Below are 72,089 nucleotides of genomic sequence, written 5' to 3'. Positions count from 1 at the left end.
GTCACACACAGGAAGCTAAACACATGAACCTTCCCAGGTCCGCACCAACTGTCACCTACTTGAACATAATTTGTACACGCATAATTACCTGCTCGAACATAATTTGTACACGCATAATTGATACAAATGACAGCATTAAATACTTTAAAATGGTGGTCAGTTTTAATGACTGGATGCTGATGCTTTTAACAAACATAACACCTTACACTATTTCATCCAATCACGGCTGTCACATGTCTCTTCAGTGACGGCTCAGCGAGCAAGTGATTCTCCTATGCCTAATAGCGTTTTGTATTAATGCCTATAATGCCCAATTCACGCCTCTACGGACCCACGTGAATTTTAACAGCCACAACCGTTTACTGTTGACAGATATGGAAAATACTTGTTCCTTGTGTGACAGCGTATTATAAACTTTAACAAAATGCGCTGTGATATTTTGACCTTATAAATCGCCCCGCCCTCATTGTGTGATATTCATTCTACGACGCGTATGCTTAGTCTGTCTCATAGTCCCTGAACCACATTATTTTCCCTACTGCCACATACCCTCTCTGCAGTGTTAAGATTTAGATTTCCTCAGGTTCTGAATCTCTGGTGCTCCTTTTCAATTTAAACGGGCTTGTTTGTTACTATCAAAAATTATATATATATATAAGCATTAGTTTGTCGTGTGAACACTCGAGTCGGGCAAACTCATACCACTCATAAGATAATTGAATAATAATCACTTAGGTGAACCTGAAGGTGACACACACACCGGAAAGGGGACTCACGAAGGAGGGTGGGGTTCAACAATCGATTAGGTCACACAAAGGTCATACCTATGTTGCGTCATAAAAAGAAAATGGACGATCTAGGCCAGAACCCCCCCACTTACAACAATTCGCTTAGAGCTGCCGTGCAGTGTGTAGTTCGGCTCTCTATATACCTGACCTTACTATTATTATATATCATATACTGTACAACATTCACTCTTAAAAGTTTTACCGGGAAAATCACAGTATGACAGTGAACATAAGCAGTACCATTAATTTTATCTAACCTCACACATAAATGTCGCTTTCTGATTGGCTGAGCGCTCTTCTATTATTTTCAATGTACCCCGCTTACAAGCGAGGTACATTTCAATGTACCCCCTGTCAATGGCAACTCATTTGGTACTTCGTGGTAGTAATTCTTTATCTCGAATTACATTGAATCACGTATGATGTACGGAAATTACCGATGTTTTGCGAATGCAAATCGATGCAAGGGAGATAACTCTAAATCTGTTTTTCTTGTCAGCAAAATCTAGCGATGGCTACAAAAAGATTTGTACCCGTGCTTAAAACAATTCAAAATTAACATTAAGGTGTTCGGTAAGATAACTACGTTGTTCACTGGTCCCTCGGGGCCCATGGGCTCAGGGAACATAAACAAACATCGAGGGTACATCAACCCATGCCCCCCTCGTGACCAGCTCGTGACCTCGTGAACAACTTATAGTATTTCACTTAAGTATTCTTTGGACAAAGAACGACAAACGAACGTCGCTAGCCAATTAGGGTCCCGTATCACAAAGCGACCGTAGCGCTAGATGATCGTAACTCCCATTCTTTAACATAGACTTACAACTGACGTAGCGCTACGATCGCGTTCAGGAACGGGGCCCAACGTGTATTGTCAAAATGTCCCGTATGTTACTAATAAAAGAAATAAAAGACACGTTTTGTCATCAAAGGGACTGAAGTGAATACTGTTGAACTCAGAATGATCCAGCCATGAGTATCCAGCCAAACCGGTGACTGAAAGCATAAGCATCCAAAGCAATGGGTCACGGTGACACGCTATCCACGCTCTGACCACCAGGTTCCAGGGGTCGTGTCATTAACTCATGTCATTAACTATACTTAAGTCATTTAAAAAAAACTTAGTTATTGATTAAAGTTAAAATTAATGTTTTAAGCCGCTTGGCACGATGAAGACAAGGGTTCCAGTGTCCCTTGCAGTGATGGCACTAGAACCCTTGTCTTCATCGTGACAAGCGCACGCTTAAACCACAGGGCTATCCCACCACTCCGCGTCTTTTCAAAAGTCACATGTGGGCGAATATATCCCCATAATCATCACACTCATTTATCATCAGCAGTCCTATCTTCATCTTTGCTATCTGGAAATTAATAATAACGGAATAAAATTATCTGAGCGAATACTGATGGAATTTCTAGAAAAATGATTCAATTTAATATTAAAATATTACAACGTTTGGCAATACGCAGATAGCAGCTGAACCTGTGTACCATCGTTCTATTCCTCAAACCCAAGTGAGTAACTTCTTTCACCAAGGAAAGCTCATTTCCCATAATGCATCTGGGGGCTTTCGTCGGCGCTGGTATTTGTTTATTAGATTAATAAACTTGTTTATGACAGGTTCCACGTGCTAAAGGATGGAAGCTCTGTAACTATGACAACCTGACAACACGGATGCAATCATGTGTCTCGAGCTTCATGCTTATCGGATTACAATATGATTAGTAAAGGTCATACTGATCAAAATGTATTATCAAATAACTGTCCATCTTCTCGATTGCCTCATGTATCTGAATTTCGTGGAGGAACGTTCTGTGTGATGTAAACTGAATGTTAATTTGAATTGAATCAGTTGCGATTTTGTCAAATTAGCTTTAAGACAGAATACAATACGTAAATAGAGCTTGAGATATTTAGAGTTGTGTGGATATTCGCTAAAAATATTGCGTACATTTGGGTTGAACTTTGTTAAAACTTAGTTTACGAATCTGCCAACGTCTAAAACTGAAATGTAAAGATTTAATGAAAAGCAATTAGTTGCCAATCCGTCGGCCGGGAAATATAAGGTCAGCCCTCCCTTCCCTCAAATTGTCAATCAAACTACAGTATTTAGGAAACTATGGACCAGTTTGTTATGCATCATAAAAAATAATTGCTATCTATTTTACATTTTGAACAAATTTTAAAAACACCCAACGACATGTATTTCAGGGTTTAAAACCACCCTGAACGTGTTTTTAGAATAAATGTGACATTAACTTAAAGGAGGATACTAGACAATTGCAATAATTTGCTGGGTGAAAGATAAAGTAATCAGAAACATGTACCCCAAGTTTTAATTCAAACATATGGTTATTTATGTTTTAATCGCGAAAACAGTTTCTGCTATCTGAGGTTCGGCCATTTTGCATATTCCGCTGTAACTAACATGACCGTTCTGCTCGTGACGTCATATGTGACTAGAGTCCGCCATATTGTCAGGGACCAAGCGCTACAGTAATACAAATCGTGCTGTTTCTGTCGTTTTTGTAAATAGTACGATGGTGTATTGTGTTGCCTGGGGATGCACGGCGTATATATATTTTCAGCCACACTGACAGAAAAGCGCCAACACACTTTCCTTCTTCAGAGTGCTGGTCAACTGAAAACTACCACATCAATCAGTTTTAGCGTAATAGTTAGAGGTTAATATACATGTATATCATTTGTGTTTTGGGGTACAAATTCGACATCACGGGTGGTCGTATCTTTAAGGATACATCTCATGGTGTTACAGTTGAAATGATGTCTGAAATTTCGTTCGCACACCACTACCTCGACTTAATAGAAATGTCGAAATTCTAACAGTATTTTCATTTGTTATTTCTATAATATCTGTATATATCTTCCTGAATTTTCGAGCATTACGAACCTCCCCCGCCTCCAGCACTCCCCACCCAGCCTCACATCCCGTTGTCAGTTGGCAACACCTTTGTCCATCTGGCTCTCCATCTGGGATGAACCACCTGTTAGCCTCTGCAAGAGACCCACAGGATAGAGTTGGTGCCAACGTCATATGAGAGACAAGCCTTCCACAGCTCCCAGAACCATACAAAGCGCCCCCTTGTACAAACAACCCACGTCGTCTATACTCGTGTGGAGAATAGGTCGGGCAGGAGCAGATCCGTCCACGCCATCGACTTCAGACTCGCATCAACAAGACAGCTTGAAACGTGTACATTACACCGACTACCTCAGCGTTTACTGAATTCTCCTCTCATCGGTTTAATAGATAAGCGAGTGGATGTTCTGTACGCCTGAATCAAGCCTGGCTGTAGCAACTCGAATTATAATAAAGCGAGTCGTTGATGAATGATGTCCTGAGCAATGCCCCTCGGGTAGGGGCCACATATTAAGTACTGCCATATATTCAGAGGGTACATCATGTACTTTTTGATACAGTCAAGTCACAACGTGGTATGACAAACCGGACACATAATCGGAGGAACAAAGATTCGAACTCACGATAATGATTTCTGGTGAGCCAAGGGATGCAACTCTGCACAGTTAATTGCCGTGGCTTAAACAGCTGGATCACACTTATTGTAGTTTCGACGGATAGCAAGATACATGTGTTTAGATCTTGATAACCTGTTTATTCTACTCAGGCACCTGTTGTTACCCACTCAAACACAGTATACTGACTCCGACACGTCATAGTGTTTATCCTCCAGGCATGGAAACAAGAAGTTCCATTTTAAAGTATTGGTATGACGAATTATTGCCCACTTGTTGTGTGGGCAGGTGCTCTTTCCATTAGAACACGGAGGCGAGCGTCAGTAAATGAGGGTGGATGAGCATGTGGATTTGTAAAATACAGTATTCTTTAAATAGCTCGGTATAACAGAAAGTATGTTTCATCAGTGTTAAAGATCTGCAGTAGCCATGGACTCAAGAAATAGACTGCCCACAGATGAACTCAGAATGTAGGTCAGATTATAGGTCTAGACATAATTTGCTTCAGCAAATACTTTTCATCACACTGGGAGCAAAAAAACAAGTGTTTGACATTTTTAACTGGTGTAAAGCATCTCCACATATTTCAGTGTTGAAAATCTGTAGGAAATCTGGGACAGGTGAAAAGATGGTCCGATATTCACCAAAACATACTTAACAGTTGTAACAAAAGAAACCCTTCTCCCAGCTTACAACACAGACTCCCACTGATGGCGTCAGACACACAACTCTCATTATTCAGTTGCTCAACACACGTGGCTGGTCAACGTTGCCGCGATCGTTATCTATGACGGATCCCCAATCCTAAATTCCCCACGATTGTGAAACTCGATTTATCACCTTCATGCTATGCAAGTGCGTTTTACCTTAATCACAAACAAGGGTGCCAGCCCTTCCTTCCTGAACGTTGAACACCATCTTATTGTTTACACCGACTGTCACTGCTCTTCCTGGGATCCCGAATATCATTACACATATTTCTAAATCATTGAGAAAAGGCTGCGAAGTTCAATTACTGAAAAAAATATCGAAAAGTTAAAATATAATTTTAAAAAGTTTTGAAAGAAAACTTTACGGACACATAGTTTTAAATTGTTGAAGATTGTATTTGCGTTCCTCATAAACCGCTGAGCCTCAAATCCCGCCTACCAAAAATGGAATTGGCAATCTCATAAACGACATCGGACGACTTAAGGAATGCTCCAAAAAGCATGAAATCTAACTTCCTCACTTACTCTTAACACATGCGCCCACTTGTTTGGAGAAGAAATTGTTTTTACCCGATCTTATCAAACTTCCTGTGGAGCGGCAAGACATGGCAGATTCTTTACCCAACAAACACACGTCGAAAGCAGGGATCTCAAAATAATCATTTCCTAGACAGCCTACTACTGATCATAGGAGCAACTGCGTATTAAATGTCTGATCGATCTATCTGGCTCCAACCTTGCTCCATATAAACATAGAACAAGTTACTTAATCAAATTTAGTTGAATTTCATTAAGTTTACCTCTGCTGATTATATTACGACAATCATTGTGATCAGAACGCTTTCCGGCGCGTCAGAACGAGACGGGCCTATACACAAATTGCAAGCTTTGGCCCCGTGCTATTGAAATTGTGGGGACGAGAGTATGGATTTGGGGTGATAAATAACGCTCCAGGCAGATGATGATTAGATTAAGTTGTAGTTCAATCTGGACGGGTGAGATTGAGCAAATGCTGGTTTATGGAGTGTATTTGGTGATTGATTTCTTCGTTATCGAGAAGTGAGAATGGGCATGTAGAACCTGTCTAGCAAGAGGTACAGTATTGCTCTTGACGTTGAGTGAGTGAGGGAAAGAGATTAACGTCAAAATCAGAACCAGAGACGGAGAGAGTGACGTAAAGACGTGAATGGTTACAAATGAAAGTTGACCCGTGAAGGTCCGGGTTAGAAATGGCCTTCAGTAACCCTTGCTTGTCGTAAGAGGCGACTAACGGGATCGGGTGGTCAGGCTCGCTGACTTGGTTGATACATGTCATCGGCTCCCAATTTTGCAGATCGATGCTCATGCTGTTGATCACTGGATTGTCTGTCCAGACTCGATTATTTACAGACCGCCGCCATATAGCTGGAATATTGCTGAGTGTGGCGTAAAACTAAACTCACTCACTCACAAATGAAAGTTACCTCCCCTTACAGCTGGCAAGCGATGTGGTTAAGATTTGTCACGTAAGTTGAAGACTCAGGTTCGATTCCTTCAATGGTTACGATTAGTGGTGGGTATTGCAGGGAATTTTTCATATTGCGATATATTTTGATGCGAAAGCATGTATTGCGATATGTATTGCAATATATTGCAAAAAGGTTTTTTTAACAAAAAATTACTTACAATCGAGTTAATCCTCACAATGTTTGATTAAGCATTAATAAAAACTTTTAATCATGACCATATAAAAATGTAAATAATGTTTGGCACAATGAAACAAGGACAGGAACAATTTAAAAACCGGAAGTATCCGAAGATTTCCGAGTGTTACGAAGTTTTCCGAATGCACGTCAAAATATCGGTTTTCGATCAGCATATCGCAATACGTATCGTTTTAATGTCTGAACCGGTAAATACCGGTAAACCGGTTATATTGCGCAGCCCTAGTTACGATGTAAGTCATGTCAATTTCTGGCTTGTCTAGTAGTAACACGTTCCCCCGAAACGCCCAAGTCATGGATTCGAATCCCCCCGTGTACAATGTGTGTCACAGGAGGACACCAGAAATAGCCTTCACACATTGTACCCATGTGGGGAATCGAACCCGGGTCCGGCGTGAGGAGCGAACGCTTTAACCATTACGCTTCCCCACCGCCATGACCCCGTTGTTACGAAGAGATCTTCTCCATATATGACCTGAATGCGTTATGCTACTTTAGGTAGACACGATTTAAAGTGCGCCACGGTTACATTCAGTTCCTATCCTCCATTGTTCTACACAAATACTGTTTCTTTAATAACCCAAACACCATGAACAATCCGAGCCCTCCCGAAAACAAACCAAAACGGTTACGTTCCTTTCAGAAAACATGCTCTGGCATTCCAAATATTTGCAAAGGCGCATTCGTACTTCTCTCCGTTTCAATTAAAGAATGCATGGTATGTATCGCCGCACCTGATAAAACGCCAAAGCGAGATGATGCATTTTAAGTGCCACACTCGCTACAGCGCATTACATCAACCCACAATACACCTGTAAAAGGCGTGCTTATCTCCCTTGAACTCGGGAGGAAGTTCAAGAGACGAAAATCCCAAAACCCCTTAAGCCAAAGTTTACTTTACCTGAGATTATATCAGCATGCTTTATTTATCGACAGGTATCGCCTTGTGAGAGGCAAAATATACAACGAGGTATGCCCGTGGTTGTATCACGAAATCGGCGTGTTTATCGCGACTCGTTGTTGGAGAGTGTTTGTAGCAGTCCGTGCAGCCCGTGAAATGTATCTGCGGGATTTTGGCAACGTGACAAGTCTCAGCCGCCTTCCTGGTGTACATTGCGTGTTATGATGGACTGGTACGGATATCTGCCATTCAGGACATGCCTTCAGGTAGACTTGCGCCGGGCTCCCAGTCAACCTGCGCGATGTACCATACCTGCATGTGGCAAACCGCTCTTTAAAACACTTAGTGAAACTCGGTCTGGCAGACAATGGAATGTGGAAAAAACACTTTCTGTATAGATCTCGTGCTGTTAAAGTATTCAAGCGAGAGGTTTGGAAACGGTGAAATTACGTAACTGGTCATAAACTGGTTCCACTTATGGCTTGCCGCTGTGTTGAAGGTTGACGGAACCCTGGAGACGAAGCGAAGGTAGATAGGGGTCGAATCAATGAGTAGTGAGGAGACGGGCCCAGTCAACAACAGTTTTGTTGGTAGACAGTAGATTAGTCAGCAATAGTCCGAGGTAGACATGGCCCAGTCAACAGGTGTCTTTGGTAGACAAGAGCCCAGTCAAGGCGAGCCAGACGTATAAAACCCCAGTCAACGATAGTTGGAGATAGACAGGTCCCAGTCAGCAATAGTCATGGAACGGAAACAAAACAGAGTCTGTGTTAAGACCATGGGGACTTTTTTCAAATGTCAGTACATCTAATGACGTAGTCTCTAGTGGGTTACCAGCCATGCATAACACAAGCAATTTGCTCTTGTACCCTGGAGCTTCTCCAAAAGAATGGGCACGAAGCTTGTAACTGTCCTCGACCTTTATTCTTGTCACTTCAAGGTTAAAGTTAGTGAGTTATAAAGGTCATGTACCGTATTCCACAGCACGCCTATACGATTGACTGAACACTTCGTTCTGAAGCTAGTTAGAATATAATCGTAGTTGGAGCGTTTGCCTGTGGACTCGCATACTCGATAATCTCCAGGGTATACGTTCCGAAAAATCTCCATTATACCCTGGATGCATCTACGGCTCGGCCCGATGATTTCATTACCTCCCTTGGTTGGCTTTTTATCCAATCAGGTGTCTACGCTGGGAAGTTGAGCGTACCAATCACAACTCGCTTTTTAAATTATCTAACCGATTAAACTTGGCAACACAATACTATAGTGGCAGAGGTACTCTGCAAGAGGTAGGAGTTCTTGCATATATATTTTTAAGGTTTCAGACCTGTCAATTTGTCTGTATGTATCCCCCCCAAACCTGAGTCGCACTGCGAACAAACTTTCGCGGCTGCGACCGCTATCTTTGTTGACACCGGCAAGCTCGGTTGTAACGGCGGCTTATCTGATTGGCTACTGTGAGGATGCGGAGCCAGCAAAGGGAGGTATTAAAATCATCGGGCCGAGCCGTAGATGCATCCAGGGTATAGTGGAGATTTATCGGAACGTATACCCAGGAGATTATCGAGAATGGTTGACCCGGGGGAATTGATCGCCGGGCCCAGGAAATGAACATGGCCTGGGACATCGACCACGTGAAGGTTAATGCAGTAGTGTTGTGAGGTTTGACGCTACTGCGAATTGTATTCAATAAACTTAGATATGAGTTGGATAAGTTCGATAATCATATCCATAGATATAGATCCTTTACGTCATTAATCGATAATCATAATCCTGTAAACCTTATCATTCCAAAAGGAATTATTTTCAACTTTCGAAATAATACATATCCTGTAACATTCCTACTTTGTCATGGCCTCAGTGGATTGTATAAGTTAGAAACCTGTTTATAAGTAGACAACCATCACCAGGGTGTAATAGAAATTATCTTAAAATCTGCCATATTCTCTTCGTATGAATATGTTATTATGCAAAAACGTGTACGTGCTTCGAAAAATACAGAAATCATATTTTTAAAGTAGGATGAGGACTATTTTTATGGATATACAACTTCTTTATTCGGTATAGCGACGTTTCGACATAGATTCTAATGTCGTTGTCAAGCAAGTGCAAGTTGTATATCCATAAAAATAGTCCTCATCCTTCGTCTACCCAACTTCTAGAATGCAAATCAAAGAAGTTTTCCAAAGTAGTTTAAAATTAAGACATTACGTCGTGTCTGCAAAGAAATCCTGAAGTGTGTGAGTGTAGTTTTACGCTGCTTTTACAAATATTTCAGCAATATCACCGCGTGGGACATCAGGGCTTCAAGATTGTACACGTTAGGAATCAAACCCGGACTGTAGACCTAACGAGCGAACTCTTTAACGACTAGGCCACCCCAGCGTCCCTTCAGCTGAAGAAATACTCAAAGCATTCAGATCAGATGGCGTTGGACATAGAAATGGGTTACGCAGATTGTACCAATGTGGGGAATCAAACCCGGATCTTAGACCTAACGAGTGGACTCCTTTAACCACTGGGCTACCCCAAAGCCCCTTCTGTTGAAGAAATACCCAAAGCGATATGTATCCAATAAGTAGCACTGAGGAGCGAATTCATGTTGCAGTGAATCCGTATAAACTGATTATTTTTCGACGACACAAAGCTCGTTCGTGCGTGTTACACGGTATACCCCCTCTGGTCCAGCCATCCTAAGTGGCAATTTGAAAATCGGGATCTTGGGGTAAGGAGATTGATTTAATTGAAGCATACCGTCTGTAATTGGAAGGCAGGCTACGACTGTCTCGAGTATCAACATATGTGTACATGTGCTACACGTCTAGACAAGATTATCATTTCTTCTGCATATTACACCATGTCTCTGTAAAATATATCCTATAGGGTGTTCCCACGCGGTCGCGCCAAAGAAGGGAGTCAGCATGATGAACTTCTTAAGTATGCCATACGACGCTTGTTTTAAAGTTAGTTAAAAAGGAATACAACATTCAAAACTTTAGTAAAGCTTTCAAAAGGTCTCATGGTAAAGGGGCGGTGGGGTAGCCTAGTGGTTAAAGCGTTGGCTCGTCACGCCGAAGACCCGGGTTCGAATCCCCACATGGGCACAATGTGTGAAGCCCATTTCTGGTGTCCCCCGCCGTGATGTTGCTGGAATATTGCTAAAAGCGGCGTAAAAGCAAATTTAGTCAGTCAGTCTCATGGTAGACATGCCGAGGACGTTTCCTGATTTGAAGCATAGGTGGCCAAAACTATGTCCGCTGCATTTTCCTTTTCTGAGTTGCACCATATGTCCCCGAGTAGGTTTCGGTGAACATTTGGCTTGCTTTTGGTATGCTTACCTTTCCGTACACACGAAGTAGTGATTTGTAGTGAATAATACATGCTTATGATTTAATCGATTGTTTTTGTGGATATGTACGGGTTTCTATATTGTTACGACATATGATGGAACAGTTGAAATACACACACAGCCATCCCATCCCAAATACAGTAAATACGCTCCACTAGTTGTACTGGAGTGTGGAGTTGTTGTACTGATGTATTGAGTTGTACTGGTGCGTATAGCTGGTGTACGGAGTTATGGTACTGGGCCTAGATTTTCGAAGCTCTCTTAGCGCTAAGATAGTCGTAAGTTAATGTTAATAAATGGCACTCACGACAACTTAGCGCTAAGAGAGCTTGGAAAATCTAGTCCCAGTTGTGTTGAGTTCCTGCGCTGGTCAGTTTAGTTGTTTTACTGGTGTGTACAATTGTACTGATGTGGGTGGTTATTGTACTGGTGTTTGGACTTCCTGCACTGATTTGTGGAGTTGTTGTACTGTTGTGTGAAGTTGTAATGACATGTGAAATTGTGTACCTATGTGTGGAGTATCCACGTGTGGAATTGAACAAGTGCGTGAGATCGTTGCATTGGTACGTGGAGTTGATGTATTGACAAGTTGTATCATTTAAATGTGGATTCTTTTGAATTGATTCGTTAATGGTCGTTAATTTTCACTAACATGTGGGATTATTGCACTAGCTAGTATGTGGGAATATAAACTTGCTCGCTCTGACCTGACGCATCAACATGCTCATACGTTTCCAAATATGTGCTTATTTACTGGCTTGGATTGTGACATTTTATGTACGTTTCGAACCTGAAAAGGAACAAATTGTATGTTCAATAATGCAGGAATATGATATGTTGACTGGGGCTAATGACAACATTACCATATCCTTGATCAGACCATCACCATGCTATTGCCAATCAGTGAGTGAGTTTAGTTTTACGCCGCCATTAGCAACATCCCAGCAATATCACGGCGGGGTACACCATAAATGGGCTTCACACATTGTACCCATGCGGGGAATCGAACCCGGGTCGTCGGCGTGACGAGCGGGCGCTTTAACCACTAGGCTACCCCACCGCCCCTCTTGCCAACCACTTGGGAATGAATGAATGAATGTAGAGTAGACATTGAAAGTTCCATGGCATAATTTCAAGTTGTAAGATAATATCAAAGACAAACAACTACGTAATTATCGAGACCGGGAACAAGCTGTGGATGAATGAGGGTAATGTGGGTGTTGGAGATGGGTGGGAAGTTTGGCATTGAGTGAAGTGGGAATGTGTGTAGTCTTGGTCTGCTAGAGCAGGATCTCTTGGCAGAGGCAGCTCTTTGAGGGTGTGTGGACCAGGGTGAGTGGTGATTGCACAGATCGGGGTGTGTGAGAATGGAATGGCAGGGAGTGTGAGGTCTGGCGTGGCGGCGGTGTGAGGGATGGCCAAGCGTTGTCCTCCATCACTGATCACTATGTTCACCTGACACTAAAGAGAGCGCCGTTTTGAATGACGTATACTCCCACTCTACCGACCCAATTTGCATGAGTAGGCTTACTGCATCCTGAATATAACTTACCAGTACACTTTACAATAAAACTCAGTTGTAAAATCTATACTCCAGAATGCAAGTGCGGAAAATGACTCAGACGAGTCACGCCGAGGTGAGTGATTCATGGGCTCAGCTTTGCACTCACAACCAACGGAAACTGACGGCATAGACCCATATATTCTCAACTCTCTCAGTGACCTATACTCTAAGATGCACCGCGACAAAACGAGCACGAGGCAGATGCATCGCAGCTCTATCACGAGCAGCACGTGCAGAACAGTGAGCAGACGACACTAATGATAGCAGCAGACGATATACATATTACTCGACGGCACTCGGCCAGAAGCTCGGAAAGTGCTTCGAAAAGCTTTCACGGGAAATTTGATTTAATGCATCTTTTATAAGTTTGCAAAAAACTGGCATATGGTAATATGGGTTAACCTCATAATACCGTGGACCTCTAGGGTTTGTTTTATAATTATGTTGTCGAGGTGAGTGTACATCCATCGAACCAGGCGATAAAAATGCAGCGTTCCATATTTTCAAATATTTTAGGTTCTTGAGATATGGGTTAATCACCGGTTGTTGGTAGGGCTGCGCAATATAACCGGTTTAACGGTATTTACCGGTTCAGACATGAAAACGATACGTATTGCGATACTCTGATCGAAAACCGGTATTTTGACATGCATTCAGAAAACTTCGTAACACCCGGAAATCTACGGATATTTCCTTGTTTCATTTGTGCCAAATATTATTTACATTTTTATTTTGTCATGATTAAAAGTTTTTATTAAAGCTGAATCAAGCATAGTTATTTTGTTGTGTTCATGCTTAATAAATCAAGCATCAACTCGATTATAAGTAGTTTTTTTGTTTAAAACTACTTCTTGCAATATATTGCAATACATATCGCAATATATGCTTCCGCATCGCAATATGAGAATTTCTGCAATACCCACCCCTAGTTGTTGGTACCATTAACGTACCCATTGTAATGGGGATGGTATCTGCCAGGTTCCCTGTTTCAAATGTTAAGTCTCACCCAAATATAAAATCAATACACTTATGTAAAAGACGTCAAAGCATACACCTTTTCATATGTTTTGTGCTAGTATTTCATGCCATAACACATTAATTATAGCGATATGCATAATACTTTGTTTTCTGTTTTTAAATGTATTCTCTTTTCTATTTTTGTATTACGTGGATATGAACAGTATGCCAGATATTTCATTGGGTCCCCTACGGCCTCCGTGGTGTAGTGGTTAGAGCGTCCGCCCGGAGAGCGGAAGGTCGCGGGTTCGATCCCCGACCGCGTCATACCAAAAGACGTTAAAATATGTTACTTGTTGGTCCCTGCCTGGCGCTCGGCATTAATGGGTACAACAAGGACTGGTCGGCTCGGAGTCAGTATAATGTGTCTGAGTGGGGTATTCATGCTTCACTGCGGTATGGTATCTCAGTGGGCTAGCACTGTAAAACCAGCTTAAGTCTGGGCTAGTACAAACAGCCGCACATACACATACACACGCATGCACGTCGTCATATGAGCCAAATATTCTCAAGCACGACGTAAAACCCAATTTCACCTCACCTCACCTCATTGCGTCCCAACAATTTATGGTGTCTAGATGTTCCATTACTTTTTTAGTTACAACCCGCGAAGATCCGGGTTAGAATTGATTGCTTGTTTTGTTGTTTAACGCCGCACTCAGCAATATTCCATCCATAAGGCATGGGTCTGTAAACAATTGAATCTGGACCAGACAATCCAGTGATGAACAGCATGAGCATCGATCTTCGCAACTGGGATACGATGACATGTGTCAACCAAGTCAGCGAGCCTGACCACCCGATCCTGTTAGTCACCTCTTACGACAAGCATGGGTTACTGAAGATCAATTTAACGCGGATCTTCACGGGTTTCAGAGAGGTGACTGAATGGGTACCAGGCAGTCAAAAAGATGTGAAGTGTGTTTGCATCATTGAGCTGACTCATTTAAAGGCTAAACCTAATATACTTGCAAAGGATACGGGACGTCTAACCTTCGCAGTACAAACTCCATCCTTTAGCGTTATACGGTTGGAGTTGATGGTAGACATAGCCGGTTCACTGGATACGCAGGACCTCTGTTAAACCTTTTTAGAGTAAAACGTCTGTAGTAAAACTCGTTGCCCACGCATGAATCGTTGGTTGTTTTGTTCAGACTCATTTGATTTAATTTGTGTTTTGGTGCAAAGGCATAGCATTAAGATCTACATTCCTTTCAGTGACTTAACCTCTGACGTAAAACGCCCCAAACAGCACCGAATGTTTTCCGGTTCTTCCCTTCTTATTATAAGCGATTTCGCGACGACTTCAATTGAAAACGTTTCATTTCAAAAGCACTGGAACATCATCAAAACTTTCAGAAAGTAAAATAAGCCAACCCTCTCCTCTTAAAGAGGTGTGAGACAAACTTGTTGACGTACATGGGTTCTAATGACTTTTATAAGAAAGGGTTCCCGCCTGTATTTCCTAACACTACCACCAATTCAAGACGTGGAAAATGACTACCTGGCCGGTCGAGTGTGATTTCCGACCCTTGGAACATGATGCACGCTCATAAATCCACCTTTGCACGACCTCGGACCACGTCGGAGGGTCGACCCAAGCTGGTCGTGATCCGTTGTCCTTGTACGTATTTATTTAAGGGACGCTTCGATCACTATTGCCTTTGCATGTATTGATTTCAACATATCGACATCCGTGTAATAACCCTGATCTAAAAATGTAGTTTCTAAACTTGGTTTAAGAAACAGGTACGCAGATTTGCAATATATGGTGTTGACGACTGAATTATAAATCATGTCCTGTGTAGGTCAAGGTAAACCCAACCGGTGTTGGTCAAGATAAATCCCGCTGGTGTAGGCCAAGGTAAACCAAACCTGTGTTGGTCAAGATAAATCCCGCTGGTGTTGGTCAATATAAATCCAACCTTTCTTGGTCAAGATAAACCCAATTTGTGTTGGTGAAGATATATCCCGCCTGTGTTGGTGAAGATATATTCTCCCTGTAATATCCTCCCTGATATAAATCCTGCCGGTGTTGGTCAAGATCAATTCCGCCTTTGTTGGTCAAGATAAATTCCGCCCGTGATGGTGGCATCAAGCCTTCGTCACGGAGAAGCAAAAGTCGGCTGATCAAGATACCAAGCGGTAGAGTGAATGGCTGGTCAAGATACCAAGCGGTAGAGTGAATGGCTGGTCAAGATACCAAGCGGTAGAGTGAATGGCTGGTCAAGATACCAAGCTGTAGAGTGAATGGCTGGTCAAGATACCAAGCTGTAGAGTGAATGAGTAAGCTTTTACGCCGCCTTTAGCAATATCAGGACGAGGACACAAGGAATGGGTTTCACACTTTGCACCTATGTCAGTAATCGAACCCGGGTCTTCTGCGTTACGAGCAAAAAAACGTTACCCTCTATGCCACCCGCCGCCCAACCAAGCTTGACAACAACAATGATGGCGCCTCTCGTTGCAACTAAAGCCCGGTTCCCAAAAACACATTTGGGGGACATCAGTATCAATACATTCATCTGAAAAATACGTCAATCAGGTACTGTGAATTTCTTCTCGGTTATTTGGGGCGGTCGGGTAGCCTAGTGGTTAAAACGTTGGCTCGTCACGCCGAAGATCCGGGTTCGAATCCCCGCATGGTTACAATGTGTGAAGCCCATTTCTGGCGTCCCCCGCCTTGCTGTTGCTGGAATATTGCTAAAAGTGGCGTAAAACCAAACTCAGTCAGTCAGTTCTCGGATTATTTTTTTCATAAAACACATCCAACCCATCTGTCTTCTTGCTTGAGAGATGCGTAGAGCATGGTGAACTGAAAAGGTTGAGCCAAGAACAGATAAAGTTTTTGGTTTCACGCAGCCTTCACGCCAGTCCACCATCTGTATAATATGGGAAATGAATGGACTGGCTGACTCAGGCGTAGGAATTCAGTGTACAGAGTTGTTTCCCTTTATCACGCTAGAAACGTATGACCATTGGTGCGAATCCCGTTTCGTCCTATTTCTGCCTCTAGCTTTGTCAGCGCCATGCTAGTAGGTTTCAATAAGATGGTAAACGTCTGGGACATGCGTTACTTTGGGCTTTCGTCCCACATTAAGCTGACCCGTTGTGATAGAACTGGAGCGCTGTTTAAAGCTGCGTTAGGTCTTACTCACTCACCCCAGCAGCATAGCAGCATTTGCATTCGTCGTCACGCCGTAGACCCGGGTTCGATTCCCCTTATGGGTACAATGAGTGAAACCAATTTCTGGTGTCGCCTTTCGTGATATTGCTGCAATATTGCTAACAGTTGAGCAAAACCTTAATCACTAACTCACTCTTGCCAGCGCGATTCAGAGATTTGGTGAAGATAGATGTCACTGTTTTAATGTCAAAATAACATGCATAATGTCCGTTCACCATCTTAATTCCGATATGCATGAAGTGTATGACCTTCACCCCTTCAACATTTTGCACACGGTTTGTATATGCTTCACGGAAAGGGTGATGCGCACACTCTCCATCCTTATCTGAATCCGTGTACGTCTTGCCGTGATGTCAACGGATCCGTCAACTTAGGTTTCTCAAAACAATATCTGTTTTCAGCATTAGATGAGTCAATGCATTCCGAGAAATACTTCACGCGTTTCCGTGAAATTCTTCGCGTATTGTCACTCTAAAAAGTAACAAGATGCGCTGATAGCGACATGCCGAAAACATGCGGTTACCATGGTAACTTGAAGCATGTGCGCTTCATTTATCATTAATAACGTTTTGGGGGTTTTCTTGCGGGAACTAAAGCAATGACAAGACTGTGTTTTTCGCGATCACTGCCAGATAACTGTGCATGGCGGAAAGTCAGTAAGCACTTTAAAAGTGTCGTCAGAGAATTTACCGCACAATACACGAGCGTGGTAGTTGTATATCGATCTTTAACGTTTGAAGTTTTGGGCAGCGGGGATGGACGGTGGTGGTTATTACCTTCTCAGCAAAATTTCCATGACGTCGATCTAGTCAGAACACACTCTACTGTGATTGAGATCCTGAGTTATTTTGAAATAACAAAGTTTTTTTAAGATATAAATTAAAAAGTAACGATTTTGTCCTAATGTTGTATACACGTCGTACACATATTGTGTCAAGCTGCCTTGACAGCTGCCTTTCGTAGTTGTGCCTAGTATTTAATTTCAGCATTATGTTATTTGTAATTGAGGAATTTTTATTTGGAGTGTCACTGTAACTACAGACAATTATTTCAACACACTCGTTAAAAACACGTAGCGTCGATACTGACAGACATATAACAGTTATGTGTTATTAGCATAAAATAGATAAAAGAATTAATAATGTGATAATTAATCTAATATTTTCATGAAATTTTATCGATTTATTAATATATTGTTCCACAAAGTGCTTGAAAACAATTATTATTGTACAAATGTATTGTCTGCAAAACAATATGTTGTCTCAATATATTTTTGAAATGAATATGTTGGCTCGTGGTTTTAAGTTATATAACATGTCTGGTCTTGCATCAGTAGATGAAAACTCATTTAGTTTCCTTGAATTATCCCAGGTTTGGTCGATGCATTTCATGAGCTCCAGTTACGGAGATCGATGCTCACGATATAGATCATTGACATGTCCTGTCTGGTCCGGACTCGATTATACAGATTCCGCCATCATGTTGATGGTGACCTGCCAATCAAACACCTGTCTGACCCGACTCGATTATATAGAGTCCGCCATCATGTTGATGATGACCTGCCAATCAAACACCTGTCTGGTCCGGACTCGATCATATAGAGTCCGCCATCATGTTGATGGTGACCTGCCAATCAAACACCTGTCTGGTCCGGACTCGATCATATAGAGTCCGCCATCATGTTGATGGTGACCTGCCAATCAAACACCTGTCTGGTCCGGACTCGATTATATAGAGTCCGCCATCATGTTGATGGTGACCTGCCAATCAAACACCTGTCTGGTCGGACTCGATTATATAGAGTCCGCCATCATGTTGATGGTGACCTGCCAATCAAACACCCGTCTGGTCCGGACTCGATTATACCTGTAGAGTCCGCCAATCAAACATCGGTGATGTTGACGTGTCCGGCCTGCCAATCAAACACGACCCGCCAATCAACAAAACACCCGTCTGGTCGGACTCTCGATCAAACAACTCAATAGAGTCCGTCTTGCCAATCAACATCACCTTTCTGGTCCGGACTCGATTATAGGAGTCTGCCATCATGTTGATGATGACCTGTCAATCAAACCATCATGTTGATGGTGACATGCGTTGATGGTGACCGCCAATCAAACACACCTGTCTGACCGGACTCATAGAGTCCGCCATGATGTTGATGGTGGCCAATCAAACACCTGTCTGGTCCGACTCGATTATATAGAGTCCGCCATCATGTTGATGGTGACCTGCCAATCAAACACCTGTCTGCCGGACTCGATTATATAGAGTCCGCCATCATGTTGATGATGACCTGCCAATCAAACACCTGTCTGGTCCGGACTCGATTATATAGAGTCCGCCATCATCGATTATTGATGTTGACCTGCCAATCAAACACCTGTCTGGTCGGACTCGATCATATGAGTCCGCCATCATGTTGATGGTGACCTGCCAATCAAACACCTGTCTGGTCGGACTCGATTATATAGAGTCCGCCATCATGTTGATGGTGACCTGCCAATCAAACACCTGTCTGGTCCGGACTCGATTATATAGAGTCCGCCATCATGTTGATGGTGACCTGCCAATCAAACACCTGTCTGGTCCGGACTCGATTATATAGAGTCCGCCATCATGTTGATGGTGACCTGCCAATCAAACACCTGTCTGGTCCGGACTCGATTATATAGAGTCCGCCATCATGTTGATGTTGACCTGCCAATCAAACACCTGTCTGGTCCGGACTCGATTATATAGAGTCCGCCATCATGTTGATGGTGACCTGCCAATCAAACACCAGGACAAGAGACTAAAACATAACAGGCCACGTTTACATATGAGTAGAAACCATTTAATATTGCCCGTGAATACAATGCTTACGTGAATACAAAAATATAACGATGGTCTTTTTCAAAGAAAGAAAATTACATTGAGAACAAGTTCAGCTCACTCGAAACCTTTAACACGGAAGTACTAGTATATAACAAATGTTGATATTGCTTCAGAATATTACATTACGCTGGCAAGACGTTTGTTGTTGTAATACATACTGTAACTAAACCTGTTTAGAGTGTAAATCCTAACAGAAATACTGTAACATTTCATCTGTCTCACCAATCAGCAAATTAGATTATAAAGAGGACATTGGATAGGCGAGGGACTGAGATAGGTCTCAAGCCCCCCAGACAGTATTTCATTTGGAAGAACCTTGAGGACAGTTTCATAATGAGGTGGAAATTTTGCATAGCAAAAAAAGACATTGATCAGAGGGGTACAATGACCTCACGAAGCTCATTACGTTATCATTCATACACAGATTTGTTATTAGGAAATCATCTTTTTAATACAACTTTATTTATGTATAAACTGCTGGATTACCGAAATGCTTACGGTTGAAATGTGTCTTGGTAAATACGGATGCAGACAGGGTCATCGAGTTTACAGAAATATCAAATTGAAATGACATGTTTTAACTAGGTATTTTTGGTGCTGTCCGGTTGGAACACATTAGGGTTGTGTGCCCATCCGTGACCGACTTCACCCATGTAATATTATCCTTAAAACTGAATCTTGACCCGTGAACATGTTCAATTCAAAACATGTTCCAATTTTCAATATGTTCTGATTTTCAACATGAATATGTGTAACACATTTTGATAATGTAGAAACAGTACACTAACATAAGTGTATCAATTAAACAAACTTCATCATCTTTGAGATCATCTTACTTTGACATCATTCACATCCATTATGCTATGTCATGCACATGTGTGTGGCTCCCAATATTATATAAATAGTGGTATTATATACAGCGCTTCAAATGCTTCAGAGTTAAAAATATCGACCACAATATAGAGAGCTGACTCCAACCAGTTGGAATCATAACTTGATCATCATTATGGATGCCAAAATGGATTACAAGAGAATAGGAACAGGTTTCTAAATGCACGTTTCTTTCAGAGTCCCTTCTTAGGAGAGAGTTTAATTATTTTTACGCCGTTTTCAGTGTTATTTCGCCAGGGGACACAAGAAATTGGCTTCACATATTGTACCCATGTGGGGAATTGAACCCGGTTCTTGGGCGTGACGAGCGAACGCTCTAACCACTAGGCTACCCCACCACCCTTATGTATCAAGAAGGTAACATTATGTCATCCTCATCTGAGGACATCTCTCGCACCTCCTCTTCCTGGACGTCCTCCTCGAGCTCCCGCAGCAAGGCTTCCCCTCGTTCATCCTGCTTCACCCCACTGTCCCGGATAAACTCTCTGACATTGTCAGCAAGGTGTTTGATGCACGAGTGTTCCTTCTCAAACTGTCCCTCGTTTGCTTTGACTACTGCAGCGTTCACGTGGTCCAGCGCAAGGTCAAGGACGCCCCTATATTTGAACAACACGGACTTTGCCACGTGGTAGAACATCAGTCTTCTTTTGTCCAACAACGCCGGGAGTCTGTCAATCAAAGTAAGGCAAGATTCGGCATTCTGAATATCTTCCACGCTTGGTGTGTAATCCGTTATTGTCCCAGCATCCACGCGGATTCCAAGGTAACAGAAAACCATTTTGAGATACAACATCCTCGTATAGTCCTCTCGCACCTCCGGCACTTCCTCAGCGAAGTGGACATTGATGGCTTCATCGAGTCTTCTAATTATTTTCATTTTCAGGTCCGGAGTTGGAGTCTTTTCAAACAGCTGCATGAGAAGGTTGACCTCTATATATAACACCATCCCAGTGTCTTTACATGGTTGGATAAACTCGGAATGGGACTTTGCGACGTTTAACTCTTTTAACCCATCCTCTATAGGCTTCCTAGTGGCAATAGCCGACCCCTTTCTTGATAGGTAAAGCATGCTGGCTGCTAAAGGGTTAGTGGTATATGGAATTGTCTTTTCCATTTTAAGGAACACGTCTTCGTCGGGAACTATTCTGTTTGACACCTTTTTCCGACCGACTATCGCATCCAGAAGAGCAAATTTGATATCAGGGTTCTTTTTATGTCGTTTGGACATTGCTTTGATGAATCTATCAAACTTCCCAACTGCACCATCGTGGGACAACACTTTAAGATGATGCTGTATTCGAACTATCCTCTTCTTTTCATTGTCAACAATGTTGATACGATTTGGTTTTTTGCACATTGGACAGAGTAAACATTTATCTGATACACGTTCAAGGCCAGCTTGTTCGATGCCTCTTCCTTCAAGTTCACCTTCTGGGGCTTGTTCAAGGAAAACCGTTTTTACGGCCTCGGTGTTCTCAATATTATGATCTTGCGGCTCATCCCGTAATCTCTTTCTATTGGTCACTTTATCTAGCTGTCTTCTCTTACGTCCGCGCGCAACTCTTCCGTCAAGAAGCAAAGACTCGTCTTCGTTGGTGTCACCGGACTTTGTTCTGCTGTGTATGTCAAGGACCTTCGTTTTAATCAGTTCCGCTAAATGTGTATGATACTCTTTGTACATCAGACCTTCAATAAATGTTGAAAATGAACACTTCTTGGGAACTAGTTCAAGGAAGTATCGTCGGCATGTTCTTTTATCTCGAATACTTTCGAGCCTATCGACATTCGCCGAATTTAAACACTTCCTCTGAAACAAGAAGTCTATCATTATTTCCCAGGGATCGAGATCATCCATCAATTTCAAGTGGAGTTCTTGTAGAGCTTCCCTCTGTATACAGTCCATGTTGGCTGTCTCTTCTTCCAACTTCGAATGGTACAGTGGCAAATCAACAATCCGACACCTTCGGGCTCAGCACGCCATCTTCAGATTTCAGCATGATACGAGTCGGCCTTTAAAAATAAAAAAGTCGGGACATATTATTCGATATACATGATACAATGGTTATAGGTCACATGCAACCAAAAAATCAAACATAATTAAAACACAATTATCACTTATTCATGACATATAATATACATTGCTCATTGTGAAAAAACATATAAACAAAATTATAAGCGTACAATCGCAAATCAAAAGTGCAATATTTTGTACTTGGGTTTACTTCCGAAGAAACGAAGCACCCGGGATACCGAACCCAGTCAGAGCGGGAGGGTGTGCACTCAAGTGTAACGGATGGTTCATTTGCAGATGCCCTCACGGCTCATTGTGTGTGTGTATATAGAGATGTTGGGTTTTGTAAATACAAGCTCATTTTTTGTGTATAACATTTTGCAATCAACAGACATCATAACATGTCATGTGTTCAAGTATCACACCTGCCTGTCTGTGTAATTACATAATGTGACAGAGACCGAACTCGGGTCATAAATCTATGCGATTTTTTTATGGTGTATAAGCCTGATAGGTGTTATGTTCAAATTGCATGTGGTCAGTGATCGAAGTTGTGTATTGAATATTGTCATTAGCAGACAGGCGGGCAGACACATAGGTGTCAATAAAACAGACATTGAGTTTTGTCTGTGACAACGACATATCTATATCACAGTTTGAAATTCTGTCAACGCTAAATAATGACATTGCTTTTAAGTATCAGAATCTGCAAAGTTGTGTTTTACCAGGGAGACTATATATGTTGTAGAGTATCCCTGGTTTTACGTTGCATGTGACCTTTAAATATTACTGTAGGTGAGATACTCGCTTTAGATTTTGTACATTTGCTGTTACTCATGACATTCCCTTTCTCGTGTTATCAAAACAGTTCATGATGCATATCTTACCGTAAAATAGTTGCATTGTTTTGGGATATGTTTCGAAAAATCTAAACTATTTCCACGCAAAAATGTTGTTGTTTTTCAGTTTGTCTTCTGTCTTCAGAAAACAACACACAAATGACGTGAGAGGTAGTGTTTCTTAAGGATTTATGGCTCATTTACTTCACCTGCAAGAACTTCATTTCCAATTTCCATGAAAATGTCAAAAGACACAGCTACAAGGGAGTGTTTCTTATCGTTGCCATAGTAGTAGTAGTAGTAGTAGTAGTAGAAGTAGTAGTAGTAGTAGTAGTAAGTAGTAGTAGTAGTAGTAGTAGTAGTAGTAGTAGTAGTAGAAGTACTAGTAGTAGTAGTAGTAGTAGTAGTAGTAGTAGTAGTAGTAGTAGTAGTAGTAGTAGTAGTAGTAGTAGTAGTAGTAGTAGTAGTAGTAGTAGTAGTAAGTAGTAGTAGTAGTAGTAGTAGTAGTAGCAGAGATATTAGTAGCCCACTGTGTAATTATGATACGATGACAAGCACCAACCACGGCAGCAAGTCTGACCACCTGACCTCGTTAGTCGCCTAAATTTTACAAGGAAATGCCACTTGTACCAACACCGGAAGTAACAATAGTAGTAGTAGTAGTAGTAGTAGTAGTAGTAGTAGTAGTAGTAGTAGTAGTAGTAGAATCCCCTAGAACAACGCTTCAGTGTGTTGGAGTTGTGTCCCTTATTTTATCGATCTACGATTCGGAATACATTTTTGTACACTGAATCCTGGTTAGCTGTCGCAATGTCGCCCATTGACTGTACCCCGAGGAAGTATCCGACTGTACCCTCCTCCCAGTCCTCACTGGCTGATGTCACAAGACAGGACTTATCCTCATCACGCCATCATGTCCGCTTTGAAAGCTTTGCGAATTCAATTCTTACCTCCGCCATTTTGTCATCGATCACTCTTAGCCTTCCATGATCTTGGAACCATACCATCTCATCGGACTGTGTCTCAGTTGGACTACAATCACACCTCTTATCAACACAAGATGACACAAATACATGTGTTTTCACCTGTAATAATACTCTGAATTATAATCATCACATGACCCCCCCAGGCTTTCTTGCTACATCGGTTTCGGTGGAATTTCCATGTTTCTATTTTTAGCGTCCCTTCACCCGATGGTTGTCCCTTTGCAACATGTCGCCCATACGTTAACCCAATATGTCGTAAACCGCGTCTTCACCCTTGGGTGGTTGTGAATGAGAGTCTCGTCTCATGTTACAGAGAGTGGTTGGGAGCTTGTTTGACATGGATCTTACAAACGTGCACACCCAGTGGTGAAACGTACAGAGGGATTTACAAAACGCCAGATGTCACATGTCGAGTCAGCCATATATCAGTGATATGATGTAACGTGTTTGACCTTCAGGAAATCTGGTCTGTAGCGTTCAGTGCGGATGTGAGTGAGTGAGTGGGTTTAGTTTTACGCCGCACACAGCAATATTACAGCTATATGGCGGCGGTCTGTAAATAATCGAGTCTGGACCAGACAATCCAGTGATCAACAGCATGAGCATCGATCTGCGCAATTGGGAACCGATGACATTTGTCAACCAAGTCAGCGAGCCTGACCACCCGATCCCGTTAGTCGCCTCTTACGACAAGCATAGTCGCCTTTTGTGCAAGCATGGGTTGCTGAATCAGTGCGGATGTGTGTCTACTGACTGATATGTGCTCTTGCTTGAGAGATTAACTGTAGCAATGTGACATAATCGGTCATTCCACCTTTACGTCTTTTGAGTGATATAAGAGGTTGCCAACAAACTATATATGGTACTCGTGTTTTCGGTGAGTGAGTGAGTGAGTATGGTTTAACGCCGCTTTCAGCAATATTACAATGGGAGAGGGACATGAGAAATACGCTTTACCCACGTGGGGAATCGAACCCGAGTCTTTAGCGTGACGAGCGAACGCTTTAACCACTAGGCTACCCCACCGGCCCGAGTGATATAAGAGGTTGCCAACAAACTATATATGGAACTCGTGTTTTCGGTGAGTGAGTGAGTATGGTTTTACGCCGCTTTCAGCAACATTACACTGGGCGAGGGACATGAGAAATAAGCTTCACCCATGTGGGGAATCGAACCCGGGTCTTTTGCGTGACGAGCGGAGGCTTTCACCACTAGGCTACCCTACCACTAGTTTTTTTGTGACAGTGTTTGGCCGGACGCATAGAAAGTCGTATTTCGTACAGAAAGATCCAACATTAAAAAAGTAATGGTCTTTTAATATACCATATTTTTCCATATTACAGCTTAACTTATACTGCACCTTCTATAAATGTTTTTGACACGTGCTTTAACTAGTATTCAGGAACAAAAACAGCCAGATGGTATTCGGGAGTTTAATTAAGATTCCTAATAAAGAAACCTCATTTTCCAGGTTGATTCCGCCCCTGCTGTAAGCTTGCTAGACTAACAACTAGTCTCTGAAATGAACATATTTTACTGAAAAAGTTCATAGTAAAAATAAAAAAATAATGAAAAGGAGCCCTGAAGCTGAAATCTAGACTTGCCACATTTTCTAGACTTGCGTGGGCTTTTATGGATATATTTACTTCAGGATCTGTACGACAGACTATAGCTTGCTATAAGGCTTCGAGACTGCTCGAGCGCTGTCCCTCCACTCACTAGATCCTGAAATGATTGCAACAATTTCACATTAAAACATCAAACGATGAAGCTTCTTGTGTACTAATAATGATTTGTTGTACGTTGTACACATGTTGTCATAAAACGTCCACTTACGCCGTAAGAGGAAAGCCAGCTGTAACAGTTGTTACAGCTGCAGATCATGTATCGGATCCAGCAGTACCCCAGGGTTGTAAGTTATACAATACCACCAAATACACGGGAATACACGGGTTTGATCACCTGTCAAGTAGGAACAATTACAGGTAGCTGATCCTGTCTCGTACACTGTACTATATGTTTATGAAGGCGCACAATAATATCCTTTTAGTCTGGTGATCCGGACAACGGGGATGGGGGTGGGAGTTTGTCTGCTGGCGGTCATAGCCCTCCCCAACACACCTACCCTACCCGTACCCGTCCCTCAAAACTATATATGGAACTCGTGTTTTCGGTGAGTGAGTGAGTATGGTTTTACGCCGCTTTCAGCAACATTACACTGGGCGAGGGACATGAGAAATAAGCTTCACCCATGTGGGGAATCGAACCGGGTCTTTTGCGTGACGAGCGGAGGCTTTCACCACTAGGCTACCCTACCACTAGTTTTTTGTGACAGTGTTTGGCCGGACGCATAGAAAGTCGTATTTCGTACAGAAAGATCCAACATTAAAAAGTAATGGTCTTTTAATATACCATATTTTTCCATATTACAGCTTAACTTATACTGCACCTTCTATAAATGTTTTTGACACGTGCTTTAACTAGTATTCAGGAACAAAAACAGCCAGATGGTATTCGGGAGTTTAATTAAGATTCCTAATAAAGAAACCTCATTTTCCAGGTTGATTCCGCCCCTGCTGTAAGCTTGCTAGACTAACAACTAGTCTCTGAAATGAACATATTTTACTGAAAAAAAGTTCATAGTAAAAAAAAAAAAAAATAATGAAAAGGAGCCCTGAAGCTGAGGAAATCTAGACTTGCCACATTTTCTAGACTTGCGTGGGCTTTTATGGATATATTTACTTCAGGATCTGTACGACAGACTATAGCTTGCTATAAGGCTTCGAGACTGCTCGAGCGCTGTCCCTCCACTCACTAGATCCTGAAATGATTGCAACAATTTCACATTAAAACATCAAACGATGAAGCTTCTTGTGTACTAATAATGATTTGTTGTACGTTGTACATGTTGTCATAAAACGTCCACTTACGCCGTAAGAGGAAAGCCAGCTGTAACAGTTGTTACAGCTGCAGATCATGTATCGGATCCAGCAGTACCCCAGGGTTGTAAGTTATACAATACCACCAAATACACGGGAATACACGGGTTTGATCACCTGTCAAGTAGGAACAATTACAGGTAGCTGATCCTGTCTCGTACACTGTACTATATGTTTATGAAGGCGCACAATAATATCCTTTTAGTCTGGTGATCCGGACAACGGGGATGGGGGGTTGGAGTTTGTCTGCTGGCGGTCATAGCCCTCCCCCAACACACCCTACCCGTACCCGTCCCTCACGTTTTATGAAGCATAGTGAACACGTTGTCGTGTACAGCAAATATATATAACCCATAATAAGTATATTCACATGGTTCTTGAATTAAGTGCTAGCATTTTCTTAACCCAAACATAACCGACACCAAGTCTTCGTATTTCCCACCTCACCCCATCCAGTCCCAAACACCTCCTCTACAAAAATAGGCTTTTGTTTGTCAGTAAAGTGAGTGTGTGAGTTTAGTTTTACGCCGCACTCAGCAATATTCCAGCTATTTGGCGGCTTGTCAATAAAGTTACTTTGAAATTTATTTGGGGCATTTTGCTATTTTTCATGACGTGACAAAAATATATATGGAACATAGCACGTGCAATAAAGAGTTACCTCCCTTGTATGTGAAGGCCTCCTTGTAAAAGGTTCGAATCCCAGCTGCATAAACTTGTCGGAACCACACCGCCTTAAACGTCTACAAGCTGAATAACCCGAGGAACATGAAGCAGAAACGAGATCACGTCACAGACATATCTTCAAACTAGTGTTCATCTTAAACTAACGGTACTTACTTATGACACTGGTTACTCAGTACAACACAATCTCCTTAAGTGTGTGTGTGTGTGTGTGGGTGGGGGGGGGGGAGTTGTTAATTACACGCCACGTATATCGTAGCTGTCTGGTAGTTTCTGCTTCACCAGCGCTGTACAATAGCGAAATAAGGAGAACCCAACGTAACACACCCCGTACTCCGTAAACAACCCTCTATACAAATATTTGCGATGTGAGCTGTTCTACCTTCTTCAGTTGCACAAACTGATTTGTTTTGTGGTGTGTTAGTCAATGTTTGTCCTGCCATGCGTGTATTGTTTATGTGAGTTAACAAAAGCTGTAATCGCCATAGGGACGGTCGGGAAGCCAAATGGTTAAAGCGTTCGCTCGTCACACTGAAGACCCTGGTTCGATTTCCCACATTGGTACAGTGTGTGAAGCCCATTTCTGGTATATCCCGTCGTGATATTGCTGGAATATTGCTGTAAGTGACATAAAACCATACTCACTCACTCTAATCGTCATATTATACTACCCGTGAAGATCCGGGACAGATGCTTGTCGTGAGTGAGTGAGTGAGTGAGTATGGTTTTACGCCGCTTTTAGCAATATTCCAGCAATATCACGGCGGGGGACACCAGAAATGGGCTTCACACAATGTGCCCATGTGGGGATTCGAACCCGGGTCTTCGGCGTGACGAGCCAACGCTTTAACCACTAGGCTACCCCACCGCCCCAGATGCGTGTCGTGACCTGATCGACTGCATAGGTCAATGCTCGTGATGTTTATCTCAGTTATTTACAGACCACCGCCATAAATATAGCTAGCATATTGCTGAGTGCGGCGTAAACAACAAACGAACATACACATCATATTCCTCCAAAAATGAACAGCTTCACTTTCGCACGTAACACAATGGTAAACACAACAAAGGTCACATGAATGAAAAAAACCTTCTTCAAGTGTTGTAGGTTTGTTTCTCTATTACCCGTGAAGATCCGAGTAAGAATTGATCTTCAGTAACCCATGCTTGTCGTAAGAGGCGTCTAACGAGATCGGGTGGCGAGGTTCGCTGACTTTGTTGACACATGTCATCGTATCCCAATTGCGTAGATCGATGCTCATGCTGTTGATCACTGGGTTCTCTAGTCCAGACTCGATTATTTACAGACCGCAGCCATATTGCTGGATCATTGCTGAGTGTGGCGTTAAACAACAAACCACCCAATCATAATCTTAGATATAATCTTCAACGCCGCTGCTCTTGCTGCTCAGTGTCGAGTTTATACGTAATATGTCATTGTATCCCAACAGCGTAGATCGATGCTCATGTTGTTGACCACTTGATTGTCTTGTCCAAACTCGATAATTTACAGACCGCCGCCATTTGAATTAGCTGGCGTTAGACAGCAAACCAACCAGTCATTCACTTTATACAGTGTTAATCCAATGTTCTGAAAGCAATGTGGAATCCCGATAAAACAGACCCTGATGTTCTCAGTGTTTCTTTGTTAGTAACGAGCACCCCGCATTTGGGACGCGATGACATGTTTCAACCAAGCCTTTCCACCCGACCCCGTTAGTCACCTGTTATGACATGGTTGCTGAAGACCCGGATCTTCACGGTACAATCGTCCAGGCTAATATAATCCTGATTAAATATTGTGAGAGTAAATATTATCCGGTTAACAGATCGTGAGTATAGAGTGATGACAATTTGATCCAACATATACGAGTGGTAGGGTTTCCGGAATGACTGGGTGTCTCTCTATGTCACAAACACGTTTTTGTCGGATCGCGGGGACAAGCAACCGCAATACCTTATGCAGAGTAGTCTCCCCTTATAATCAGGATCCCTGGTTAGCTTGAATCCAAGGATTTGCCTTTAGTCCTGGTTTGAAGGAACCATACCCGACTACGTCGACCATTTTCATATTTGAGCCTTCTTCATAGAATAAACTACTTGCAAAGCGGCATAAAAAATAACTCAATCACAATTCAGGTCGTATCCACCCGTGAAGATCTGGGTTAGAATTGGTCTCCAGGGACTCATGCTTGACGTAATCGGCGACTTACTGGACTTGGTTGACACATGTCATCGTATCCCAACTGCGTAGATCGATGCTCATAATGTTGATCACTAGTATATATAGCTGGAATATTGCTGAGTGTGGGGTTCAACAACAAACATACATGCCAGGCCGCATATTTGTATACTCCCCAGGGTGTTGAGATTGATAATACGATGTGTCGTTGAGATTGACATCAAATGATCGATGGAAAAAATACCAGCGCCTTGAGCATGCACTAGTTGCCTGGATATGTGCGCTATATAAATATCTTATGATGATGATGATATTTGCAGACATACGTTACTTAAATATAATGTTTTATTTTGCTTCATGTGTATGTACGCCTGCATGTTAACATGACTCTTATCGCGATTCGCCCGCCCCGTTATTGTCAATGACATACCCGAGCTCTCGGGTTTAACCAAATTGGAACATGTTTGAGACCATTGCTCCGGGCTTTCCTCCCTCATTAAACAGACATACTGTGATATAAATAAAATACTGTTCAAAACGGCGTTGAACCAAATCCAATAAATCATTAAAAGAGGGTTAATACCTCGACTCACAAAGACCAAAGATCTCTTGTTCCATGCATACACATTACATACATTGTCCCCGAATGCATGTAACCATGCATAAACCCGCTCAAGAGTTGGCGTTAAGTACCGATAAAAGCACAAGACTTGTAAAAGAAATGCTGTTGAGAAACAATGAGTTGGTGATTCATACATACAAATAATTTCGTTTCAATTGTACATTTCAGATGACTGTATGGAATCATTAAATATTCAAAATGTTCATTGTAGGTTACAACAATATGTTATAATTAGTCTGATCACCAGCATTGTTTTCGCCAATGCCTTTCATTACAGCAACAGTCAGTATATAATTCAAACTTGTTCAGACACAAAACTGACCTAGTAGGATAGTCCGGCGCTGAGTAAGTATGTAAGGAGATTTGTATTGTTGTAAACAAAGGCTTCTAATATACGATCATCCTGACTACTTGATTAGAGATCGGCGATTTCACTAATCCGCTCTGGGGAAACAGTCTCCGGACAGCCAATAGGATGAGAGAGGGAGGTTTACAGTTACTAAGCGGGTCGTACCCACACAACATGGACACGCTGACCAGTAGTCGTGGTCAAACAGTCCACGACCACGACACTGTCCAGTCCTGGGGCACACTGACCACACATTGAAAACATTCACAATCGTGGAATTTTGGATATTTGTCAAGATCGCGTTTCTGCCTGTGAAGATACAGAAGAATTTGTTTTCCAAGTGTGGGATTTATTCAACAAATCTCCTCTGTAAAGTATGTGACACGTGAGAGACAGGTTAATAACATTTCCACACAACGTATAAGACTTTGTTGGACTGTATCTGGAGTTAAGCAGCACAACCAAGAATTCGACGACGCCAATTGAAAACTGCCGAGGCGAAGGAATACTTACCTGGTCCATATAGGTATAATTACGTCTTTGATCTGTTTCATGGGGACATACTGAAATTGTCCCTCTTCTAACGTCACAAGATAACTTTGTAATATCGGCGTGTAGACCGGCTATGGTAAACCAACACGGCTGTGTTTGTGTTCATGGGTTCGGCCTGTGTCGGAGTCCTCTGGGATCCTAATATGAACCACAGCAACAAGTTTCTTTGATGTCTTGGCCAGTAATGATTTTCTTATCTTAAACTGACCATATAAACCTTATTGTTTCAACAACAACTTCTTGGACAGTGATTACGGACAATAACGCTCTCTACCGCTGCTTGCTCTGTTTGTTTAAACGTGAATTGAAGTTCTTCACCGGGACTTGTTAGATATTTAATTTGGATAATTATGCAAGCGTTCTTCATAACCTGGGTTTATAGACTTTGGAAGATTCGACCCTGAATAATACGCCAATGGGTCGATTGTTGGTGTATTTTTGACAAGTAATACCCTTTGCAATAAATCTACCTGTGGCGGTGTTTCAATGGATAAGTGATCATGCGTGACGTTTCATTAACGATACCCAAAATCGCATTACTGACGAGCTTGTAGACTCCAGTGTACGAGCAGACGACAGGTGCGTGGCCAAGCGTGACTAAACAGATTCGTCGGGAAATGATAATGTATAGGTCAGTTATGGATGGAAAAGAAGGCACAACCCCGCGTTCCGATTTCTGGCAGCTGTCGGCACGTTCTGATGCCGTGCCGATGTCGTCAAGGTCAGGAAGAGGTTGTCAGGAACCAGACAGAGCATCTGTGGAGTGCAATGACATGATTCAGGATTTAAGTCAACCAGCTCCGATGATGGTCGACAGCTATCTGCAACGCTTGGACTCTGTAGCGAGGTCTGATGAAGAGACATGGGAGACAACTCAGGTACAGAGCTTCCGGGAACCGGATACGGCAAGGGAGGGTTCCGAGTCGGTCCGTACTCCGCAACAAAAATGGCCATCGTATCATGCCCCAGCAAATGGACTCCGGATTATCACGTGGGACGAGTTTGTAGAGACACCAGACATGTTAAATGGATATTTTGTTCTGGAAAAAAGCGGTTATGTTAGTCATGATCCATCCAAGGTGAATGTCTTCTTCCACGATGCCCGGATGATGCATTCAAATATTGGTTCTCTCTCCCCAAGCGGGAAGGCGTGGTAAGTAGCAAAAGTTGTGATATATCTACTGATATCTACTGATGAAGATGAGCATGATATCACATGATATCCATCTTACCGCATTGCTGAAATATTCCCCAAAGCGGCGTAAAACCATACTGACTCTTTCTTTTCGCATTAAGATGATGGTCAGATATTAGGGGTGGGTATTGCAGAGAATTTTCATATTGCGATATATTGCGATGCGAAAGCATATGTTACGATATGTATTGCAATATATTGCAAGAAGTAGTTTTAAACAAAAAAAACTACTTATAATCGAGTTGAGGATTGATTTATTAAGCATGAACACAACAAAATCACTATGCTTGATTAAGCTTTAATAAAAACTTTTAATCATGACAAAATAAAAATGTAAATAATATTTGGCACAAATGAAACGAGGAAATATCCGTAGATTTCCGGGTGTTACGAAGTTTTCTGAATGCATGTCAAAATACCGGTTTTCGATCAGAGTATCGCAATACGTATCGTTTTCATGTCTGAACCGGTAAATACCGGTAAACCGGTTATATTGCGCAGCCCTATCAGATATAGGTCGTCAGCAACACATATACTTGTCTTACGAGACCACTCACGGGGTAATGTAAGCAGGCTCGCTGACTTGGTTGCTGCATGTCATCTTATTCCACAGGCAAAAGTCGATGTTCATGATGTCAGTCATTGGATTGTCTGGCCCAGACTCGGATATTTGCAAGCCGTTATCATATAGGTGGAATATTGCTGAGTGCCAAAGAAATATACTAAAAACGTCTTTTTCAATGAGAGGTACCCAGTGAAAGGTTATGCAAGGGTAGTTCAGAAGTCAGTGTATCTTGCGATACGAATGCATGCAGTCCATGAAAATAGATTACTGCCTGGTTTGAAACGTTAAAGCTATTGTCATTCCGCAGGTCATTTCAGAGTGTTGTGGCAGTCTCATATATAGCTAGGTAGCTCGTCCAAACATCCGTTATCGATTATCGATGCTGATCACAGTTTAGCTAAAAACAAATGTGTTTGCAGCTAAAATTGTATGCATCTGTCTAATTCTTCGAGCGTCCAACAACACAAAGCCCACAGGGGTTATCCAATCATTGAGTACCTGCATATTTTATGCTATATTTGGTGGTTATTTGATATTTAGAACGTTATCCTGTTTCAAGAAATTGTTTGTAATAAACCCCTGAAACAACACAGAAACACAGATCACCTTTAGCTGTGTAAGTTGAATTGAGCTGGAGGCATTCATTAGAGATGTTTTATGGACGTTTCAGGGTGTCTCTGTTTTAAGTGGCACGTGATTCAGGATGATTTATGCTTCATATGTGAATGTTTCAGGAAGGTGTATGTTTCAGTATGGTGTGTGTTTCAGGATGATTTATGCTTCATATGTGAATGTTTCTGGAAGGTGTATGTTTCAGTATGGTGTGTGTTTCAGGATGATCTATGCTTCATATGTGAATGTTTCAGGAAGGTGTATGTTTCAGTATGGTGTGTGTTTCAGGATGATCTATGCTTCATATGTGAATGTTTCAGGAAGGTGTATGTTTCAGTATGGTGTGTGTTTCAGGATGATGTTTCAGGATCTATGCTTCATATGTGAATGTTTCAGGAAGGTGTATGTTTCAGTATGGTGTGTGTTTCAGGATGATTTATGCTTCATATGTGAATGTTTCAGGAAGGTGTATGTTTCAGTATGGTGTGTGTTTCAGGATGATTTATGCTTCATATGTGAATGTTTCAGGAAGGTGTATGTTTCAGTATGGTGTGTGTTTCAGGATGATTTATGCTTCATATGTGAATGTTTCCAAGGTGTGTGTTTCAGGATGATTTATGCTTCATATGTTTCCAGTATGGTGTGTGTTTCAGGATGATTTATGCTTCATATGTGAATGTTTCAGGAAGGTGTATGTTTCAGTATGGTGTGTGTTTCAGGACCGTGTATGTGGAGGAGTTCCAGGAGTTGAAGACAGTCCGGCGGTGGCTGACAGAGCGGATATCGGTGTTGGTGGTGACGCTACACAACAGGAACCAACAGCGATTAGGGGAATCAGGTGAGCTTCAGCGGTCACTATCGTGAACACCGTTAGCATACACAGCACAAATAATCGCCTTCCATTCTTATGTATCATTTAACATATTGTATCAATTTCGAAAATAGGATCCGGGATTTCGACGAGACGACGCTGTAAGCAGCTGGCTACCCCTACTCCCTTTCTGGTATGATTGGGGCGATGGCGTAGCCTTGTGGTTTAAGTGTTCGCTCGTCACATCAAAAACCCAGGTTCGATTCCCCACATCGGTACAATGTGTGGAGCCCATTTATTGTGTTCCCCGACATGATATTCCTGAAATATTGCTAACAACGGCGTAAATCCACACTCACTCACTCATATGACGGCAGGGGACACCAGACAAGGTCTTTACACATTGTACCCATGAAGGGAATCGAACCCAGGTCTACAGAGTGACGAGTGGACGCTTTAACAATTAGGCTACCCCACCGCCCCGATCGCTAGTTGCAACGGACCCAGGGTGTCGCTGTACAAACTGATCTTAGCGCTAAGGAGATGTAGCATATCTTATCTTAACATAGACCTACAATAGTCTTTGCGCTTGTACAACGCCACCGTGTACACTTCCACGTGACTTAGCCCCAGTGTGCGAAATAGTCTCCGGAAAGTTACTAGCCCACAAAATAACTCACGAGCCCGACATTTGAATGTAGACCCATGCTTCATCGCTAAGAATCTAATATGATGAACATTTTTATCAGGCCGTAGTCTTGCATGATTTAAAAGTGTGTTATAACGTAACACGTCGGAGACAGTGATATATTTACAAAATGACTCCATGAAAATTCACTAGCCAGTTGGGCCAGTGACTGTGGAGATTTACTGGCCCGACTGGATTTTTACTAGGCACGGGCTAGCGGGCCAGTGGCTATTTCGCACGCTACTTACGGTCAGCTACGAATACCTCTTACGGTCAGCTGAAATATCCATGTGACGAAGACCCGTGAAGATCCGGGTTAGAATTGATCTTCAGCAACCCATGCTTGTCATAAGAGGCGACTAACGGGATCAGGTGGTCAGGCTCGCTGACTGGGTTGACACATGTCATCGTATCCCAGTTGCGTAGATTGATGTTCATGCAGTTGATCACTGGATTGTATGGTCCAGATTCGATTATTTACAGCTTGTTCAGCTTGACCTGATCAAGTGAATACTAATGAATTGCGTGACCGTGTCACAACTGGCTGGGTGTATAATTGTGAAGGGGTGCACCTTTCTTAGATGATTGGTGTAAACGAGTGGACTGATTGTTGTGCCCATGTTGAAAATTTGGACTGACTGACTGACTGAGTTTGGTTTTACGCCGCTTTTAGCAATATTCCAGCAATATCACGGCAGGGGACACCAGAAATGGGCTTCACTCATTGTACCCATGTGGGAATTCGAACCCGGGTCTTCGGCGTGACGAGCCAACGCTTTAACCACTAGACTACCCCACCGCCCTGAAAATTTGGAAAGCGACTACTGGGACAGAAATATTGCAGTTGAACATGAAATAGAAAAGTGATAATTGAACTGGGTGTAGAGAGTGATAGCGAGAGTGAATCGGATTGTGAAAGTAACTGACGTCTGTAAGTTGTAAAGTTACCAAACCAAACTAGATAGCATATGACTGTATAAACAATTCAATTAAAACATGACATGATTGGGTTTTTATCAGAAGTGTTGTTTTCCGGGACAAATTCTGTAACGAATCTATGTATGCATGTTTCGCACGAACGCAACATTAATAACATCCTCTAGCACCCAAATTTAACGAAGATAACCCGATCTGCCGTTTGTGCTATTTGACCTCCCGGGTCATGCACATGTAAAGTAGCTCAGGTCAAGCTGAACAAGCTGTTCATACCGCCGCCATGTAGCTGGAATATTGCTGAGTGCGGCGTAAAACTAAACTCACTCACTCACCCCATGTGACGAAAATCTAGTGCATTGGGCTCCATGAATGAAGCTACCAAATATCTGGGTCGGCAATATAAGGTTTCAAAAAACATCTGTGTTATGTAATCAGCTGTTCCTTGGTGTAAATACCATCCATGTTTTTCAAGGGACGAAGATGAACCGTTATTGATATCGTAAAAATAATAACACAAAAACGCATAACAAACATGAGCTGGCAAGTCTATCAGTGGAGCAGCTGTATACACAATGCAAGTACTTCTTGAGAGGGGTGAATGGTTGCTATGTGTTCATTCACCTCTTTAACAACAAACTTGGGGATACCAAAACAAATGTTTCTCGAGTGATAGTGTACTCGTATCACACGTGTTCTGTACAGTCCGCGTACAGCTGTTGTTATCATTATTAATTAGTAATATATGCTTTCGTTACTATCTTCATTTGACAACACGGACATCATGCCAAGTACAACAGTTAAAGTATGGCCTGTTTGCTTTTTGCTCGTTCGTTCGTCCATCCGTCCGTCCGTCCGTTCGTTCGCTCGTTCGGTATTCTAACATAAAATAAAACTCGAGACAACACATACTTATATCAGTTGCTATATTTTTAATTATTGTCATTGTTTGAATAAGATCAGCACTTATAATAACATACATCAAACAATCTTTTGGTCTTAGCGTAAACGCCAAATACGGCGCACAAATACATTAGAACCACAAGCATACATGGCGCGCCAAGAGAAAGAAACAGTGCGATTGAAAATAAAAACTATTACAATTAATATCAAGTATTTATATTGTCGATAGGCATAAATACAGTTAATGACCGCTGCGATCAAGTGAAATAAGGTCACTGGTACATAAAATGTCGGTTTTGAACGCTGCCAGCATGTAACTGAAGTGTTCTGAACAGAGATAAGTTCGCACGAACAGTTACAGGTCAACATTGCGACGGTCAGTTACAGGTGCACCGAATGACTGAGTGAGTGACTTCTGTTTTACGCCGCTTTCAGCAATATTCCAGCAATATCACAGCGGGAACACCAGAAATTGGCTTCACACATTGTACCCATATGGAGAATCGAACCCGGGTCTTCGGCGTGACAAGCGAACGCTTTAACCACTGGGCTACCCCACCGCCCCGGTGAACAGGTGATCATTGCGAATTTTCTTCTCTGAAGGTCGGTCATCCGATGACCAGGCGTGCTGACCGATGCATTGGGTGAAATGTATATGTTTACATTGCCATTTATTGTGCTTTGTAGCACGATACTGGACAGAAAACCCACTGAGCCATGAAGTAGTTCGAGAAAAGCGATATTTTTTTTACTGCAGTGAACATATCAGAATTATGTAGCTGCATTGAAAATATCACTTTTCTTAAACTTAGAAATCTCAGTCCTACATGCCAAAGTATATGATAATTCCACTAAGCCTAAAAGGCAAAATGCCTGTGAATTATAATGGATCACTGAACATGTACAAAGAGACCGGGTGTTCGCTAAAAGGGTATTTATAAACCCATTCATTCGAAAAGGACTTATCAAAATCTTTTTCAGTTATGAAACTTACCAGTTTAATAACATGAAGTCATTTTTCATCAATTATAAAATAGGTAACACTTAATACTATATCACCGAATTTTGCCGAACAATGTAACTCTTTGCACATAGATAAATCCGATTAAATACTAGAGCTAATCCACCTTAGACTCGAAGACTTTAGTCGTGTTAAACATTAAGTAGTTTATTGTAGGATTTCTCTGTTGTGCTGATTCCGTCTCAGAGAGGTTAAGATAAGTTCTGATACACCTCTTGGCGCCAACTGGTCAGTGAACCATTTCTAATTAACATCGAATAACTCTGCGGACTTCTGATTCAGAAACTATATGCACAGCGTGTTATTAAGATAACCGCTATTAACTGCATCACCGATTTAGAATAATGTCGTACTGTTTAAACCCGAATGCATTATATGTTTTAGTTTGATATGTCATTCTTGCATAAAGATATATGAAAAATATTCAAGAACACTGCAATTGTTCTGTACAAAAGTATGTACGTCATACTTTCGCACTTTCTGAACTGCACAGTAAATTGTAGTTTTAAGTGACACGCCGGCGATAATACACTACTATAGACATAGCATTGAGTTGAATATCGGAAAAGTGCTTAACATGGAGAACTGTGAGTGAGTGGGGTTTTACGCCGCTTTCAGCAATATCCCAGCTTTATTACGACGGGACACCAGAATGGGTATACATTGTACCCTTGCGGGGAATCGAACGTTCTTAGCGAACGCTGAAACCCCAGTTCTCCAGCAATCTATACAGGCCGTTGGAGGTGACCTAATGGAGTGAGTGAGTGAGTGAGTTTAGTTTTACGCCGCACTCAGAAATATTCCAGCTATATGGCGGCGGTCTGTAAATAATCGAGTCTGGACCAGACAATCCAGTGATCAACAGCATGAGCATCGATCTGAGCAATTGGGAACCGATGACATGTGTCAACCAAGTCAGCGAGCCTGACCACCCGATCCCGTTAGTCGCCTCTTACGACAAGCATAGTCGCCTTTTGTGGCAAGCATGGGTTGCTGAAGATCAATTCTACACCGGATCTTCACGGGTCCGTGACCTAATGGGGTTGGTCAGGCCCCGTGTCGTCGCCGACCTCGCAACCATCCTCTTTAGGCTCATTCAGTACGTGTGTATCATATAATGGGATAATTTACTCTAATATTTTGATATTTCGAAAGCAAACTACGATATATGATCTCTCACAATCTGCGGCTCCTGTCAGGAGTAAGGGGTGTAACTCCACACATCAGACTGCGGCATCTTGTTATTTGATTGTTTTCATACATTCTGGTAACGTTGAAACACTTATTTCCCTGCAGCTTGCTGCCTACTGGCCGTGGACCCGAGTTTCGCCTCCATCAAAGACAAGATCAACGAGGCCATGGAAACAGCTATGGAGTCCTTCCTTAGACAGAGACAGTTCTGTCTTTTGGTAAGTACACATTTGCGAGTTCCTTCTTCCTTCTTCTTTCTTTCTCTTTCTTTCTTCCTCTTTCTTTCTTCCTCTCTCTTTCTGACCGCCTCCGTGGTGTAGTGGTTAGAGCGTCCGCTCGGAAAGCGGAAGGTCGTGGGTTCGATCCCCATACCAAAAGACGTTAAAATATGGTACTTGTTGGTACCTGCCTGGCGCTCGGCATTAATGGTACAACAAGGACTGGTCGGCTCAGAGTCAGTATAATGTGTCTGAGTGGGGTATTCATGCTTCACTGCGGCATGGTATCTCAGTGGGCTAGCACTATAAAACCAGCTTAAGTCTGGGCTAGTACAAGCAGGCGCACATACACATACACACGCATGCACGTCGTCATATGAGCGAAATATTCTCAAGCACGACGTTAAACCCAATTTCACCTCACCTCACCTCTCTTTCTTTCTTTTTTGTTTAATGCTGCACTCAACAAAATTCCAGCTATATGACAATGGCCTGTTGATAATAGAGTTTGGACCAGACATTCCAATGATTGAGATTATAAGCAACGATCCACAGGAACTGTCCACCCAATCCATTTAATCACCTCTTAAGACCAGCAATAAGTTGACCAGTATACCAATTCTAACCAAGAAAACACGGGAATACTTGAAATAAATTGCACATTGTGAGGGTTTGGGAGTTTGGGCGCTCTGAGCTATGCGAGTTAAAACAGTGTCAACGCTGGAGCTTTCGGAAATCCCTTAAACTTAAGAAGAGGAATGTATATCGGTATAAACAGTTTCAAGCATGGTACATATATCATGGTCTTGTAATCCTGTACAGAAACGTTAACCAGGGATCGTATTTTCTCTTCCCAGATGGAATACGTCTTAGATCAGAATCTCTTTGGCCTTTCTTCAGTTGAGTTAAATTATATAACCAGCCATCCTGTTCAAAGTGGCGTCAAACAAAACATTATATCATATCACCTCCCTTATAATAGCCAAGTGGGGTAGTCAAGTGGTGATCGCTTTTGCTTGTCACACCGAAGACCCTGGTTCGATTCCCCACATGAGCACAATGTGTGAAGCCCATTCCTGATATTCCCCGCCGTGACATTGCTGGAATATTGCTAAAAGCGGCGTAAAACCTCACTCAGATCACTCATTCACTGACTGTCTTAGGACATTGGTGAGGTGAGGTGAAATTGGGTTTAACGTCGTGCTTGAGAATATTTCGCTCATATGACGACGTGCATGCGTGTGTATGTGTATGTGTATGTGCGGCTGCTTGTACTAGCCCAGACTTAAGCTGGTTTTATAGTGCTAGCCCACTGAGATACCATGCCGCAGTGAAGCATGAATACCCCATTCAGACACATTATACTGACACCGAGCCGACCAGTCAAGTCCTTGTTGTACCCATTAATGCCGAGCGCCAGGCAGGGACCAACAAGTACCATATTTTAACGTCTTTTGGTATGACGCGGTCGGGGATCGAACCCGCGACCTTCCGCTCTCCGGGCGGACGCTCTAACCACTACCACTAACCAAGGATTCGGTCTTTAGGACATTGGATATATCTACTCTTTTATTTCTCCAGCTCGACTTTAACTCGACTGTGAAGCAATGGTGCCGCAGTGCTCTGCACATGGATTGTGAGGCTCAGGGAGCCAAGATTGTCATCACTAACGGCGACGAGCCTCCCGACTTCTCCGACACTGGGGGCAACATCTGCTGCCACATCCTCTTATAATTGATAATTGACATGGACCATTACAAATATCTCGGTGTTATTTTAGATTCAAAACTTTCGTTTTCAAAACACATCGATCACATTTACAAAAAAGGCCAACAGCGACTTTATTTTCTTCGCCGCTTAAGAAACTTTTCTATTGACAAAACCATAATGACCGTTTTTTATCAAACCTTTATTCAAAGTGTGGTGATCTACAATTTTTTATGTTGGTATGGGGTCTGTCTGCTCGCAACAAAAACAAACTTTTCAAAATTGTTAATACTGCCAGCAAAATTACTGGAGTGTCTTTCGAGTATATTCCCTTTATCTATGAGCGCCAGATTGTGAAAAAGGCAACTAAAATTAGAATTGATAGTTCACATATTTTATCTCACCATTTTCAACTACTTCCATCTGGACGCCGCTTTCGATTACCTTCCCTTAAAACAAACAGAGCTCGACAGTCCTTCATACCATCCAGTATTCGTGTTATTAATGCAACAAATGTTTTTGAATAGTCATCATGCATGCGATAACTACTAACTCAGCCTCTTTACCTATGTGGTTAATTGTATAGAATCATCAGCATTCATTTTGTGCATGTAATTATTGTGTATATTTTTGTGAATTTTGTATATATTCATTTTGAGGCCGTTTTTGATACAAAATAAAAAGAATTTCCTCCGGGATAATAAAGTTATATCTTATCTTATCATATCCGTGGTACAATAGGTCTTCAGCAACCCATGCTTGCCCCAAAAGGCGACTATGCTTGTCGTAAGAGGCGACTAACGGGATCGGGTGGTCAGGCTCGCTGACTTGGTTGAGACATGTCATCGGTTCCCAATTGCGCAGATCGATGCTCATGCTGTTGATCACTGGATTGTCTGGTCCAGACTCAATTATTTACAGACCGCCGCCATATAGCTGTAATATTGCTGAGTGCGGCGTAAAACTAAACTCACTCACTCACTCACTCACATAAGCGATGGGGTAGCCTAGTGGTTAAAGCATGCGCTCTTCACATAAAAGGGTTGGGTCGATTCTAAACATAGGTACAATGTGTGAAGCCCATGGTGTCCCCCGCCGTGATATTGCTGGAATATTGCTAAAAGGGGCGTAAACTACAAAGTAAAAACTACGTGTCAATGATTTGTTAATCAATATATATTTGTGTCGGAATATTCACACACAGCCAGGAGACATGACTAGAATGAATGTCTTCTTTAGTACGTCTTTGTTGATCTTGCCCTTCAGATAGAATAGGTCATCCTTTGATAAACGATGTACAGTGGATTACTGACAAAATGTGGTGATGCATACGTTGTTAATAGTGCCATGCTTACACTGCTGTTGTTTACACGTGTATACTGTTCACGTCTCCAGGTGAAGCGCCGCTCCACGTACGACGACACTGAGTTGGTGTTTGATGAGGAGCAGATCATGTTGTGCACAGCCAACAAAAAGTTACAGTCGTATGCAGGTGAGCAACACACCATAACTACATCACAATACATGTTACACCATGCATTACACTAGATGTTACACCAGCCATTACACTGTAGGTCACACCATGCATTCCACTAGATGTTACACCAGCCATTACACTGTCGGTCACACCATGCATTACACCAGTACACTGTAGGTCACACCATGCATTCCACTAGATGTGACACCAGCCATTACACTGTAGGTTACACCATGCATTCCACTAGATGTTACACCAGCCATTACACTGTAGGTCACACCATGCATTCCACTAGATGTTACACCATGCATTCCACTAGATGTTACACCAGCCATTACACTGTAGGTTACACCATGCATTCCACTAGATGTGACACCAGCCATTACACTGTAGGTTACACCATGCATTCCACTAGATGTGACACCAGCCATTACACTGTAGGTTACACCATGCATTCCACTAGATGTGACACCAGCCATTACACTGTAGGTCACACCATGCATTCCACTAGATGTTACACCAGCCATTACACTGTAGGTTACACCAGCCATTACACTGTAGGTCACACCATGCATTCCACTAGATTTACACTGTAGGTCACACCATGCATTCCACTAGATGTTACACCAGCCATTACACTGTAGGTCACACCATGCATTCCACTAGATGTTACACCAGCCATTACACTGTAGGTCACACCATGCATTCCACTAGGTGTTACACCAGCCATTACACTGTAGGTCACACCATGCATTCCACTAGATGTTACACCAGCCATTACACTGTGGGTCACACCATGCATTATTCAGGACGTAAGACCATACACTACATAGGGCGCTACATCCTACAATACTCTGTGACGTACACAACCCAGCACCGTGTACTACACATGCTCTGTGCATCAGTCTGTTACACCATTCACGGTGTTTATTTTCGAAATACAGCTCAACCATCGCTAAAAGTTGTTGTGAACAACATCTATGTTCCGACTTTTATGATTTTCTCGTTTCCCGTTTTCAAAATACAATATAGTGAAATGACCATCTGGCTTGAAAATTACAAGTTTGTGTGCTGTAGCATAATCCGTGCAAATTTCAACGGGAGATGGTAAGAATATAGATCGCTGGTCAAAGGGAGAGAACTCTCGTTCTTCTCCAATCGAGATTCCTTGACAAAAATGTTTTGATCGATGTATGCTTTCACAAATCCAACCCAACAGTCTGGAATCACAGCATGCCACTTTAGAAGGATGTTATTAGAATTAGAGCCTTATACTTAACTGTTACGATTTGACAAGTTTTATGACGTTACTTTCCTAGTTTATTGTACAAACAAAGCCCTTCCTTTTCATTAATTTAGCCCTTTTGTTTAAATGATAGCAACATTAGGTTGCTCCATACATTTCTGAATTGGCGACAATTGAATCCTATGTTGCATTACGTTAAGTGGAACTGCCTATCTACTTCCATGAGATGTCGTTAAGTAGGTCAACATATTTTGATGACGTATTTCACATGAACTGACAACGCCTATGCCGCCTCACGAGTACAGTTAGACTAAGGCTTAGTCTCTGAATATATATAATTTTGATAGTAAGAAACAAGCCAATTTATATTGAAAAGGGAGACCAGAGATTCAGAACCTGAGGAAATCTAGACTTGCTTTATTTAGGCTTTAGCAATGCAGAGAGGAATTAATGTGGTCCAGGGACTGTGAGACAGACTAGAGTACAGTGTGTCTGTCTGGATAGCGGAAGTTCGGGGTGCGATCCCCTGGTCTGCTAGGAGTCAGTATACTGCCAGCACTGTGAAACCGGCACGAGCCCAGATTAGCACAACTGGGGACACAAAGACAAACAGGTTGTAAAAAGTGTTTGCTCTGGTTGTTGTTTAACGCCGCGCTCAGCAATATTCCAGCAATATGGCGACGGTCTGTAAAGAATCGAGTCTGAGCCAGACAATCCACTGATGAACAACATGAACATCTAACGCAGTTGGGATACGATGACATGTGTCAACCAAGCCAGCGAGTCCGACAACCCGACCCCGTTAGTCGCCTCTTACGACAAGCAAGCTGAAACCAATTCTAACCATGATCTTCACGGGTTGTAAAAATGGAATTATCTTGAACGCAACTTTAAAACAATTTTCACCCCACATCTCCTCCACACAGTGAACGAATATTCCAATCTCGTCATCTTAAATTATAGATCAAAGCCCCTTCTCTCCATCCTCTTCACTGCTTGAGACATATATAAGTTTTTACCCTTGTGTTTCAGAGAAAGCCTTGTCGACCGTCCCTACTCCGTCAGGCCGTCGGGTGAAGAAAAAAAACACAGTCACGTTCACGACGTCCACACAGACGGCCACCGACAGCAAGGAGAACAAACAAAACAACGGCGACTGTGGTGTCATAGATCTGGAGGATACAGAACGAGGCGGCGAAGACGAGACTGTGACGTCATGCAGAGATACCACTGCGCAACACCGTGTTTTCAAGGACAAAGACAGAGCGTGTATTATGTCATCTGGTCCAGACAGCGAAATCTCACGCGAGAAAACGTCCGACAAGCCAGTCGATTCCATTCCGGGTAACAAAATAGTAAATTACAAACTCAACAATAAACGAAATAGGACAGAAAAGAGAACCATTTCGACAGCAATGTCAGATGAACCAAAGCCGGAAGTGCAGAGGGAGACAACTGATACGATCGACGAAAGTTCAAGATTGGAGTCAGCATCGGGGTCACAAGATCCTAAAATGGACATAAAAGCCGACGTGCATTGTGATAGCATATTAGAACATCCTAATGTTGAGGACGAGGTGAAGATCAATTACACCAAGAGTAAATTTAGCAATATAAAAGATATTGAAACTGTGATTGAACCACCGGATGAAGAAGCTGTGCGTAAATCCATTCAGATGTTGAAATTAGGAAACTTCACTTCAGAGTTGCCTCCGAGAAATAACGCCCAGTTTAGCATAGATGTGTTTGATCAAAATTCCAACGAAACTGTAAAAGCGGAGCAACCCAAAACTGAACCCGTCATTTCCGTTGCTAAGCAACAGAAAAAAATAGACAAAATGTTGAAAGATATAATGGGGCCGGTTTCGGATCGGGTCAAAAAGCCTCCCAGAAAAAGTAAACCCAAGAATGGCGTCATAAACAAAGGTTTTCAGGAAGACAGCAAGGACACGAAACCACCATCAGGAGACCAAGTCAGACCTCAGACCTCAGATGGGTGTCCCTTTGCCAGGAGAGACGGTTATTCCACGCTGCCCCTGACGAAGGTCAACGGCGGAAGGTCCACGGCCAAATCTGCAGAGTTCGAGACAAACCATGGCGGCGATTTTACAACGTTAGTTCAACCAATTAGTGCCAAAAGGGCGACGAAGATCAGGAAGAAGTTCATGGAGAAGGAAGAAGAGAAGCTATTCACACCAAGGATCCTACTGGAGAAGGACCGGAACTGCTTCTCTGACCTTGAACCGGTAGAGGACTTCACCGACGTCGAGGGTCACGCCGCTTCAGACAGAGAAGGCGTCGTATCCCCCAGGGTGATCAGTGTAAAGAGGACGGACAATACAGTGTCTATGGACAGTGTCAGAACACACACGGACACTGAATTAGAACTTACAGATTGTGACACGGAAGACATGAGTGTTTCCGAGAGTGATACTAAAGCGCATGCGCGTAAAACTAGGTCGAACAAACGGCAAGACCGAAGTCAGAAAGGACAGTACGACTCCCGTAGGAAGTACCTCGCTTTGAATAGTCTGAGAAGAAAAACGAAAGCAAAAGCCTTAAATGCGGAAATACGAAACCGAATCAGACTTGCTCAGTCTTGATGATAACTGTACATGAGTAGATAAAGTGCCGGGCAAAAGAAATTTACAAATTGTGTGTGACCCAAAAATTACAAAAGTTATCAAAACTTCACAAAGTTAAAATCAATCGTCGAAATACTAGCTCCATAACACAACAACGATTCGTGTCAAATACGTCATTATTGAATATATCATTTGATACTGGTTTCAATTTTAGCAACCATCAAACATGGATGTATGCTGTCTTTTTGCGCGGTAGTGTAGTAAAGACTTCTCATTATTTAAGAACACTACTACCAAGTGACAAAATGCTATATGGCCGGGGGAATTCCAGGAATCCCGAAAATAATTTCTCCAGAAATGTATTGAACTGATACAATGGAACATGTATATTATGTGTTGTCCGTCATTCATGCCATATCGTTATTTATTTATACATGTTCAGGTCTTCCCATGTGGATGTTTTCGCGTGAAAATGTATCGTCTCATCATCCAACGAATAAGCTTACTTATTTTAATATTTATTGTATTATTTATCATTTCATTAAATTTTATCATTGTCTATTTCGTTTATTCTTCTTGTACATGGACGGTGGAGCAAGTGGCCTTTCCTTAACGTCAGGATACGCTGTATCAAGTTTGAATCCTAAACTTAACGCGAATACATGACACATATACATGGATAGTATATTGGGAGCGGTGTTAATATAAGCAGTAATGCTTGTTCACCAATCCCAATTCATCTTCATGAATAAAAATATGTTTAAATCATATACATGGATAACAACTTCTTTTTTATTCTTTTTCACCTGAAAGGCATTTAGAAGTTGGACGAACATTAATACATGTTTCACCTGATGAAGGAGCAAGAATTCGCTCCGAAACGTCGTGAAAAGAATTAAAAAGAAGTTGTTATCCATAAAACATGTCATGTATTCATGTTCGTCAAACTTTTAAATGCCCTTACAAAACTTCACTAGACTTAACACGATTGCAGGCACCAAAACCCAGAGTATTGAACGTGTTTTGGTTTTCCCGAACACTCCATGATAAAACAGAGGTTGAACGCTTAAATGTGTATTTACGCAAATATACTGTCAGCTAAAATACCATTGTCTCGAAATTAAAAAAAGGAACTGCATCAGAAAAATTTGAACTGTCCTGCAAATATCCCAGCGTTCTAAGTTTAAATGCTTAAACAAAATTAATTACTTGGCGCCATCAACATGTCAGCCCAAGCAGCCTTTCAGACCTAGTAGCCACAACTCATCCCCTTTTCAACTCAAACATCCTATATACCCCTTTTTCATCTCTGGCCTATATTCATCTCACATTCAACTTTGGAAGGATTCTTTCCCTTCCTTCATTACAATTTAGAGACTTTGAGTAACTACGACTAATTATTACCATCTATAACTGACATACAGCAATGGCCATGGTATGTATGTTCGCCTGCAATGTTTATCAAACCGAAACATGAGGCTCATAAACCAATTCAGACTATGACCTATGACCGAGTTTTCTCGTGTGAAAGTAAAAAAGAGACACTACAAACAACTATAGTTACACGTAATTCCAATTCCTTTTTTCATAAGAAAATGGTATTTACAAATGAATTTTAATTTTATACTTTAAAACAATCGTATTTCTATATTTTATGGCGAGGCTTAAGCAGCATGGCGTTAACTAAGACGTCACAGACTGTCCATGTTTTGATTAGGTCGCAAAATGATTCACAATTCAACTGGCTCACTGGTTACACCTGTTATGTGTTCCTTGCGCTTATTAAATGTATGTTTGTAAAGTACTATGTGATTGATATAATATCAGGGCCGTACAAGATCGCCAAACCTTTCTAGCGGCCGAGCCTCGTTTTGAGGTTTCCACGATTTCCAGATTTCCGTTTGTCAGAGCAGGCTGTACTACAGAGCACGCTGCACGACGTGTTTGCAAGGATAAGAAGGAGCTTAGTGTTGCAACATACACGTGATTAGATGTATCAGATAATACTGATCAATATTTATATATCCAGTTAAATGAGTTGGTCTAAAAATTCTTGACATGATATTGTATTAAGTTGCGCAATAGGACGGAATCCAGTCAGCAGGTCAGCAGGAAACGAGACTGTTGTGTAATCAATGTTTTGACTTGTTCACGCCGCATCGGCCATATAGCATGTCAGGACTATATATAGCAGTGAATCAATAACCGTCTGGGCTTATCAATAGTTAACGATGACGCAACATCACCCAGGTTGTAACCCGAAACCCAGTCAGCGATTGGTGCAAGGCGATCAAAACAACACAGTGATTGTGATTGTGTAAGTGTCAGTTATCCCGTGCAGAACCTTTTTAGAAGTGATCTTCAGCAACCTATGCCTGTCGTAAGAGTGAGTGAGTCAGTTAAGAATTATAGTCACATGGGCAATGTTTCAGCCATAATCGTGACTTTAACAGATTACAAATTAATAATAAATGCAATGAAATTATAAAAACTCCGTCGACGAGGGACAGTAAAATAACTACATTGTCACAGATAGAGAAAAAACTAGCATGTAACTGTAAAATTAAACAAATTTTATGTACAATACAGTATATAAAAACGGGCTGGAGATTACCAGCAACTGAAGGTAAGTCACCATACTAGGGACCATGCATCTTCGATAATCTCCAGGGTATACGTTCCGATAAATCTCCACTAGTACCCTGGATGCATCTATGGCTCGGCCCGATAATTTTATTACCTCCCTTTGCTGGTTCCGCATTCTCACAGTAGCCAATCAGCTAAGCCGCCGTTACAACCGAGCTTGCCAGTGTCAACAAAGATAGCGGTCGCAGCCGCGAAGGTTTGTTCGCAGTGCGACTCTGATTTTTGGGGAAATCATACAGACAAATTGACAGGTCTGAAACCTTAAAAATATATGCAAGAACTCTTTTTACCTCTTTCAGAGTACCTCTGCAACAATTATGTTGCTAAGTTTAATCGGTTAGATAAAAGAAGCGAAAGTGAGTTGTGATTGGTACGGTCAACTATCCAGCGTAGACACCTGATTGGATAAAACCAGCCAATGGAGGTAATAAAATCATGAGGCCGAGCCGTAGATGCATCCAGGGTTTAGTGGAGATTTATCGCAACGTATACCCTGGCCATTATGGAGGATGGAGACAATGGGGACTTACAGAACCTTTGCTACCTGCATGGACCCTAGTTGTATTTACACCATCCCTTCATCCGCTGGCTACTGTGGGAAATTTAGCCACAATTTAAAATAAAACAAATACTACGTTAAAAAATGTGGTAAGTATAAATTTACCTTGAACGTTTTGGGACTTACGCCTGTCGTAAGAGGGGTACTACGGAATCGGGTGGTCTGACATGCATGTCACATGCACGTGCATGGATAGCGGCATGTGATCCTTGTTTGGTCCTAACTTGGTTGTTTACAACGAGGTGAAACATCAAATACACAAACAAAACACATTAATAGCATGTTTCCTGGTGTCTAAAATATAGTCCACACTGTGGATCATACATTCAACAGCCAGCTAACGGGGATGTCCATAGTACTCGTCGTTTGAAAGGGATCACAAATAGCTCATGTCATTTCATATCAAGCACTTTCCGGGGAATTAGAATGTTTACCGTATTTATTCGAATAGGTGCAGGGTTCAATCTGACACCTCGCATACGCTTTGTCATAAAAAGGACGGAGCCCTATGAAGCGACATGTTCTTAGTTTAGGTCAGGTCCTTAATTTGTTGAAATCAGTGAATGGTCGATATATCAATAACAACAATGAATAAGTGAGTGGGTTTAGTTTTACGCCGCTTTTAGCAATATTTCAGCATTATCATCGAGGGGGACACCAGAAACGGGCTTCAAATATTGTACACATGTGGGGAATCGAACCCGGGTTTTCGGTTTGACGAGCGAACACTTTAACCACTAGGCTACCCCACCACCCCCAACAATGAATGACTCCTGTTGCACGTATTATAAGAAGGACTGGGTTTGGTTGTGGCTTGCTATTGTGCCAGAACTGAACTGAGTGGATTCCGGGCCTCTCACTGATATTTGGTCAAAGGTATGTGCGAAATTATTCAACACCCGAACGTCCAGTAGATAAAATACGGTATGGAGAAACGGATATTGACTGTATTGTTCGCTAACCCGCCACGTCATCTGTCTGACCTATTCATACGCGTGCACCGTAACCTGTTTCATTGAAATAAACATAGGTTATAATGCTCAAATAACCACACGACACAGCCTCGTTGAACGGACCGCTTACAATATACGTATAGAATGTTACTGTCTTCTCGAGAAATGCCTACGACAGGTGGCCCCTGACGTGGTTATTCGTAATAGGGTTGGTGTATCGGGCTTCCTGCATTACGCCATACACCGAGCAAGTATATCGAAACTGTTTTTCCACGTACGGAAGTTACAGGAGAAATGTAAGTATGAGTACGTAAAATGCGAATACTTCTAACAGCAAGGTAAAGACTAAATACTAACGGGATCGGGTGGATAGACTTATTGACTTGGTTGATACGTGTGACTCGCGTGGATCGATTATCATTATCTCAGTGTCTCGGTTGTCTGAACAATCCATAATTATTTATAGACCGCTGTCATATAGCTGAGAACGACGTTTAAAAACCACAAATAAAACAAACAAACACAAAAGCATAAGGCCCACGGTTTATGCGACAAGGCTCGCAAAGTCAGTATACAACATTAAACATTTTTAATCGCCTGTCAGTTTTGCCTTGTAAACGATTTTAACTCCCTTTCACAGCCGTTTAACGACACTCGGATATGACCCAAATCAGGTTATTTGACAATAGTTTAACAACTACTCATCTAGTATCTTTAGGATTCCAAATTTAGAATTTAGCAGTTGATTTCCTGACAAGAAAGAGCAATACGGATGTAAATATCTCGTTTAGAATGAACTCTAATGCTTTTGTACAGTTGCGTGTATCTCACAAGGTCATGGCGACCTTTTGTAACCAGCTGTGTGGAACATTGCAGTGACTCACGTTGGTTTCATTGTTAAGAATTACATCAATAAAATAATGTGGTCATTAATCGGTAGGGAAAAGCAATGTACTGAATATGTATACCTTTGTGTCAATATTGAAGTAGGACCAAAAAAACGTTTTAACGTTAATCTTTTCAGGATTAAATTTCCATGGCGTACGAAAGATCAAACTGGTTGCTGCGATCAAGGAGCAAATTGAGACACAATGGAAACTGGAAAACTGAAATCTCTACACTGATGCCACCATTGTTGTCATGGATTGATACAAGTGTTACGAACAACTGGAATGTGTCTATATTGTATATCTGAATGGATACATGGCAATGGATTTAGTCACTCAGTGTTTGCTGTAAACTACCACGTTTTAGAGACATAGAAAACAATATTAAACCTGCATGTCCTAATACGGCGATAAAACACTTTTCTGGCAACTGTAAACAAGTAACCCCATGCTTTCAGACGTTCATTTTTGTCCGCGTTAAAAACAATGCAGGTAAAATGAATGCTTTACAAACACCATGGCGGTAGTCAAAATATCCGATATCTGAATTTTCTTACAAGGAGCAGATAAATTGGCACCATTTAGCAATAACAAACCAACCTTTTACAGGTATCTTGATTAAGGCCTGGGATGCCTTATGCCTAATATCTGAACCCATGCTTGCTAAACAAGGACAAACAAGATTCAAGAATATTAGACAGTGATGAATCATGGGGTTTCTAACTTGAGGACTGTAAAAGAAAGACAGGTGTCAGTTCTTATGGAGTCCATAGAAGAAAGTGCTGTACAACGTCTTCGGGTTGAATTTGTGAGGAGACTCACCGTTTCTGATTATGTTCTGGACTTCTTATTACAAGAAGGGGGCATTTCTGACCTGACATATGAAGACATCATGTCGAGGGAAACCAGACAGAGTCAAGCTACATTGCTCATTGACAACGTCATCAGGAAATCCATTGTACCTTTATTCATCAAAGGACTTGAATGTAGGAACGGTCATCCTTATCTTGCTAGAAAACTGAAACAGACGATCAAAGACCTTCGTGAACAAGAGCACCCTGGCCCTAGAGCTCACAGTGATCTTCCATCAGCAGATCACGTACGCTGCGAATCTGACTTCAGTGATGATTCTGTTGTTCTTTCTCACAACACCATCAGCAGTGGAACATATCTTCCAGATCCAGATGCTACCACTGTTCTTGGGTATGTTGGGACTATTCAGAAGGATTGTGACAGATGTCTTACTGACGGAGAACAAGCTGTACATCCAGGAAAAGAACAGGCAAAAATAGAATACGTGGACAATGAGGATGGCTTTGATATTGAGACAGATGCAAAAGAACCCACTGAAAACATTGTTCAACAACCAAGAAAGGTTGCTATTATGGATGGGAAAAAGAAGACTCTGACGAAGCTGCATTATCATTTGAAACTGATGTCCCATGATGGAAAGAAAAAGGAATTTTCTGATTGTGTTACAAAATACAAAGCTCAGTATTGCCGTGATTCAGATGTCATGTTAACTCTGTTAGATGCTGAAGTAGAGAGCCGGAGACTTGTGTATGATACTGACTTACATAGAGGGAATATATTTGACGAGATGGAGAAGCTCCTGAAAACATCGTCCCAGCCTTTAGCTGCAACAATGATGTTTCTCGCCCGCAAAGGATCTGCCAGGACAATGAAGGAATCCCTTGCAGTGGGTATGGAGATGCTTGAAGATGCCCGAGCGCTTGCTGAGAGGATTGAACCTTGCAAAGATACAGGGATGGTTTTGTATATACAGATAAACATCCTTCTTCAGATGTACGAAGTCAATCCTCTGCTGAATATAAAACGGGATATCATTAATAAAATCGACGAAGCTATCAATCTCCACTTTGCCGAAAGTTTGCCCTTGCTTCGGGAGGACTATTACAGGATGTTGTACCTGAAACTTGTGTTCTGCTATCTTGGTATTGGATTGTTTGGAAACTGCATAGAAGGCTGTGTTACTTCCGAGGATGATTTAAGATCTGCTGAGGCGTGTCTAAAGAACATAGACTCACAGCAAGAAAAGTTCGACAACAGAAGGAAGATGTTTTACTACATGGCAAAGTCGGTTCTATGTCGGAAACGAGGAAATCAGAGGGATGCTTTGGATTTTGCCAATATGGCGGAACAAAAGGCAACATGCTGTGGATATGTGAAGGAGCTAGGACCAATTCTAGAACTCAGTGGTGACCTTAAAGAGGAGGTTGAAAGTATCGAGCTTCAACAAAGGAATGCACGACAATATGAAATTGATAATGAGTTAAATGCACTGCTTTGGGAAAATGTGTTGCAGAAAACATCAAACCAATGGGGTCCTGAAATGAAAGGTTTGGGGAGAGAAGCCAATAGAAATTATTGCAAACATATTCTTTATTGTGCTGTAGTGGTCTTGTTAGCTTTTTGTGTTACTGTTTTCTGTTCATATTGATAACAGGCAATGGATATCATTTTCCTGTGCGTATGACACATCAACAAAACTGCTGGTGCGATGCGGTAGTATGAACTTGAAGGTTCAACAAAATATGGCTGGAAAGATGTTGATACATTACAGTCGAAGTTGCACATGATCATGAATTGGTACTTAGGACGTCTCAACCAGTGTCTGATATTCTGCTGTCATTATAGCATCATAACTATAACGACCGCCTCCGTGGTGTAGTGGTTAGAGCGTCCGCCCAGAGAGCGGAAGGTCGCGGGTTCGATCCCCGGCCGCGTCATACCAAAAGACGTTAAAATATGGTACTTGTTGGTCCCTGCCTGGCGCTCGGCATTAATGGGTACAACAAGGACTGGTCGGCTCGGAGTCAGTACAATGTGTCTGAGTGGGGTATTCATGCTTCACTGCGGCATGGTATCTCAGTGGGCTAGCACTATAAAACCAGCTTTAGTCTGGGCTAGTACAAGCAGCCGCACATACACATACACACGCATGCACGTCGTCATATGAGCGAAATATTCTCCAGCGCGACGTTAAACCCAATTTCACCTCACCTCACCTCATAACTATAACACGATGTCAATATTTATGATTGATTAAATGTTTTCAAATGAGTACATCGTCTGTATCATCTTCTATATCCATTATGATTTGTAATTATGATTTTCAAATTATTATAATTATTATTACGATATACCGGCTGAAGTCATTAAGCGCGGAAGGCAGGTTTCGGGTGATCCTGGCGCACTCACATTTGGTGACATCTTTTTAAGCTCATCATCAGCTCAGGGTCCTTGTCCCTTTTGGACGCAGCCAAGAGTATCAGAAGAGCTGTGTTGCAGGCAGAAAATACAAGTCTGCTTATATTGAGAGGGACTAAACCTAAGGCAACGAGAGTGAGTGAGTGAGTTTAGTTTTAGCAATATTCCAGCACTATCACGGCACGGGAAACCATCAATAGGTTTCACACATTGTGTCCATGTGGGGAATCGAACCCGGGTCTTCTGCGTGACGAGCGAACACCTAAACTACTAGGCTACCCCACTGTCCTAAGGCAACAAGAACACGAGTGAATCGGACAACATGGAATCCGGGATGCAAGCTTGGCATTTCGCAAGAGGGATCCGTGTATTTGCCATGTTTTTCCTGAATCTTTCAATTCACATTAGTGTCGAAAGGGACAGAAAATTCGAAGATATGTCTGGATATATCTGAAACTGTACATGGACTTTTTCCAAAGACCTATGTAATCATCATTTCCCGTGCCACCGTTAGTCTCTATCCGAGACCAAAGCGAATAATTTAAATAGGAGCCCTACTCAAGTATAGAATGATTTGGCAAGTCTAGATTGAGTCAGTCATAAATTAAGGATTGCTCTGGGCTCCATCAGCATTTTCATTCAAGACAAATACATTGTGACTAAAAATACCATCCAGATGATCTAGTCACTTTATACCTTTCAAATTTATTTTTTCCTGTGTTTTACACACTTCAAAACACATTAATCGCTCTGGTGGTAAGTTGATTTATAGATCGGTCTGTTTTTAACGACACCTTATGCAATATTGCAGTCTGTAGATCGTGTTTGGATCTGATAAACGAGTGATTGATACACTAAGCAAGCGTGCACGTACAATAACATACTTTCCAGAAACCAAGCGTGATCATTCGAACAATTTAGGTGCTGACGAATCATTCTAAACCGGAATTCCCATGGAATGTATTAATAGGTACAGGGATAAATTACACTGATATGTTAACAGGGTGTCACTGTACCCGACACATTTATTTCCGTGAGATTCTGTTTATTCAATTCAACAACAGCTAAAGAACTAACCAGCTAATTCACTTGTGGTTACAATCATGTTTCAGAATTATTTCTGTGGTTTTTTCTGTTGAATCACTGCTGATTTCGACGTGGATCTTTTATAAGAGGCATTGAATACTGTGTCATTTTGTCATTGGACAATGAAGCTTGACTACACCACGAGACTACTTAAATCTATAACTACCTGCTAAGATGTTTGGTAACGGTTCACCAGGCCAGACAGTATGACTTGTGAATACAAAGCATAACTGCTTGCTTGAAGTTGTTCCTGTCTAGCGACAAGTAACAAAGTATAATGACCATCTCCTGGCTAAAACCTGCTCCAATGTGCTCTGTTGACATACTGAATACCTTGCTGGACAGCTATGTCAGTAGATACGAAGTATTTGAGAAAGGAAAGACAATGTGAGTGGATGTGTGCTTAGGAAAAGATTCATACAACCAGGAACCATCATCGACTTCGATCTGTTGTCTCGTAAGATGACAATTTGAGTTTCCGATTTGCGGATTTCTATTGTGGAATGAGATTCAGTTAACGACTTTGAGGGTCCTTGATTAAGGTGAGTATACCAGATGCAACATTGCTATATCCGAGACACCTACCCTCGCAATGCTCTGGTGCCTAGTCAAGTATGACATGAGATCAATACAATGATATAATGGGTTTGTTTACTTACGCCCTTGACGCTAAAAGAAACAAGTGTTATTTCAAGTGTCATGCGTTGTATCAGAAGTACAACTGGGGAAGACTCCTCCGAGTATGGCTTTGTAATTAGCTACATAAGTGGATACCACCTTTACACATGATGAACAACTAGGACTTCGGAAATGGCAAGTTCATCTCTGTGTGGCCAAGCAGTAAGGGAAAGTGCTGAAGAGAGAGCACTTCGTGAACTGCAGGTTGAATTTGTTTGTAGACTTGACCCTGAAGACAATGTTTTGGATTTCCTCATGAGCCGGAATGGGCTGACAAGACAAAAATGCAAGCAAATTCGTGCAATTAAAATCGACCCAGAAAAAAACAGGGCACTTCTCAAGGCAATCCGACAGAAACGGATCATACCACTTTTCCTAGAGGCACTGGAATACAACCGAAGTCACGTTTACCTAGCCTCGTTGCTGAATGACAAAATCGATGCACTGAAACAGACAGCTTGGAATAACAGAATACTAGGGTCAAATCTGGCACAGCCTCACAGAGTTAATATAATGGACAAGAAAAAGAAAATGTTGGCAACCATAAGTTTTAAACTGGGGTCATTTGCAACAGAGGAGAACAGGAACTGCCTACATTCAATAGTATAATACAAACTATGAATCATAAATACCCAAATGACCCTGACGTTCTTTTCCAAATGCTTGAATCAGAACTGGGAAAACGAAGACTCTTTTATGACAAAGGGCACGATCAAATGGACATCATATCTCAAATGGAAACATTGGTAGCAACAATGACTCACTCCGAAGCAGGTTCAATGATATTTCTTGCTCGCAAAGGATCAGCTATTGCAATGAAAGGAAATCTGTCGGATGTCGAGGAGGGGATCCGACTTGTAGAAGATTCCAGGAAGAAGATGCAGTTGATTCAGCCATGCAAGGACACTGGAATGGTGATGTACATTTACGTCAATCTCCTGATGCAGCTGTATGAAGCCAGACCGACTGAAGACAACAAGTTGAAACTGAAACAGAACATACTTGAAGCGATAGAAGTCCACTCCCCAGAGACACCGGCCGATATGCGGGATGAATTCTGTAGAATATTCTATTTGAAACTGGCTTTTTGTTTCCTTGGCATTGGTGTGTTTGGTCGGCGTACTGACTATGTTGTTTAGGAGAGTGACATCAAAGAGGCAGAGGCCTGCTTTAAGAAAGCTGGACCAGACAGAAAGAACTACAACAACAGGAGATACATGTTCTACTGTCTTGGCAACGCCGTGCTGTATTTTCACAAAGAACGTATCTGTCCTTCAAGAAATCCTGGTGAGTTTTCTGCACAAGCTTTAATGTTTGCACAAGATGCTAAGTGTCTCTCTGAAACATATGGTTTCAAGGAAGAATTGGAACCAATCGAGGACATCATCCATTGCATCAAATCGATGTCTCCACGAGAGAGGGAAGTTGAGGACATTTTACACCAGATGTCGGATCTACCTGAACGTTCGGTCCGCCTATCAGGGTCCCATCCCATTCGTTTGAGTGTCCAAGAGATTATTGCTGACAATATGGATATTACTGAAGAGGAGCAGGAAGAAGCGATGGACATTGATGACTAAATCTGTGAGATATGAAGAATGTTAGTGTTACATGAGGTACAATGGAATATTTACAGCAATGTGGGGCTGTTCAGAGAACGTAGATAACAACTGACATGTGTCCATAACCTGAACGCCCGGATTACAACAGGAAGCGTGATGATGGTTCTGTGTGTATCTATCAGCGGGACTGGTCAGTACATGACACTGGGTTTTCTTGCAGCTTACACAACAGACATGTTACGGACTAGATAGATGAATGACGAAAGTCAGTATTGGTTCACACCGCTTTTAGCAATATCCCAGCAGTATCGCACAAGACGCCAGAAATGGGCTTCACACATTGTACCTTGTGGGGATTCGAACCCGGGTCTTCGTCGTGACGAGCGAACTCCTAACCACTGGACTAGGTAGGTTGGTTGGCTCACACATTTCTTACTTATTTAGGTATTTTAGTGTTTCATTGTTGTTTGGGTTTATGTCCGCGTTGATATGTTAACTATTTTTCATCCTTCCTCATCAGATTTGTAAATTCAAGTACTAGGCTAATACTAAAATAACTCAAGTGCTCATTTTCCCCACGGGGATATTACTGGAGTATTGCCAAATGCGGCATAAAATAATACTCACTTATTCAATAGCTAAACAACACGCTCCCAACCGTCTAGCTAGTGTACTTAATTGCCAGCCATTAACCTTGATAACATGCACCCGTTTGATGTGTACATGTAATATTGACTTTGTGCACAACAATGTGACGAAATAGTATGTGATACCTCAGTTATCAATTCGACCTTCAACCTGCATAGAATGCTTCCTGGATCACAGCCCTCACGCGTTTTGAATTCCCGTTATTGTGTTGAACACTTTGAGTTTCTTTTTAACTAAATTGTTCATTCCAGCGGTGTCTCACTATCGAACAATCATATTTACCCGCATACTTGTGTCATTGTAAACTTACAAAGATAGCCTTCATCGGTCGCAACAGTGGAGATCGTTTTTACGTGGCTTTTAAAATAGATTACATGAAATTTATGTGAGGTCATCTGAGTTCGCTGCTAACCCGCATGTGAATGTGTCAACTTGTAGACACCAGGAGGTTGAAATTGCCACAGAAAGTCACATAACTGCAAGCATAGAGTGTTAACAGTTGTAATGCTTTTGATGATAAAAGCGATAACACCCTTTCCACAATCATAAGCAGGGCTCGATTGAGTGCTTTGTTACTTGCACTGGTGCAACGCAATATTACAACGTGCAACCTAGTTATGTGTCTTAACTGGCACAAGTCAAGTCAAATAGATTACTAAATCACATCATCATTGCTGCAAAGAGACATATTCACTTATGCAGTATTAAAAATATGCTTCTAAATCTAACTTTCTATATAAAAACTCTAAAAGAAATATTCTTTGTGGAAAAACATATATCAGCAAAAAATAATAAAATAAATAATTTCCATCATAATTGAGCCTTCTCTCCCCAGTACTTAGATGACTCAAACTGGATTGACTTGTACCTGACGTTATCTGTACATTATCTATTTAATGAATTATGCATGTTTATAAATATATTAATACAAAAATATCTCACCTGTACATCGGTACATTATCTATTTAATGAATTATGCATTTTTTAAAAAATATATTAATACAAAAATATCTCACCTGTACATCATGTAGCCATATTACTTTAAGCCGTACGTATCACGGCTTGGTATATCTGCAATATTGTAATCTTGGGAACCAATAAAAAAAAAATTTTAAAAAAAAAGAAGTCAATTTTTTAGAAATAAATCAACAATAAATCTAATATTAGAAGCACAAATATGTCAGCTCATTTTTCTTCTAAACTTTGAATAGCTATGGAACTGAAATATTGCTATTCATCTACACGTTTCGGCTATGACAGCTCTTGTAAACAGGGATAAGCTGTGTCTCTGTGTTGCTATGGTTTCATTGGTACTACATCACGGAAATAGGTTTATGTGCACCGAAACCTTTGACGTTTTAACACACTACTTTGCAACTGGAATTTGGCTGGTGCAACTAGGTTTTTATCTTAGGTTGCACCCGGTGCAAGTAGGTTAACCTCTCTGAAATCGAACCCTGATAAGAAATACAGTTAAACACCGTCATGTCGAAGTTTAAGGCACCTTTGCAAATACTTCGACTTATCCGAAGTTCGATATACGACGAAATAAGGAATACACAGGGACAAAGCTTTCACTTTCAGACAACCGAAAGTTCGACACATCAGAGTTCGACACACCAGAGTTCGACACATCAGAGTTCGACACACCACAAGTATACGTCTCACATTTGTAACTGAGTCATGTATAGCTGTAATCTTCTAGAGCCCTGTAAGGAGCTTGGGAGGTTGGCATGAAAAGGCAGTCTGATTCATTAACTTTTTGAGCATGAGTAAACTCAATACAATAGACTTGTCTATAATTATATGTAAGCATGCTCGTCTGGGTGTTGTCAATGAAAAACGATAAGCCAAGTTGGCTGACCTCCCGATCCATGACCTAACCTCGTGCTACAAGCAATGGAGCTCTTACCCGGGTATCCCCACATAGTACACACAAAGACGTTTAAGAACTCATTTTACTATTTTGGGTGTTTCTGAAGGTATTTACACCTCACCAAGTTGAACGTAAAACACTTTGAAGTCCATATAAAAATATAGACAACAATAACTCATCATCATTCCAGCTATATGTCAGCCGACTGTAGATAACCAGTCATGATTGTGATGTTTGTTTACTTGTTGATGAACGTGTCAGTATTTGGGTCACAACGGAGATTGTGTACAGCGCTGTTCGTTTCATCTCAAGTGAGATTACTAAACATTGGTATTTACCAACAGTCAATTACATAATAGGCTCACGCACTTTAAACGAACAAATGTTAAGCACTACAAAGATCACTCAATAAAGTGATTGATACTATGACAACATATCAGTTTACAATGCCGGGCAACCAAGTCGTCGTATCTGACCATGCGCACTTTATCATGTCGCCCCTTTCGACTGAAATTGTTTGAAACATATTTTGCCATAAAAATTAAAAGTGTTAATTCATTAAACTTAGGGGCGAAAGAAAGTATGTTGAGTTTGTTTTCAATGGAATTGACTTTTTTTGGTATAAAGTTGAGAAATATAATTATGTTCTTTTAACTATCACTTATATCTTCATCAATTTGTGAAAGGAATCTGTGGCTGGATACTTTTTACTAGTAAAGAAATGGTTCAATGAAAACTTCGGTATAAAATGAATTTGCAACAACATGGCACTACCATGTTTGAATGAAGAATATTAATATGTGATTTGAAAGATATGATGTGTAACAACCAATCAACAGGTGAGTAAAATGCACATTTATTAAAAGCAATAAACGTTTAAGCCCATTTCACTTTACCTTACATCACATAACAATACGAAAAAAGACGATTTGCTCTGAATTAGAGTGCTTCACATACTTTCTTTCAGCTGTTCCACATCTGCCACAGTGTCTTCATACAGTCGGACAAATCGTATTATATCTTTTCACAAATGTAACATTTCTTTGTACAACCTGAAGGCCAAAGATTCGTGATTGTTTTAGTTCACATCTTTAGTTACATGAGTTTTAGGTGAGTTTCGTTATAATTCATAGTTTACACTCCCATACAAATTAATTGTAAGATTTGACTTATTTAGAAAAGTAAGGGAAGGATGTCTTAATGGAAGTTTTCTTTCTTTGGGGGTTTTACCGCTTTCATCAGTATCGTATTATAATTGAGTTTCGGCCAGACAATCCAGTGATTTACATCACAAGTGTCTAGCTATGCAAACCAAGTCCGCGAGCCTGACAACCCGATCTTCTCTCAACTACTGGGGTAGGTCTCAATGTGTCTGACCAGAGAAACATCATAGATCGTCGGATGAAAGCTCAAGAGGCATGATTTACCATCTGGGGACCCGTGAAGATCCGGGGTAGAATTGGTCATCAGTAACCCATGCTTGTCGTAAGAGGCGACTAACGAGATCGGGTGGTCAGGCTCGCTGAATTGGTTGACACATGTCCCCGTATCCCAGTTGCGTAGACCGATGCTCATGCTGTTGATCACTGGATTGTCTGGTCCAGACTCGGTTATTTACAGACCGCCGCCATATAGCTGGAATATTGCTGAGTGCGGCGTAAAACAACACACCAACCAACAAACAAACAAACAACAAATCAACTATCTGGGTTGAACATCGGTTATTTTGAGGACAGCGGGAGCGTGGGGTTTGAACCCATGATCATAATTTTACATCCGTTTCTCACGCATGACTTCTGGTGTTGACTCTCGTCACTGTGTATAAGTATGCAATGTTTATGGTAGATATTTTCTAACATGCCTACCTTAGCCGAAAATGTATATAGTGTGTATTCTCGATGACAGCTAAATTGATTCCGAAATCAAAACTGATATTGAATAAACAGGAAGGCACTCTTCTTCAGAGAATGTTTCCTTCCTATCTCACTTGCAAAGAAACTTTGAAAATCAGATGACTATTTTGGTTGAATTCAAAGTCCAAGGTTATGAGAATATATATTTAATACTGCAATGGATGTTGACGTTCGTATGTCACAAATTACCTCCCTTTGATCACTCTTGCATAACTAGCCGGAGTCGGGCTTTACACTGTTCATGCTCATTCATGGCAGCATCAGATGATATCAAGCCTAAACTGTGAAAGTGCGTGCTAAGATGTTAGAGATAACAAAGCCATTTACCAAGCCGTCCCAATAGTTGTCAGAATACATCGACGACGACAGTAGCTTAAATACATGGCGACACATATATGTATAAACGGTAGATGAAACGAGGATTAGGGTAGGGAAAATGTTATTCGTAGGAGGCTGATCTGCGACGACTTAACTCGAGACAAAGGATGAAAGCTTGTTGGGGAATGTTCTTAAGTTGAACAAGGCGTAATAGAGTAATAGCGGTCACAACTATTTCTGACGGCGATTCTCTATTTAATGTGGCCCAAAGTGCTCTATTTCGTCAACACTGTGTTTTTGTCAAATATCTCCGACAGAGTACCATGTTCCTTTGATAATATTTGAGTTGAGAATACATAGATATATATTTGTTTGTTTTATTGTTTAACGCAGCGTGCAGGAATATCCCACCGTTCAAAGGAGGTCTGTACAGAGTGTGAACTAGACAATCCAGTGATTGACATCATGAGACATCGATCTACGCGATTGGGATACGATGACATGCATCAACCTAGTCGGTGAACCTGGCCACCCGATCTCGTCAGTTGCTCTTACAAGTGTAGTCTCCTCTGTCTACAAGGGTGTGGATGCTGAACACCAATCCCAGCAGGGGCGGATACAGGATTTTCGTTTGGGGAGGTGCACCCCAATTCTCGGAACCCTGGGCATAAAACATGTAGTACATTTGGAACACTCTTGGGGGTGCGGGCCCCCACCCCCACCCCTGGATCCGCGCATGCCCAGCATCTTCAGTTGTAATATCTGTCCGTCAGGATGCTGGCCATGGTACTGGTAGATGGACAACTATTTCCGTGTGAGCAATTGCAAGTAGTAATTTTCAAAATGTACTTATTGGATATCAGATGTTTATAAATCGAAATCCGTCCAACTGGGTGAGCTTAACGTTTGTTGGTTCATAAACTCAGTCACATATTTTGAACTGTCAATAAATTGTCATCGTCGCCAATTATTGCAATAGATGCGTTACATATTTCATGACCTGCAACTACTAGTATATCACCACAGACAGTATCTGTACAGAGTAGGCAAGAGAATTCGTTCAGAAAATGTAATGAAACGTACAACCAAACTGATCCACTACTGCGAATGAGATATGCAGTATTCGTATAGACGAGAGAAAAGAAACAGACACAGTTAATTACTGTTCTTGCTGCGTGATCTGGTCCGGAATGTCTTTACCCTAGCTCTTCAAGAGTGTTCAGCATAGTGAGCTGTTTAAGAATCTGAAAGTACTTCGCTCATAAAAATAAATTTTCCAACCCTGGGAAGATAACAAGTTATATCCGCAATCAGAACGTCATTACCTCATGACCAGACCAGTTTTTCTAGTTCGGACACCCACCCCCACCCCCCTCCTTTCGCATGGCAGGAGTACTGCTGTGAAATGTCAGGCAAAAAATACTTCCACTTTAGGCGAAGCTTGTGGATGGTGTGGGCTGAAGGTAGGTTTGATTTGGTATGGTTGTTGCCTAACGCCACCCTCGGCAATATTCGAGCTGTATGGCAGCGGTCTGTAAATAATCGAGTCTGGACCAGACAATCCAGTTATCAATAGCATGATCATCAATCTACGCAACTGGGATACGATGACATGTGTCAACCACATCAGCGAGCCTGACCACCTGATCCCGTTAGTCGCCTCTTACGGCAAGCAGAGGTTACTGAAGACCAATTCTAACCCGGATCTTCACGGGTCTCTGCCGGAAAGGCAGGACATGCTTAACCTTTTCGCAAACACCGGGTGTCATCACTGATTTTCAGTTATCCAATCATATAAGTTTCACAGTTATTTTGTCTTTACACAATACATTTGATCCTGAGGATAGTGAAGTCTGAGGTTTTCTTTTGCACCGACATATTAAAGTCAACTGAGGGGGTTGACATTGAGAAAGCGTAGGCTTACAACGAGGAGACAGCCTGAATTGTTCTAACACAATGACGTGAGATAGTTCAGGTGAGGTGAGGTGAAATTGGGTTTTACGTCGTACTTAAGAATATTTCGCTCATATGACGACGTGCATGCGTATGTATGTGTATGTGCGGCTGCTTGTACTAGCCCAGACTTAAGCTGGTTTTATAGTACTAGCCCACTGAGATACCATGCCGCAGTGAAGCATGAATACCCCACTCAGACACATTATACTGACTCCGAGCCGACCAGTCCTTGTTGTACCCATTAATGCCGAGCGCCAGGTAGGGACCAACAAGTACCATATTTTAACGTCTTTTGGTATGACGCGGTCGGGGATCGAACCCGCGACCTTCCACTCTCCGGGTGGATGAGATAGTTCAGACTGATAACTAGCCTATATAAGGGAACCAAGAAATTAAATAATACACATATCTGCAGACCTTATTTGATGAATTGGTTGAGATACCTGTTTGTGATGAAAGCGTCAGATATTTCTTTCGCTTGTTACGATAATGTACCCGGTCACCAGAATGTATAAGCAGATGCTGGTACGTCAATGCATGTAAAGGACCCACTATAACCTTTGTGACAAGTTGGTCAATTTGCTATGCTTGGAAAAGTACGTACAGTGACTGTCACGCACATGTTGGGTGATTTCCTCCTTTGTAGATGGCGCCTACATGGGACGTCAGTTGAAGGCTAGAAGCATAAGTTCAAGTTGGACACAATCAACGAAGCGGAGGGATGTCAACTGGACAACTTCACGAAGTTTGTTGTTACTGCCTGTTCCCATATATTCTGAAGAATTTACACTTTGAATTGCATATTTTTCTAAGAAGATCGAAATACCCTGTTACCGTTGGTGATTGGCGCGTTGGTGATTTGGTAAATGGAGCTCTACGTGAGCTAAGGCTGATCCGTCTGGGACCCAAGCTACCCTTCCGAGGTGGTATAGAATAGGCTTTTACATTTGGACTTCTGTCTGCTGAGTGTCTATGTACTGCTCCGATCTGGCAATGGCTTGGTTCTCACCCAAATAGACACATTCCAGTGAGTGACATGAAGTAACCAGACAAAGTCTAAGAGCAGTTTGGTGAGAAGGAAATATATGTTTCTTATGTGTGGCTGTTGCCTATATTGCATACTTCTGCTCGCCAGCCATTGCTATGTGATGAGAAGTGTGTACTTCTGAGAGCGGCGTTCCACAATCTGTCAGTTATGCGATATAGAAATAGAACATGAAATTCACTATGTCTTCGTCTATCCATTTTATAGGGACCTTCGAAAGAAATATATTAAAGATTATTTGTTAGGGATGCCGCCATTGAAAGCTTTCGTACATATTTTAACGACTAAGATCGAATCCCATATTTTAAACCTTTCACTATATATTAAACATGCACTAGTAAAAAGAAATGAACTGTTTAAAGAACGTGTTACTTCCTGTGTGTAACAGTATGAGGTATACATACTCTCTTGTATATGGGCCAGAGGCCTTCTGTACAATAAACCTTTTGACTTTACTTACTTGAGAAGTGTTAGTTTCCAAGGAAATGAATCACGGTATTTCAGGACATTCCTTCAGGTGCGGTGTATCCTTTTGGGCCTTTGAAATTTGACTGCCCGACGAACTAACCAGAGATGGGATTCTGGAAAGATTCAGCTAAACTAAGATATATAGAATTTAGTTTTCGGCTTAGAATGCATGTTCTTTATATGCTGGGATTTCCTTCAACTGTGTTGTAGCTAGCTTATGTCTATTAAGATTACTGTATATTCTAGTTCCTTTTTTGTATGTTCGCATCGTTGAGTTTTACTCTGGGCTAGGATAGTATTATTATTATATGATATTTATATAGCGCACATATCCAGGCAACTAGTGCTTGCTCAAGGCGCTGGTATTTTTTCCCTCGATCATTGGATGTCAATCTCAACGGCACATCGTATATCAATCTCAACTCCCTGGGGAGCATACAACTCTTGCAGCCACTAGGCGCACCGAGTTATTGTGGCCTTCTCATCCTAACGAGGTACCCATTCACAGCTGGGTGGACTGGACATATTTGTTATTTCAGTTAGTTAGCCTGAGTGGCTGTTGTTTGGCATGATGCTTTATCTTGCTTCTGCGTATTGAAGATGTTTATAATCAGCTTTGCATAAAGTAAAAGTTGGATTTTCGTCTAGTTATCAATCACCTCCTCTTGGCCACATGTGCGTAATTACTCGCAGTAGGGCCAGTAGAGTTACCGCCCTTCACTCTGTTCATTGGCGATATGTTTATCCCCGCACACCTTCCCCGTTGTAATTGTTTGACTGTTTTATCCAGTAAGATAGAATTATCTATATGTACATATAGAGAGACAGGTGAGGTGAGGTGAAATTGGGTTTAACGTCGTGCTTGAGAATATTTCGCGCATATGACGACGTGCATGCGTGTGTATGTGTATGTGCGGCTGCTTGTACTAGCCCAGACTTAAGCTGGTTTCATAGTACTAGCTCACTGCGATACCATGCCGCAGTGAAGCATGAATACCCCACTCAGACACAGTATACTGACTCCGAGCCGACCAGTCCTTGTTGTACCCAATAATGCCGAGCGCCAGGCAGGGACCACTAAGTACCATATTTTGACGTCTTTTGGTATGACGCGGTCGGGAATCGAACCCGCGACCTTCCGCTCTCCGGGCGGACGCTCTAACCACTACACCACGGAGGCGGTTATAGAGAGACAGACTAATAGACAACTCCATTCGCCCAATCACCAACACGCCTGTCAGTCAACGATAACATATCGATAAAGCATTACACCAGACAATCCTCAGAATTCGGTTGAACGGTTATTGAACGATTTCCCAAATTGCTTATTGTAGGCTAACAAATAAGTCGTTAAGATCCGGGTTAGAATTGGTTTTCAGTAATCCACGCATGTCGTAAGAGGCAACTAACGGGATCGGGTGGTCAGGCTCGCTGACCACCCGATCCCCAATTGCGTAGATCGATGCTCATGCTGCTGTGACTGAGCCTGGTTTTGTAAGCGAGTCCCAGGCCTTCTTTCAGTGAACGTCTACTTCATTTTCTTCGTGAAATGTATTATATTATTCAACATATGCTCCTTGTAACATCAGTAAATCGGTCTGGCTTTGGTGACTGGTGGTATATAGCTCGTATTTTATTGGCTGACTGACTGACTGAGTTTGGTTTTACGCCGCTTTTAGCAATATTCCAGCAACATCACGGCGGGGGGACACCAGAAATGGGCTTCATACAATGTACCCATGTGGGGATTCGAACCCGGGTCTTCAGCGTGACGAGCCAACGCTTTAACCATTAGGCTACCCCACCGCCTCGTATTTTATTGGTATTACATGTAATATTGATCTTTGTGTTGAATAAAGTCTTTTATCAATTGAATGGTTAGTTTTTTAGATTCAAATTGTGATAACTTGCTAATGTTTTACTGTCCTTTGCGACAGATATTTCTGATAGTTAAACCAACTGTTTCTCGTCACTATATGGCCGAAAAATTGCCGATCTGTGGTAAACTTTTAACTCACTCACTCACTCCTTGTAACGTGCCAGGTTGCATTTTCCGTGGCTGTCCGTTAACCAGATCATTTTCGTCTCCTATTGTTGCTGACAACACTGACGTACAATACAAAATGCATCATGCATTCGAAATTTATAAATTGAAAAGCCTTCTTACCATAGCCCACAACTGCTTGTAAATACGGCAATAGTCAATGCTTATTTCTGGGTTCAGTAGTACTCTTGACAATCTCTACAATAAAACGTTTTCAAAACCTTATGTTCGTGCTTTGAATATGTTCTGGGTCAAATGCATGAGAAAACACATGTTGCCTGTCTCGTCTCCAAAGAACGCGCTGTCAGTCAGTGCGGGGCGGTAGAGAAACTGTTCTCTTCATTTAATCCGCACTGCCTTACAGATGCATTGTCTATACCTGTGCAGGATTATCTCCCTAGGGATACTACTTCCAGAGGCAGTGTCTATACCTGTGGAGGAGGATCTCCCTAGGGACACTACTTCCAGAGGCATTGTCTATACCTGTGGAGGAGAATCTCTCTAGGGACACTACTTCCAGAGGCATTGTCTATACCTGTGGAGGAGGATCTCCCTAGGGATACTACTTCCAGAGGCATTGTCTATACCTGTGGAGGAGAATCTCTCTAGGGACACTACTTCCAGAGGCAGTGTCTATACCTGTGGAGGAGGATCTCCCTAGGGACACTACTTCCAGAGGCATTGTCTATACCTGTGGAGGAGGATCTCCCTAGGGACACTACTTCCAGAGGCAGTGTCTATACCTGTGGAGGAGGATCTCCCTAGGGACACTACTTCCAGAGGCATTGTCTATACCTGTGGAGGAGAATCTCTAGGGACACTACTTCCAGAGGCATTGTCTATACCTGTGGAGGAGGATCTCCCTAGGGATACTACTTCCAGAGGCAGTGTCTATACCTGTGGAGGAGGATCTCCCTAGGGACACTACTTCCAGAGGCATTGTCTATACCTGTGGAGGAGAATCTCTCTAGGGACACTACTTCCAGAGGCATTGTCTATACCTGTGGAGGAGAATCTCTCTAGGGATACTACTTCCAGAGGCAGTGTCTATACCTGTGGAGGAGGATCTCCCTAGGGACACTACTTCCAGAGGCATTGTCTATACCTGTGGAGGAGAATCTCTCTAGGGACACTACTTCCAGAGGCATTGTCTATACCTGTGGAGGAGGATCTCCCTAGGGATACTACTTCCAGAGGCAGTGTCTATACCTGTGGAGGAGAATCTCCCTAGGGACACTACTTCCAGAGGCATTGTCTATACCTGTGGAGGGGAATCTCCCTAGGGACACTACTTCCAGAGGCAGTGTCTATACCTGTGGAGGAGAATCTCCCTAGGGGCACTACTTCCAGAGGCAGTGTCTATACCTGTGGAGGAGGATTTCCCTAGGGACGCTACTTCCAGAGGCAGTGTCTATAATTGTGTAGGATTATCTCCCTAGGGATACTACTTCCAGAGGCAGTGTCTATACCTGTGGAGGAGTCCTAGGGACACTACTTCCAGAGGCAGTGTCTATACCTGTGGAGGAGAATCTCCCTAGGGAAACTACTTCCAGAGGCAGTGTCTATACCTGTGGAGGAGGATCTCCCTAGGGACACTACTTCCAGAGGCAGTGTCTATATCTGTGTAGGATTATCTCCCCAATGACACTACTTCCAGAGGCAGTGTCTATACCTGTGGAGGAGAATCTCCCTAAGGATACTACTTCCAGAGGCAGTGTCTATACCTGTGGAGGAGAATCTCCCTAGAGACACCACTTCCAGAGGCATTGTCTATACCTATGGAGGAGAATCTCCCTAGGGATACTACTTCCAGAGGCATTGTCTATACCTATGGAGGAGAATCTCCCTAGGGATACTACTTCCAGAGGCATTGTCTATACCTATGGAGGAGAATCTCACCAGAGACACTACTTCCAGAGCCAGTGTCTATATATGTGGAGGACTATCACCCTTGGGACACTCCTTTCAGAGGCTGTGTCTATACATGTGAAGGATTATCTCCCTATGGACACTACTTCCCTTCCAGAGGCAGTGTCTGCACCTGTGGTGGAGGATCTTCTATGGACACTACTTCCAGAGGCAGTGCCTATACCTGTGGAGGAGAACTTCCCTAGGGACATTTCTTCCAGAGGCAGTGTCTATAACTGTGAAGGATTATCTCCCTTGGTACACTCCTTCCAGAGGAAGGACCTATACCTGTGGAGGAGAATCTCCCCAGGGACACTACTTCCAGAGGCATTGTCTATACCTGTGGAGGAGGATCTCCCCTGGACAATACTTCCAGAGGCAGTGTCTGTACCTGTGGAGGGGAATCTCCCTAGGGATACTACTTCCAGAGGCATTGTCTATACCTGTGGAGGAGCATCTCCCTAGGGATACTACTTCCAGAGGAAGTGATATGTATCCTGTTACCATAAACAACAGAGCTCATCATCTTTGATCAAGGAAGACAGAACCTCATCATTATATCCTGCCCTATAAGGATAAAGTAAGCACCATTAAACGTCAATGAGAGAAACATAAAGAAACACATTTATTCGACTATGATTAGGATGGAGTGAGGACAAAAGAACGAACTTCACCTTATATTATGAGTTGCGTGTTAAAATGATCATAGTTCCAACTGCTTAAGAGGATTGTACAATAAAATATTCATCAATTGGAGTACTCCAGGGATGCATGTTGAGTCCCGTTCTATTTGTAGTTTTGTTAATGAACTAGTACGTAAAATAAAAAGTTGACTGGGGGAATATTTTGTTCCAGATTGATTAAACGATATCATGGTGCATTTTTTATTTTTATAATAGGCCTATTTAACGGAAACCTATGCATAAATAATACCTTATCAAACGGGGCATAGAAGTTAGCCTAGGATGTCATGTTTTGATGTTTTCAGATGTTGTGGATACCTAAGAACTAAATATACTTTCGATGGTTATCGTAGGAAAGTAGCATGTCAGATAAAGATAAAGTTATTTTCTTCCCATCATGATGTGTGAAACAATAGCACTAGAAAGTTTTTTCAATTTCTTACATCATTAGAAGGTTATCTAAATATCTAAATATTTCTCTAACAGTGGTATTTGCATTGTTTCACATTAATATAGTTTCGATGTTGTAATATAGTCTTGAAATATGGCGGTTCACCTGATCAGATGTGTGTCTTTTCTTTTCTTTAATCGATAGTTAAGCCACTACTGCTTCCAACTGTTTGCCTCCAAATCGCTTACATTTGCCAAGGATGCTCAATGTTTGGCCAAATGTTTCAGTGCGAAACAGAACTTGAACCACAATTATTGGCCTCCTTGAGTTCGTTATAATCATAGTTTACTGCACATGTATATGCCAATGAATACAAAAACTCGAAATGCATTAATTACATAGTCACATAGTTTGGTAGAGGGAGCTAGCATC

At 41.9% G+C, this 72,089-nt stretch overlaps 3 protein-coding genes across 3 annotated transcripts; 2 read left to right on the top strand and 1 right to left on the bottom strand.

Moving 5' to 3' along the window:
- Nucleotides 1-20,274: 20,274 nt before the first annotated feature.
- Nucleotides 20,275-24,495, bottom strand: LOC124272273. Its single transcript, XM_046707441.1, has 2 exons — nucleotides 24,290-24,495; nucleotides 20,275-22,499 (listed from the first exon to the last, which is right to left on the bottom strand). The coding sequence occupies exon 2, from the start codon at nucleotides 22,390-22,392 to the stop codon at nucleotides 20,839-20,841; it is 1,554 nt and encodes a 517-aa protein (XP_046563397.1). The 5' UTR covers nucleotides 22,393-22,499; nucleotides 24,290-24,495; the 3' UTR covers nucleotides 20,275-20,838.
- An 18,349-nt stretch (nucleotides 24,496-42,844) lies between these two features.
- LOC124272250 lies at nucleotides 42,845-47,363 on the top strand. The gene is made up of 2 exons (XM_046707412.1): nucleotides 42,845-42,989; nucleotides 45,253-47,363. Exons 1-2 carry the CDS (start codon nucleotides 42,845-42,847, stop codon nucleotides 46,821-46,823), a joined length of 1,716 nt encoding a protein of 571 aa, XP_046563368.1. The 3' UTR covers nucleotides 46,824-47,363.
- A 3,681-nt stretch (nucleotides 47,364-51,044) lies between these two features.
- LOC124272271 lies at nucleotides 51,045-54,616 on the top strand. Its single transcript, XM_046707438.1, has 2 exons — nucleotides 51,045-51,259; nucleotides 51,988-54,616. Exon 2 carries the CDS (start codon nucleotides 52,554-52,556, stop codon nucleotides 54,309-54,311), a length of 1,758 nt encoding a protein of 585 aa, XP_046563394.1. The 5' UTR covers nucleotides 51,045-51,259; nucleotides 51,988-52,553; the 3' UTR covers nucleotides 54,312-54,616.
- Nucleotides 54,617-72,089: the final 17,473 nt, after the last annotated feature.

Source organism: Haliotis rubra, unplaced genomic scaffold (genome assembly GCF_003918875.1).
Source record: "Haliotis rubra isolate DU_JTF1 unplaced genomic scaffold, ASM391887v1 Scf168, whole genome shotgun sequence".
Lineage (NCBI taxonomy): Eukaryota > Metazoa > Mollusca > Gastropoda > Lepetellida > Haliotidae > Haliotis > Haliotis rubra.
This window is presented reverse-complemented; position numbering and strand designations above follow the sequence as displayed.

Excerpts from the sequence above, each read along its gene's own strand:
- LOC124272273 (XM_046707441.1), bottom strand. The coding sequence starts at position 22,392 with ATGGACTGTATACAGAGGGAAGCTCTACAAGAACTCCACTTGAAATTG.
- LOC124272250 (XM_046707412.1), top strand. The coding sequence starts at position 42,845 with ATGCTTACACTGCTGTTGTTTACACGTGTATACTGTTCACGTCTCCAG. Across the intron at positions 42,990-45,252 it reads AAAGTTACAGTCGTATGCAG|AGAAAGCCTTGTCGACCGTC; the intron begins GTGAGCAACACA and ends CTTGTGTTTCAG.
- LOC124272271 (XM_046707438.1), top strand. The coding sequence starts at position 52,554 with ATGAATCATGGGGTTTCTAACTTGAGGACTGTAAAAGAAAGACAGGTG.